Source organism: Salmo trutta, chromosome 6 (assembly GCF_901001165.1).
Source record: "Salmo trutta chromosome 6, fSalTru1.1, whole genome shotgun sequence".
NCBI lineage: Eukaryota > Metazoa > Chordata > Actinopteri > Salmoniformes > Salmonidae > Salmo > Salmo trutta.
In genome coordinates, this window is record NC_042962.1 from 47,202,327 (window position 1) to 47,274,415 (window position 72,089).

Sequence of the window (72,089 nt, forward strand, 5' to 3'; positions counted from 1 at the left end):
AACTAATAACAACATTACAGTTTCCTTTAATCTAGGGACCTTCCCAGTTTGTACATTTTTATAGGCACAAGGGGGTCTTTGGAGGGATGACAGACGTATTGTGATAGATGGCTGAAATGTCTGGCCCAGGAAAGTCACAAAAAACACTCTAGAGGTCAGTAAACCCCATGTTGTGGAAGAAAAATATCTACTTCTATATCTACAGAATCTACCCGAAAGTTTGCCCTTCACCATATTCTCCTTGAAAAAGAGACCAAATTCCAAATCCTACCTATACTCTTATGTTTATAGTAGACAAGACCCCAAGGATCAGAAATTAATTGTGTAAGGCATTTAACATTTAAACCATCTGCACGACTCTTGCACTAACACCTGACTGTCAAACAAAAAGAATACACCAGAGACACATCTCATGTGTTTTTCTACTTCGTCGCTTCAAAGAGATGGCATTGAACATGCTGCACCAATTAAACCAAATTGGTAAGAGTGCATTCATATTGCTGTCGTATGTTTTGGTACGTGTTTGAGTCCCCGGAGAGCCTAATACATCTCATAGGCTTTATTGTGATAGGCTTTTCTTCAAATAATCCTCCTTGTATGTCTTCTTTGTTTCTCCCATTTCATTTGATTTGGGGGTGTTTCTGTTTGTGGGATGCCAATGCAGATATTATACCGTGCAGTTCTGAATTTGTCAGTCCCTGCACTAAGCCACTCTTTCAGTGTTATGGTACTGACTGAATCACCATTGTTACGTAATGACGAAATCATTGTCACAATTGGGAGAAGGATGCAATCTAAAATGGTCAGGGTAACTTTGGTCCACAGTTCCAGATTACTGACCCCACAAGTCCTGCTCATAGTCCAAAAATCCACAGGAAAACATTCATGCTAATGTGTTAATTCCAGCCACTGAAATTGAGATTTAGTTCTACAGAGAACCCCTCTGAATAAATTCTATCTGATGTTTTTCTCTTTCTCTTTTCTTTTTCAGGCCTCCTGACACACTTTCTGCTCATTCATCAACAGCATAGTGAGTGAGAAGGAGGAGGGACGGTTCTGCATCAAAAGACTGTCTCGGTGACTGGGGGAATACATCCCTCTCTTCAGTGTGTGTTTGATGATGCCTTTCTGTTTTAAGAACTCAATGACAGACTTCAGCTGGGTATTAGCCTACTTACTCATCTCTCCTGTGTTGTCTTCTATTCAGACCTGGGTTCAAATACTATTTGATTTTTTTTTCAAATACTTGCAGTGCTCGTTTTAGTCTGCCTGGAGTGCCAGATGGGCGACGTCAGCACTTTTGCAACTATTCTATTGGTTCCATTACAGCAGGTAAACTCAATCAAGACCATATCAGAAATAATTTCCAAAAGTATTTGAACCCAGGTCTGGTTCTCTTTGACATACAGACAAGTTGGATTGTTCCTCTTACTGTATAATGTACATTATCTAGTATGTCAGAAGTTATGTCCTAGTTCATGTATTGTATCAGTTGCATACTTGAATATAACTGGAACAACTTTTAAGGTTGACTTTAAACTTCAAAAGATGCTACCTTAACGGCGCGCCTTCTTTTGCAAAATAACATCCTCTTATATAAGATCATCTTGACGAGGGACCGTAACGAAGCCTGAAGCCACCCAATGGAGTATAGCTTACTGATCTAACTTAAAAGGGTAGTCCCATGAGATACCAAAGCAACGGAAACCAGTGAACATTGTTAGTAGAAGTGATACACTATTTAAGTTTTAACCAACATTATAGGCTTGTCTTTGTCATAGGGGGAGGCTCTGTGGATTTGGAGAGGAGAGTGTTGCCCAATGTTTTCAAGTGATACCCACTCAATAAATGATTCTTGTGGCAGTGAGAGGAGAAGACAAGATTGTGGAGGTTGTGTGTTTGGATACTGGGTGACGTGGGAGGCTTGGCCACAACTGCCCCTGACTGATTAAAGGTAGAGGAACGTGTCCCTGGGTCTGAATGTACTGTATAATCAAAATAATGACTTACTCTTTAGCAATACAATGCTAGCTTATTCAAGAATCCATTCCACACTAAAAATTGCTCCACCATTTCCTGGTTGCAAAAATTCTAATAGTTCCCCTAATTTCCATTTGAGAAGTATATGTTTTTATTTTTTTTATTTTCCATAACCAAAAATATTGTATTTTCAGCTGTTTGAAGCTGGTGTACAAAACTGAAAGTAAAAGACACAAAAACTCAATTTAAGAACAGGGAGCATAGAAATAGCGCACATATAGCGCTTCTTAGACTTGCTTCAATGAGAATGACAGATCAAATCAAATCAAATGTATTTATATAGCCCTTCTTACGTCAGCTGATATCTCAAAGTGCTGTACAGAAACCCAGCCTAAAACCCCAAACAGCAAGCAATGCAGGTGTAGAAGCACAGTGGCTAGGAAAAACTCCCTAGAAAGGACAAAACCTAGGAAGAAACCTAGAGAGGAACCAGGCTATGAGGGGTGGCCAGTCGTCTTCTGGCTGTGCCGGGTGGAGATTATAACAGAACATGGCCAAGATGTTCAAATGTTCATAAATGACCAGCATGGTCAAATAATAATAATCACAGTAGTTGTCGAGGGTGCAACAAGTCAGCACCTCAAGAGTAAATGTCAGTTGGCTTTTCATAGCCGATCATTGAGAGTATCTCTACCGCTCCTGCGTCTCTAGAGAGATCAGATCTATGACAGATCTATGACAGATTCACATTTCTATGTGAATTTGGTCGGTTCGCCAAAAAGTTACACATTGCAACTTTAAATTACTGCGGTTTCTGCTTTACCTCCTGTTTCTGCATTTGTCTCAACCAAGCTTGCCATGTAACCGTCACTATCTTTGATATACTGCCTTCTCTCAACTCATGTAGATGCTGAATTCATTGTTCTGTCCAGTAAGTATATAGGATTAAAGACATGCTCCTGAACTTTGGCGACTACTAAGTATTTTTGAAATCTCCCGCTTTTGGCTGGATGTGTCAATGTGTCAATACATGCATAATCTATGAGCAGAATTATTGTCTTACCACCAAATCCCTAGTTTGAAAGCCACTGTATTTCTGAAAGCTGTGCTGCCCTACATTTCCCCCCACGTGGGTCAGCCCCCTAGTAATTAGTTCAACAATTGAGCTTAAGCCCCTCGCCATGTGAGTGACAGCTAGCACACACAGCAGAGAGAGAGAGAGAGAGAGAGAGAGAGAGAGAGAGAGAGAGAGAGAGAGAGAGAGAGAGAGAGAGAGAGAGAGAGAGAGAGAGAGAGAGAGAGAAAGAGAGCAATAATGTGGTGCACATGTCTGCAAATAAGTGATGTAGTACGCAATTTTCTGGGACCACTTTTGTCTCATGAGTGCTACTTTCAGAACTACTGGCTAAAAATGCAACTAAAGTACCAGAAAAATATCTTTAAATCCTTTTTCACTCAGTGTAAGGCGTTACTTGCAAGAGTTAATTTTTAGGATAGGGCCTACTATATGATACTTGTAAAGGTGGCTTTTTTAATGGATACATGCTAAAAGAGACATCTGGCTTGTTTCCCGGACAGAATTCAAAGGAGAGGTTTGTAATTTAGTTGCTGCCAATCAAGAGTGAACGGAGGAGCTTGACACAATGGAAAACTGATCATTCTTTAAAGTTGTAGACAAGAAAACAATGATCCATGCCAGTTTACCCTGTAATTTCTTAGGCAAGTGATACATGCCTTTTCAGTATCCAGTACAGTTTGTAGTACAGATTTCTCAGAGATTCCGCTCAACATTAACCTTGACTCACCAGGCCTTTCTCCAATGAAAGCATACATATTTCTCCACCAGCTCCATCCAAAATCGTTCATTCTGTACATTCATCCCGTTTCTCCATTCTCCTGTGAGTCTTTAAACAGCATTACGGCAGATTGATTGGTGACTTCGCCTGGATCAGCATGTTTGAACCGAGCAGCACTCAGAGTGAACACTGTAGCGGGCTTCCATTTGTTTTCCCCGTGACAGAAGCAATATCTATCCTGTAGACTCATTAGAAGACAGGGAACAGAGTGAGTAGCAGCTGGGCTCAGGGGAGAAGAGGGGTGGAGGAGAGGGATTGGGGGGGAGACATTTCTTGCAGCACATGCCTTGAGATGATTTAATGTTAGCTCTTTGCTGATAGCACCTTGGCCTCATCTATCAGCCATTGTGGGTTTATTTATGGGTGTCTCTGAGGCTGTAGTCGCTGTGACAGACAGTGTGGGGGAGTGAGAATAGCTCTATCTTGGTATCACCGGGTCTTTGAGTTGATCTCTGTACCCACTAGGAGAGAGCTTTGTTTCAGCTCAAGTGAATAGGCCCAATGAGACTCTGACACTGTCCTAATATGGACACCACGTGTATTGACTACCAAATGTATGTAATGGTAATCAAGACACACAGCCAAAAGCTGGAACACAATGTACTGACAGTCAACTAAACCAATTCATGTTGAAAGGTATTCTAGCTTTCCAAGGCTGGACAAATAAAGAGGAGTTATTTTGATGCTCTTGCAAGACATACTGTATATCCAACCTGGTCTCATAGCGTTTCGTATTATTCTGTACATAAATCCGCGACCCTACATTTAGTATGATATGATACGTTTCATATGGTATGTATTAATTTGTGGATGTCCATGACCAATTTAGTATGATATGTTACGTATTACAATTTGTATTATATGTTTTGAATTTTCAAAATGTACAGTGTGTTACATATTTTGCAAAACGTATGACATGTTATGAATTCTAGCTAGGTGGCTAATATTAGCTAGCTGGCTAACATTAGCTAGGCTAGGGGTTAGGAGTTAGGGTTAAGGTTAGGGTTATGTTTAGAAATTAGGTTAAAGGGTTAGGGTTAGGGGAAGGGTTAGCTAACATGCTAAGTAGTTGCAAAGTAGCTAAAAAGTACTAAGTGGCTGAAAAGTTGCCAATTAGCTAAAGCTGTCCGTGATGAGATTTGAACTCGCAACCTTTGGTTTGCTATAAGTCCAAGTTATACGCCCAGCCATCCACCCTGCTTTCTTTTCTACCTTATGTAACCATCTCTCTTATGTAACCATATGAAATGTAACATATCATACTATTTTGAGAGTCCCGGATTTACTTTTACTATGTTACGTCTGGCCCATGAGACCAGGCTGGTACATCCTGTCCACTGTTTATGCAATTCTCTGAAACAGTAAACAAACGGGAGTCTCACTCCCTCTGCTGTACACTCAAGGTAAATATGTACTGTGTGCCTGCCTGCCTACCACCTTTCTAACTGTCCACAATATTCAAACCATCAGGGTCTTAATTAAAAGAGAACCATACCCAGTAATTATGAAACGTTCTCTAACTATATCTAGCTAATTACAGTATTACAAATGATCTTCTAATGAATACCAACTCATTGAATTAATTAGGCAACATTATGTGTATGTTTGGACATTTCAGTAGATTCAGCTATGTGATAATTACATATTTAATTCATAGCAATAACAGATGGATGAAACCTGCAGTTGAAATACATGACATGATGACCTAGGAAGCTTTTAAAAGAGTTTCATTGGTTTGTACACTGCCTCTAGACAACTGCTGACATGTTTGTGTGTACAGTAATGCAGCCAGAGTTCCCAGCATTCATTTTCTAAGCAATCCCCTCTCACTGTAATTATATTTATTTGGAGGCTGCTATTATTCAGAGTAAAACGCTTTTAACCTTGCAAGAATCAAGAGAGGGTGTCTTTGTCATGGAGTACATCTCAATTGCCACTTTATTCCCTGTCTAGTGCACTACTTTTGACCAGGGCCGATAGGTGCGCGATGTAGGGCAATAGGGTCCCAATTGGGATGCAGTGAAGGTACAAGCCGCTGGACAGAAAAAATAAATCAACTCATCTTTTGTTGGGTTTTCTAAAGTCTAGTTACCTTGTCATGTTGCCAGGTAACTGCAGCCATGTGTGAGGGGTTTGTGTCACATACACGGTTAATGGCATTACTGGGCACTGAAACAGAGTTCTTAACAGACGCCCTGTGAAATGACTTGAAGCCATCCTCTCTTGATACCTGCACAGGGTGCAACACACACACACGTGTACACACACACCATACACACACACGCGACTGCACGCATGCACTCGGCGCACAAACACACACACAGAAAAAATACTAGAGCCCAACAAAACCCAGAAACATATCACTACACCTTCATCCCTAATACCCCTAATGTCTTCTCCTCTTCAAAGGGCAAAGCTCATCCCCCTCCCTTTAAACCTGCTGATGGTGGATAATAGGAACTGAAGGAAGGCTCTTAGCAAAGATGTCTGAGCTACTTAGCTAATACAAGTTCCAGGATGTAATCCTTTATTATAAAGCAATGGGATTAATGTAAGGCTTATTTCAATATCCCCTATGTAGTCATGATTCACTGTATTTGATGTTTGCCAAAAAAAGAAATCAATTGTGAGTAAAAGGAAGACTTGACATAAGTCAATAACAAAGCTAATCCCCTTTATCCTCTCTGCAACAGTACACCAGATACAGTTATAACATGCTTAGGGCAATAACATGCAATCTCCAAATCAACTTTTGTCAGAATTCTCACTTCTGTACTGAACTATCAATATGTTTTGTGTCTTTAAGGGAATCCAGGAATGTGCTTTAATGCGATCTGACAGTCATTGGATTATACACACTTTACAGAAAAGGATAGATTTCCTGGGTGGACATTCAGGCTTTCATTTGGTTCACTAAGAGGTAGGTCCAGTTTTGAACAGCTGTGAGTAGAGATATCCATCCCAGCTCTGTGAACCTTCAACAGGGCATGAGTCTGCCTGACAGCTACCTGGGAGAGTCCAGAACCTAAAATCTCCATATTTAAGTTAACTTGATTCTGTCCACTCCTTTCCCTGTTGAGGTTGGTGATATTCCAATCACAGACACCCACCTGCCAAAATCCAATGTTTCTTGACCCTTCACAGGACACCAATGGGGTCTCTTTACTCAAATTTCCAACAGTGTTAAAGCTGAAATCCTTAATTGAAACAATTATAAAGTGGCCACCCGGCCTGTGTTTTTGGTAGAAAGCAGGGACGGAGCACAAGAAATCGAACCAGTCTCAATTTCAAAGAGAGAGCTATGGATGCAAGGACTGACCATCCATGATATCACAATGATAGTTTCAACCATGTTTTGAAGCTATATGGTGTTTGGTTACAATTACAGTGGAGTACATTTTGTGTTCTGTTGGGGTACGACAGTTAAACTTAGCTCATGAGGATTCTAGCTTTAAAAAAAACACCTAGTTGAAAAAGATACAGCTAGTTGTTAGTATTCAGTGCAACATGTAAAGTGCCATACAGACACATTTCATTTCACTGCTTTCTCTTTATATACAGCCTCCCTCTTCACGCCCTTACAGGAGAGCTGCTTAGCGAGGGCTTGCCATCTCTTTTGCCTGAAGCATTACCGACCGAACTCGGATGGAAAACCATTTTGGGGTAGGCTTTGTAAGTACCTGAGAGCATTGGGTGCCTCTGGAGTACTCTGACGGTTTGGATCCGACTCTGCGTTTAGCTCTGTGGGTGTGATGCGGCTCTAGTTTGAAGCACAAATGTAGAACGCGGGCTCTCAATGTGAAGGGTATCTGAAGAAGTTATTGCCATGGGCTGTGTAACGTTCATCTTATGAAGAGAACTGCAGGTAAAGCATGAGTCAATACAGCCTAGTTTAGTGTATCTATCTGCATGGGTTATCATGATTCATTGGGGGGGTAGCATCACTGACTGTCCCACCTACTCAGCTAAAAAAAGAACCCCGATTGAAGAACCCAGTTTGTAATGGATACACATGAAAACAATAATAGCCTGGAGAAAACAAACAGTAATCAAATCACTGGCTCAGCTGAACACATTAAAACAAGTGAAAAATGTGAATGTCATGGAATACCCAGTAAAATGTTCACACCATAGGTACAATAGCATTTTGTATATTTGTGAAATAATTCTGTTCAAGTAGGACTCCCACTGAGATGAAGAAGAATACCCGGTATTCTAGTGTGTCTTGTCTATGTCTACAAGGATAAATGAAACAAATCTTCTTGAAAGTTGCATGCATCATTTCACATAGTATCATGACACTACACTTTTAGTTCCAGTACACCAAATACATGAAGCATATCAAGATTTTGCTCAGCAGTATGACGTCCTTGCAGTGTTCAAAGCAGACCTGGGTTCAAATACTATTTTGAATCTTTCAAATCCTTGTTTAGTCTGTCTGGATTGCTACATGGGCGGGGTTTGCTACTTTGTTTATATTCTATTGGTTCCATTACACGGAGGAAACTCAATCAAGCCCAGATAAAATATTTGAAATGATTTCAAATAGTATTTGAACCCTGGTCTGGTTTCAGTAAGCTCGCCTGAATTGTTTCAAGTGGGGAAAGCTGTTTAACAACACCATTTGTACTGATCAGCATGATATAAGCAGCTGAGTCAGCTTGTTAGTCAAGGCTAAATGGCTGCCATGAGCACTGAACTTGGTCAGACATCACTGGTCTCAGTTGTAAGGCAGTCAGCATTCAGTAGCCTCAGGGGTGAGAGTGGTATATCTATAAAACGGTAAAAGCAACGCATGTGGGTGGAACTTGGAGCCGTCTAGACAAGCGGACTCAGCTCTGCTGACGACCTGCCTGTGACCCACAGGTCATAGGGCCTCTGGGCAGAGCACTCTGTTGTAATGACGGGTTATGAAACGTCTCACTATGTTCATGTATCTGGATAATTGTGCACTCATCTCATCCATATTCTACTTCTTACATAAAAGGGCAGCTATGAATGCATCCTAGAGATGTTGATCAGTGAAGGTATTCAGCTGTTGCATGTTTGCATCTGTGCACCAGCATGTTTGCGTGAGTGCCCTCCTCAGATGGTCCCAAACTCCCAGCGGAGTGAGTTTGTCTCAGGTGCCTATAAAATCCCATGGGTTCTGACCCCCAATCCCCTCTCTCTCTAGATGATTTATATGCACACAGTTCTTTTATAATCAGGTGAGACAAAACTGTCCTGGAATAAAAACCTGCTCACACTATAGTTGTATGGGACAGGGTTGGTCACCTCTGTTGCACGTAGTCAATGTTTTACATACATTTTCAGACAAGGACACCTTTACTAATTGGTATGATTATGGTGACTCCCTGTGGTCATGCATGAATACTGCAAGTAAAAGTAAGACTCAATTCCTCTCAAACTTACACACTTGTTGCGGTCATGAAGCAATTGATTTACTTTTGATATGTGACAACTATCCAACAGTTTCAAATTTAACAGAAACTGAAAATGTTGTTCTTATATTTGTTGTGTTGTTTGTAAATGCTCTCTTCTCTATTTGGTCTGATTGAATAGCTATAATCTCCTGCTCAGTTTCTCCCATTGTGTTTGTGGTACCCATGAGCCTAGATAGACCATGTCTTGCACAGCCTGCATTGCATATAATTTACAACTGTCTTAGTCGAATTAACGACAGAAACAGCCATGCAATTGAAAGCTCTCCCTCCTTCTCTCTCTCCCTTTCTCATTTAATGGCCAAACACATATTTCACTAACAAGCACTTGCAGGGAAAGAAAATAGAAGGAAATTAGAAGTTGATTGGGTCCTCTGGCTTTGTTTTGGAACTCTCACTCCATGGTGGTAGGAGCCTAAGGGGCCTAATGTATTCTCTATGAAATCAGGGCCTCATACATTCCTAATCTCCCCCAATGTTCTTCCCAATGTTTTCTAACAAGGTCTCTCCTTACCAGTGCTTACAGCAGGGATCATCAACTAGATTCAGCCTCGGGTCGATTTTTTCTTAACTGGATGGTCGGGGGGGCCACGTGGGAATACCTTGGAACAATCAATTGAAGATGATTTCCTGGTGCTTTTAGTCTTTTATGTCTAGAAATGAAAATTGTAAATACAAAAATAATTTTAAAAGTGTGGTTCAGAAACTTGGGGTGCCAAATAAAACCAGCCGCAGTCCAAATTTGGTCTGCGGCCCGCAATTTGTGGAACCCTGGTTTACAGTTACAGCAGCCCATCCAATGAGTCCTGATAGACTATAAACCAAGAGTTCTGCCAAGTACGCCTACCTGTCCAAATGCAAAGTCCCACAACCCAAAATGGGGAATGAACTATCTTTCCGACATCTACGGTGGGATTATAGCGAACAGTGTGTGTGTACTGTAGGCTTCTGACCGTCCTTCTCTGCCTGTCTCTGAATAACTATTGAGTTTTTGCACCACCTAGCGGTCAAATATGTTATAGTCCCCGGTAGAGCAGAAATCACAATTCCAATTCGACCAGTAGCACCTGACCACCAGCACCTATTTCCTAGCCTATACACTGTCTTGTCTAACGTCAAATCTTATGAGATTTGATAGGTATTAAGAATAAGACGATATCTTATATTTCACTTTATTGTTTACATTCATCCAATATCTTTCAGATCGACAGGGATGAGGGAAGTGTAGTGGATAGGAGTAGATTTGGAATTCGGAGGCATTGCGTCACAAGTCAAAGAGCCCTCTGTGTTTCCACTCACTCGACGTTTCCTATCAAAGGGAGTTTTGCTTCAGTTGAAGCGTAAATTTACGTTTTTTTGTACGTGTATATTTAATGTACTTCACCTGTATGCGGTCCATTAAAAAGTAAAATTAAGTGACGAAATAGCTAAATACAACATTGTCGACTTTTCGCTTGCTGGCCAGCTCCGCCAGCGGAGTCTAACGTCAAGATGGACCAGGCAGCGAGCCGATACCAAGTGGTGAGCCAAAACAATCGACATTGTCATCTGTTTGGGAACTCCAACTAATATAAACAATACAAACTATTTACAACATTACTTGGTGTCAAACTAGACTATAAATGTTTAAGTTGGCGGCTTATGATCAAACTGATTTTTCCTCGTGCCTGTCACTTCCGCATTATTCAGCAGCAGATCAACAGTACAATAGCTAGCTAACTTAAACGTTAGCTAAACTAGTAAATTCCAATCTGAGTTCAGTGTTAGCCATCAAAATGACAGCACTTTAGCTCTTAGTTAACTCCGCTTGTATTGGTTTTCTGAACGGATAACTAACTTGGCTCGCTAAGTTATTTCTTTAGCTGTATGCCAGCCAGAGCCAGGTAAGCTAACACAGGCTAGAGTTCAATTATATACAGCAATTTGTGGTAACTACCAAATAATCTACCTTGCTCAAGTATGTTTAGCCCCTCAAAAAGCCACACCGTAGGCCTGTAACACGTGCCTAATACATTATCCCCTCACACAGAGTATGTGGCACACAAACAAAATGTTCCATGACATCTCTGTAGTGCTCAAGTAATTGGTTTGGGGCCGAACATTTTAGAGGCCCTCTTCTTGCGCTGTTTTAAATATAATTTCTAGCAATTCTACACAATTTACCATGGGGTGGATAGAATATTTTATAGTTTTAAAGCTAATTTCCTGCATTTCTAGACATTTTACCATGGGGCTGATAGTGCAGTTTAAAAGGTCATTTTCTACACATTTTGCAATGGCTTATGCTGTGTTCATGTGCTGTCTGCGTGACTCAAACATTATAACATGCCATGACGTTTGTTTTATTTTTATTTCCCCGTCTAGTTTTTATTTAGGTGATTGTTAGTTCTCAAAGATTATCATATTAAAAAATATATAGCTCCATTATGTTATCTACATACATTATTTCTGGTCTTAGTCATTTAAGTTGACACTGAAAACATTTTAACACCCCCCATTTAATTATAAATTTTTTTACTCAAAATAAATATAAAGGATATAGAAATTACAAAAAAGTGTGTATATATATATATATATATATGTGTGTAAAGTGTTGGTCCCATGTTTCATGAGCTGAAATAAAAGATCCCAGAAATGTTCCATATGCACAAATTTGTTTACATCCCTGTTAGTGAGCATTTCTCCTTTGCCAAGATTATCCATCCACCTGACAGGTGTGGGATATCAAGAAGCTGATTAAACAGCATGGACATTGCACATGTGCAACCTTGTGCTGGGGACAATAAAAGGCCACTCTAAAATATGCAGTTTTGTGTCACAACACAATGCCACAATGTCTGAAGTTCTGTTCAATTGGCATGCTGACTGCAGGAATGTCCACCAGAGAATTTAATGTTCATTTCTCTACCAAAAGCCGCCACCAATGTTTTAGAGAATTTGTTAGTGCGCCCAACCGGCCTCACAACCGCAGATCACGTGTATGGTGTTGTGTGGGTGAGCGGTCTGCTAATGTCAACTTTGTGAACAGAGAGCCCCATGGTAGCGGTGGGGTCATGGTATGGGCAGGCAGAAGCCACAGACAATGAATACAATTACATTTTATCGGTGGCAATTTTAAAAGCACAAAAATACCAGGACCGGATCCGGAGGCACATTGTGAGGTCAATTTTTATTAAAGGTATCTGTGACAGGATAGCATATCTGTATTCCCAGTCATGTGAAATCCATAGATTAGGGCCTATTGAATTTATTTCAATTGACTGATTTCCTCATAGGAACTGTAACTCAGTAAAATCTGTGAAATTGTTGCATGTTGCGTTTCATCTTTTTGTTCAGTGTATATATTATAAATAAATAAACATTGGAGTGGAGGTTGTCATTTAGAAGTGGCGGCACACCGCTTCTAAATTAATATAGAGGAAACGCTGGTGTTCTAGCGTTGGATGGGTAATGGATAGGGTAACATTGTTCAACCTACCATTTTATTTGGCGATACTTCCTTAATTCTCAATTTGGTAGGCACCTGTGTCTTATAAACGCCTTTTTCCGGTTTCAGATGGAACTCCGATAACAAGGAAATATTCAGAAATCCACTTTTTGTGCCGAGTGAAAAATGACTTACATGTGTGTAAATACTTGTTTGGGTCGCGCTCTGTGATGCCCTGTCATGTTCTACACTTGGCCTCTAGCACCAGCTTTAGCTATGCTGCTGGAGGTTGGCTATTGCTTGGCTGTCTAGTTGTCAATGTGAATGCTGTGTATCCAAGGCTAGGGTCACTTCTGGTTTAGTCATGTATCGGCCCCTCTCTCTAAAGCAGAAAACTTTAACTTTCATAGTCGTTATCATGTCATGTGTATTTAGTTTAGCAATAATTACTTCCATAGACTGACTGATTTGATATGGGATAAGCTAATTAGGCAGTTGTTGTAAGCCTTTGAATAATGTCGCCTACTGGCCTTAAACGTCCAAATGCCCACTGCTGCACTATGCTGGAATGCTTGCTGACATCAGACATACCATGGTATGCCTTTCCTTTTTTGCTTCTTGATGTGCAGAACTTTTTCAGCCTCAGCCATGCTATTTTGATCCTGCCTCTGCACTTTCCTCAGTCGCTAGGCAACTGTGGTTTTGCCTCAATGTGTCATCTCTCTGTCAGGTTTTCAGTTTTGAGGGCAACCTGTATTTAGATGCATCATACAGGCTGTTTTTATAATGTAAACTCCCCAACCATCCTTGCTATTTGTGTACACTCATTCTGAACTGGTCTTTATTAAACATTTATGCCCAACCTATCTATTGGGACTTGTTTTTTGTTGTTGGGAGTATTATACTGAGATGAGTTCTTGTTTACGCCTTGGTGTGCTGATGGTGAAATAACTAAATCACCCCTGGTCAATTATGCAGTTGTTTAGCTCTTACATAACTGGTGTCCTTGACACCGGATAGCATCGCACTCACTTATTTTCTTGGCTTTGCACATTGACCCGCAGTGCATAGAGTGCTGCTTGACATGATGCCAAACTTTATCTACAGCTAAGCCACAAGTTAAACCCTGGTCTGTTGACCTACGCAAAAGCCACAGCCTCAAGTGAGCTGTAAGACTAAAGCGACATTTGGCACTGCTGCCATGCTGATCAAGCATCCGCTTAGGCTACATCATTTGTCATTGGCCAGATATAAGGCTTGTAGGCCTTATAGAATTTGTCACTCTTCTGTTTCCCATGACCATGTAGTCTTCTTCCAACTGGATGCTATGCTGGAAATTAGCCTAGATCACATGTTGTTTTGGATGTCTTCAGCACTCTTAGCACTGGAATCAAATGTTGCCTACTTAGTTTATTTCAAAACACCAGATGATCTTTCAGTGTTGGGCCATGACCATATCTCTCCAAGCTTCTCAGTTTACAGGGCTTCCCTCTCCTCCCTCACCTTTGACAGTCTGTGTTGTGAACTTGTGACGTGGGTTTTATTGAAGTGACATTAACTCCTTCTCTACCCCCCCCCCCCCCCAAGTTTGAGAATGATGACGACGACTCCTGTGAGCCCTCCACCAGCGCCCAGCAGCCGTGCACCTCGGCCCAGGCCAGCTCGTCCTCTCTGGCCTACCCAGTCCAAGTAGCCCTGGAGGGGGACGCAGAGGCCCCACCTCCCCCGTATGCCAGCATCGCCCTGGGAGACACCGCTGCCATGCCTGGTACAGAACCAAAGACTCCATATACTGTCTGTTCGGATTTTTTTTAATCCCCGTTCTACTCTTCAGTTTAGCTTATGTCTTTGCTTCTGCCTTTTTCTGTGTCTCACTCTCTGTCTTTCTGCCCCTTTCTCCATCTCATTCTCTCGCAGTGTCTGTAGCTCTTTCAAACATGCTGGAACCAGCCAGTTGCCCTACGTATAGGCCGATAGTTCGCACGCCTCCTGGAATTAAGCCGATGTGATTTCCTTATTTGATTGAATTGATTTCCGAACTTCGTCTTCACCTTGTGAACTGTGTTAATTTGCCCTGTTGTAGTTTTAATTGGCCATGTCTCTTCCCTGTGGTCCCCCAGTAGAGAGCAGTTGTTACCCAAGTGATTTCCCCGTGCCGCCCCCCTACAGCGTGGCCACCTCTCTTCCCACCTACGATGAGGCAGAGAAAGCCAAAGCTGCAGGCATGGTACTCTCTGCTGTGGAGGTGATACCAGGGGTAGGACACACACACAGACACACACATGTACGTGTTTAAGTATGGGATGTTTACCCATGAAAACAGGATTATTCTGCTGGAATGCTGTAAGGAACTTCAATGCTGCTATTGTTAACTACACAGCGTAACAACATATTTCAGGACCAAAACAACTTTGATAGCTATATTGTCCAAGTCATAGCTACAACAGTATTTACAGTATGTTAGCTCTATTTTATGTAGGTTTAGTACAAATACCCATTGAACTGTGTTTCTGCTTTCTCAACCGCCAAAAGAGAAGGAAATGTTGACACGCAACAGTACTATACTTCCCATCTCCTTATTAATTGGGATGACTGAGCTATTGTGGTGTTTCTGCAGAAGAGATGGATGAGTTGTTTTCCTGTCCTCTTTCGCTTAAACAGGAGGATGACTTACCTCCAAGGGATGACTTCAGCGACGTCGACCAGCTGAGGGTGGGGAACGACGGCATTTTCATGCTGGCCTTTTTCAGTGAGTGGATCTGTTGTTTGTGCACTCCCCCCCCCCCCCCCCCCCCCCCCCTCCCCGAATAGCCTCTTTCACTGAGTGAACAGGCCCATTTCAGTCTGAGTAGAGGAACATAACAAAAGTTTGCTTGGATGAAAATGTCAGTAAGCAGTTGAAGGTGTTTTCTATGGATTCACCACAAAGTGGCAACAGTCAGACTCATTGAAGACAACATGATCTCTTCCTCCAATGGGAATGGAGGTGGGAAAGGTCAAAGTAAGTCAGCTTAGCTATTCTCTGGCTACATTCATATGGCCTCAGAATGTGTCTTTTAAGTATGTGTAGAAGGACATCCAATTTGTAATATACTGAACAGTGACTCCCTCAACAAATGTCAGTCAACCTTGAGAGTGGTGTCTGTCTGTCGGTCTGTGCTTGTAACTGCGTGCTTTCTTTTGTCTCCGAACAGTGGCCTTCCTGTTCAATTGGATTGGGTTCTGCCTGTCATTCTGCCTGACCAACACCATCGCCGGCCGATACGGGGCCATCTGCGGCTTTGGCCTCTCACTCATCAAGTGGATTCTCATCGTCAGGGTAAGTGCAGTATTGGCTTAACGGGGCCTAATCAATGCATCTAAAATAACGTACAAAGTTGATTTTCAATAAGGGACAGGACATGCAGTCCATAACTTTAAAAGCAGCCCATACAAAGAGTGTCTACTTCAAACATCAATGTTACAAATGCTTTACTGTAAGTTAACTGGCTAGCATTATCCTGCTTAATAGGTAGCCTAGCAGTTAAGAGCATTGTGCCAGTAACCGAAAGGTTGCTGGTTTGAATCTCTGAGCCGACTAGGAGAAAAATCTGCCAATGTGCCCTTGAGCAAGGCACGTAAACCTAATTGCTCTTGTAAGTCGCTCTGGATAAGAGCATCTGCTATATTACTAAAATGTTTATATATAAAAAAAAATACAAAAAACAAATGCTTCACTTGGCTAGCATGTTAAAATGAGTTGAATGTTACAAAATGAATTTCAGTTATGTCCAGTACATCACTGCATATCCCAGGCATGGCTTGTGCAGCAGGAAGCAGATGCTTGCTAAGGCTTGTTAGCCCTAGAAGTGAGGAGGACACCTTTAAGAGCAGGAGCCCAGTGTGCTCTCTGTGCTCTGGGCATCAATCAAAGCCCTGTAGAATTTCCACATGAAGAAGCAACACACTGGTGGATGTAGTTATTAACCCCGGGCTTTCATCATTGATCTGGTGCACACAGTTCCTCCCACTGGATGTTGTGCAATACTAGGCTATACAGTAGTTTAGGCCTTTATCTGAGCAGTACCAAATCAAAGGCCTGGTGTCCGGGAATAGGGTTAATTTTCTTTGTCCTGGAAACCGGCCCATGGTCTAAATTAGGACACCCAACATTTGAGGAATTGAGGCTTGAGGAAGCCTAATCCTAGCTCAAGGAAATATTTCTCCCATCGGGATTCTGATCATCTGCATGTGTTTACAGTAACTGTCATTCAAAAGTATTGTCCTGTGGTAGGAAATGTTGTTGAATGTCCGTTTCCTGTACATTCCACTTTCCCACAGTTCTCTGACTATTTTACTGGATACTTCAATGGGCAGTACTGGCTCTGGTGGATTTTCCTGGTCCTCGGTAAGTTTACAGATCCCTATAGCAAATGCTGCATTCTTCAACTAGCCAATTGCTGAGGAATTAAGCTGTACTAATGTATCCACTTAGAATATTATACACCAATGCCATCTGGTGGCTGATATAATGTACTACTAATCTGCCCACAATTTTCAATAAAGTTCATTCCTTGACCTTGGATGAATTGTGGTGAAGTTTTTAAAATGTTTTATTACTAATGATTTCGAATCCCTTCCTCAGGTCTCCTGCTTTTCTTCAGAGGGTTCGTGAACTACCTGAAAGTGCGCAACATGTCTGAAAGCATGGCTGCCTCACACAGAACACGCTTCTTCTTCCTGTACTGAGGTAAATGAAGACCTTAGTACACAGTCACCGCATACTAACATGTATAGTAGATAGTATCCTAGAGACCTTGACATTCATGTAAAGGCATGCATAGAAATTAAGTTATTGTTTATGGAATAATCCTATATATTGTTGTTACCAATGTTGTCTTCATCTAAATGGCGATGTTGTAACATCGGCTACCCGTAGTCTGCGAATTCTACAACGGTAACTTTTTCATATTTTTCCCCCCCCACTTCCTATGCTCCAGGTTGTTGCACCAAACGTTCCTCCTTAATGTGAAATTCCCTGAGGATTTGCGACCCTCTTCTCGAACGACCAGGACAACAAAAAAACACGTGAAACGACGCGAGGAAGAAGAGAACCAGTGCGTCATTTCCGCTGCGAAAGTCTGCCGTCTTTCATTAAAAGCAAAAACGGCTGACTCATCTCTCTTTCAGAAAGTCCGTACAGTACAGATTAACCCAGCTAAATATACCCGGTGTGTTTTTGATATTTCCACCGGCTTTGTTTGGCTCTCTAGATTTCAATTGCCTTCCTGATCTAACCCCTGTTATGGTCCCACCCTGCTTAATATCCCAAGTCTTGTACATTGAATACACCTTAACATGGGGTAGAATAGTGCAGTGTAGTAGCTGGGTCTACATGTTGTGGACGTTTATTGAAAAGTACACACATGAACAAACTGTATACAGCCAAGAGGTCTTATGCAATTGTGTCCTTTCCTGAACAGGATGTCTGTTCCTAATGATGATGATGATGAAACGGTTAGTCTTATTTGATTTTTTTTTTTACTTTTAGAGCTCCATTGGGGTGTCAATTTATATTTTACCCCATGATATTAATCACCATATTTATTTGTCTTTGGTATAAAAATGTTATTTGATGAAACTCATGACTTTTATCGTGAAAGGATTGAACTGTATCACAGCTTATGCCAATTTATTATATTTGCACTTTTCAAGAACCTCTTCGGTTGTGAATTGCTTACTTGTCGTAGTGCGTAGACTGATCTCTTTGTCAATCCGTTTTGAACTGGAATTTGTATTTATCCCAAAAAAGGATATCTGCCATTTTGCACTTTTTTTTATTTTAAAGAATTACATTTTCATTGAGTTGATTATTGCAATTAGCCTGGATTGTGACATTTTAAACTATTGTCACGTTTCTTTTAATGCTTGAATGATGCCTTTCTCATTTTGTCTCTGTTACACAGAAGCCTCATCAGCAATATCAAAAAACTTAACTTAAATGCATGATTCGTCTGGCCGAGTTGGTTATAGTAGTATTCAGCTAAAGCAACGTTATTAATATTCTATTTGTATGTTTGTAAAACAGCCAAACTAGTTTTGTCAGAAATGATTCTTGGAACATCTCTGGTAGTCGGAGATGATGATGATGCGTGCTTGTTAACCCTTTAACCTGAAGTCTTGCAAAATGCCAATAAAGTTCCAAATGCACCCTTTGACTGCCTCATGTTAGAATTCACTTGATGTTGAATATTCCTATCATGTGCTATTGTGAGCACTGGAGGATGTTGAATAGCCTCTCTTATTTAGGGCTGTGTCTGAAAACGCTACTAGCTGTTAAATCCTTGCTTCCTCCGTTCCGGTTTCCTCAATTGCTCTCAAAGCGCATTGGAGGACAGGATACAAGGTCTCTTCCTCCAGTGGTCTTTGAGAGGAATTGAGACACAGCCCATGACACTGATTCTCTCTAAACCCTCAGAGTTTATAGTTTGGTTGTTGGTTTCGTTAGATGGCGCACATTTACCTCATTCTTTTGGCATGTGTGCAACCAAATATGTTTTATTGAAATGACAAAGTATAAACTTCTTCCTGAAAAGCTCATTGTTTGCCGTACAGAGGCCTGCTACTGAATGCATGTGGGTTTTATTTGTTCTTTCTTTGGCTGTCCCCAATCCAGCCTCTTTATAAACTGTTAATGAGTGACCCATTTACAGAACTCCCTTCCGGTTGGCAAATGTTCTTTTTTTTAATGGGGCACTTTTTTCTCTCCCTTTTATCAGGCCGGGATAGCTTAGGCCCTACTTCTCACAACCTCAATACTCGCCCACCTCCTCCATCCACCCTTTAACTAGAGTGATTTGGAATAGAGGCCAGGGCACAAAGTAAACTCAGTCACACGCACCGGCCCAGAGGGAACAGTGCTGACAATCGCTGTCGACAGCATATCTGAGGTCTCGTTAGCCTCTAGCTACTTACGGCCAAACTAAGCATGTGCCTGCCCTGCTTCCCTGCTTCCCGGCCCGTTGTGGACGCTACCGGGACTTTTAAGTCAACAGACTCTCCTCACTCTCTGAAGGGGTGATCAAGCTGAGCTCTTAGAATCAGTTGACTCAAAGATGTCACCTCCCTCCAGGGCACAGGAGAGATCGAGAGGGGACGGAGTTGAAACTAAATAGTAGACGGTAATAGGGTTGCTGTGTGTGCTTCCTGATGACTTTGGAAGTCGGTGTGTGTCTAGGTGTAAATTATCGGTGTGCGTGGATGCATAATGTGTACTAGTGAGTTAGAATGTATGCGATGTTGCTGATTTCTATGGTTGTGCCTGCATACATGAGGGTGTGTGTGTGTGTGTGTCTCTGTGATAGCATACACAACGAGCATGTTAACAAGAAAAGGCGGGATATGTAATCTCAGAAGCACAAGGCTGCTACAGCTTTCAAGTGGGCATGGAACATGCCAGTGTGGAGGGAAGAGTGGCTTGGCTCACCTGTTGGTTTGGCAGGTCCACTCTTGTCTTTTTACATCAGAGTAAAGTAACCACAAATAGAAGAGCTTTTTCCGCTGCGTGTGGAGGGTTTGGAAGGATTTCCTAAATGCATGCATGCAATTCTCATGCATACTGATTACTTAAAATTGGGTTGTTGCATTTCACTGTGTACACCTTTAGCTAATTAGCACGAGATCAGGAAATATTCCTTCTCACTGAATTAACTGACGTCAAGTGATGCTCATAAAGAAATTGCACTTTTTGTGGCCATTATCAAGCACATTTCCAACTGCAATCAAATCCAAAGGACTTACTTACGTCTGTGTACGTGTGTGCACTGTATGTATAGCAATCCAGCCAGGTCTAAACCTACATAGGAACTCTTGAGGTCATTTCACACATCTGTGGGCTTTGGAAAAACCCACCACAGCCTGACCATCTGGTCATCTCTATACCTAAAGAGGAATTCTACACCTGGCTGCAGAAACCAGTTCAAAGCTAGCCTTTCTGACACTGCATGCCAAACTATCAATAGCCCTATGGTGTCATGGTACAATTTTAGGTGTAGGGTTAGACAGGACGGGACTAAATATTCAACAACTTCTATTTAGATGAGAATTTCAGGTGAGAGGAGAAGTAGGATGCTGAATTAAAGGATAAGCACATTATGGCTGAGGTTCGGATAAGAGTAAGAGCTGATTCAAAACGCTATGCCCATAACAGCTAATCTAGGGTTGTTTTATTTGCTAACCTCATGATGTTTACGGGTTTCACTGAGGTATTGGAGGGCTGATCCTAGACCAGTCAATGGCAGATTATAACCATAGCCAATATAAAGACTCATAGAGGAGAAGCCAGGCCTCAGATCTGTTGTGGGGAGTGGTGGTGTGGTGTGGTGTGGTGTGGTGTTGGAGCTGGCAGGGAGTTGCTCGCGCTCACTTCCCAAGCACTCTCCACTTTGACAAGGTTAATCTGCTCTGACGATAAGCAGTTGTGCTTGGCTCGGCTCCTCCTAGATTCCTTCCCATAACCGTAACATGAACTCCTCCAACGCGATAGGGAACCTGGAGTAGAAAGTAGTTGTGTGTTTTACGTTACTTCCTTGTGATATGATCAAGGGATGCATCCTGTTTTGGTGGTGTGTGTAGGTTTGCATCAAGGTAAAGGAATATGGAACAAATAAATACATTCTATGTGAGGTCAGACATGGACTTAGTCCCAACAGATTTTTCTTGAAAAGGGAATCATTTTATTCTGCATCAAATAATTTTTTTCTAAAGATTTGTCAATGGAGTCAAATCAATCACTTTTAGAGGAACATAGCCTAAAGTATGATCTGCAAATATCCACCTATTCCTGTATTATGAACTGAAACCTCTAATAATAAAAAGTACAATAGGTTTCTTGCATAATAAAACATGTTAAACAGATACAAATACACAGATATATGTCACTTCTAGCACCACATAGAAGAGTTGTTCTGGCAGAGCTCCATCAGGAACAGGTTCGACATGAAGTGAATCAAACCAGCTGTTGCTGAGCTGTCGCCGTGGCAACTGCCACACAATATTTGTATTAAGATGTGCGAGAGACATACGATACAGACAGTTCTGCTCGTGCCGGCCCTAGTGTACACAGCGTTACGCACAAGAAAAACAGTGCCAGTTTTCTGTGCTTTCGATGACGAGCTTGTTTCAGTCAGTCGCATTGGGTCATCTTGAGGACGGGTTCACGAAACAACCAAAGAGATGTTTCCAATTCCGGAACCCCAATATAACTGTTCCTTTTCTCTTGTTTGTCTTCCACATCATTTACCTCCTGTCTGTTGAGCCATCCATCCAGCAGCAGAGCGAGATATCAGCTCAACATCTGCAAATATTGACGTTCTTTGGAGGGTGCCACCTGGCCAACCTGTTGAGTAGTATTGCCCCACTTACAGACCAGACCCTTTTAGCCACACCCCAAATGGCAAGGCTTCCTACTGTAGAGTTTGATGTATTGTAGGCACACAGAGAGAATATCATTCCATTCAAACACATGTATACAAACAGATGTTGATTTAACGTGCATTCGATACCTCATTAAAGAGTGCCTTGATTGGATAAGTAAGCCCCTATAACATGTTCTATTTTAGATTGCTGAACCATCATGTCCTTTGTTTTCTCTAAGTCCTATAGACTACCCTTTCAAAGAGCACATTGCATAGTTATAGAGCTATGCAAGTTTTACCCATTTGAGAGCTCTAGCACATTGTCTGCGTTTGATAATATTTTCTATTTGGCAATATAGTGATGTTTCGTCTTCGACTGCCTATCTTGGCATATTTCGCTTGAAGCACACCATGCAAGACAATTTGTCCTCTGCATAATAAATGCTATTTTGCACTTAGCTAATACAGTGGAGGACTTCCACTATTTTATGGGCTCCCATATTTCACAGATACACAGGAAAGCCATTTATGGTACTGCTTGTGTTGACTCACACCTCAACACAACTTATGACTGAGTGCTAAACCTGCCTTTTAAAAGGAATCTTGTAAAAACAAGTCTAAATTGATGGTAGGTGGGTTACAGGCTGAGGGATATAATGTTCCTTTCACTGAGGTTGAAATGGAACACAGTTTTTGCAGTTAGTTGTTTTTGTTTTTGTAACTGAGAATCAGTTCTTCCTAACTCCTGCAATCTAATCTTAACCAACAACTCTTAATGAAAACAAAGTTGGCCTTGCACCAGGGCATTGCTATTGTAATCCTCCATTGGGATTAAACAGTACCGTGCTCAAATTCAACAAAATATAATGTACTGAAACTAAAGTGGTCAAGTCCAGCTGGTGTCAGGTGATGTTTGGAGTATGCTGCCTGTTGTAAATGGCACTGGCCAATCATCTACCATGGTGCGGCCACTTTGGCCTCAATGTTCCGTCTGGGCCACACAGTGGACTGCAGTGTTAGCCTGGCATGAAAGGCCTCAATCACCGCCTTTCACCCACAGCCTGGGGCCAGGGAGAGGGAGTGGGGAAGAGTGAGACGGAGGGAGGGAGGAGAGAAGCAGAGAGAGAGAAATTGGGAGAGGGGAGTGAGAGTGAAACCTGCTTTAACTCTTTCGTGTTTAGCGAGCAACCCCTCCATGTTTTCTCAGCAAACACATTCTCCCCCATGTTCTCTCCGTGTCCGAACAACAGCAGGCTTTGAGTTGCATCACTTAAGGGCCCTATTAATAATTTGACAAGTTCTCTCAGAGATTAATTGCAGTAATGATTGGGGCCAGCGATTATGTGCGGCCAAAGCTCCATAAACCAACTTAAGGTTCATTTCCACCCCTCATTTTCCACTTATCAAACTGTTGAAGCACGGCACGTCAGTATGATGCATAGGTGCCTTCTGTTTTTAGGCTAAATCCCAATACCTCCCCTTAGCCCTCCCCCTTGTTTTCGAGCGTCCCTGGGTGGGGGAGTGTCCCTCAAATGGATCAACTAGTGGTAGGGAGAGATGCATAACCCTAGAGAATGGGACATTACTACATCACTCGCGCACAGCAGAAGCCACCAAAGGATAGTTTACCACGCAATTCTGCCGCCAGCACAATGCCTGTACTGGCTCCAGAAAAAGCTTTCCTTATATTTCTCATGCAACAAATGAAAGGACAGCAAAACAACAATGTTCCGTAATGCACCCATCATCTGGCTGTGGTTCAATGTGGGATTGTATTGAAGCAGGACTTTCATTCCATAATAGCAGTTTGACAGGGAACAGTGTTTTTCTGCAATTTCCTAGGGATTAATGATTAACCAGTGGAAGCCATGAAAGGCACTGTGCTGAGCTAATATTTATACCAAATATTTTAGGGCCCGTACACAGATATGCTACATAGCTACAGTGCCTTGCAAAAGTATTCATCCCTCTTGGCGTTTTTCCTGTTTTGTTGCATTACAACCTGTAATTTAAATGGATTTTTATTTGGATTTCATGTAATGGACATACACATAATAGTCCAAATTTGTCAAGTGAAATGATTTTTTTTTTTTTTTTTTAACAAACGAAAAAGTGGTGCGTGCATATGTATTCACCCAATTTGCTATGAAGCCCCTAAATAAGATCTGGTGCGACCAATTACCTTCAGAAGTCACATAATTAGTTAAATAAAGTCCACCTGCGTGCAGTCTAAGTGTCACATGAGCTGTCACGTGATCTCAGTATATATCCACCTGTTCTGAAAGGCCCCAGAGTCTGCAACACCACTAAGCAAGCAGCACCATGAAGACCAAGGAGCTCTCCAAACAGGTCAGGGACAAAGTTGTGGAGAAGTACAGATCAGGATTGGGTTCTAAAAAAATATCCAAAACTTTAAACATCTCACGGAGCACCATTCAATCCATTATTAAAAAATGGAGAGAATATGGCACCACAACAAACCTGCCAAGAGAAGGCCGCCCACCAAAACTCATGGACCAGGCAATGAGGGCATTAATCAGAGAGGCAACAAAGAGACCAAAGATAACCCTGAAGGAGCTGCAAAGCTTCACAGCGGAGATTGAAGTATCTGTCCATAGGACCACTTTAAGCTGTACACTCCACAGAGCTGGGCTTTACGGAAGAGTGGCCTGAAAAAATACATTGCTTAAAGAAAAAAATAAGCAAACACATTTGGTGTTCGCCAAAAGGCATGTGGGAGACTCCCCAAACATATGGAAGAAGGTACTCTGGTCAGATGAGACTAAAATTGAGTTTTTTGGACATCAAGGAAAACGGTATGTTTGGCGCAAACCCAACACCTCTCATCACCCCAAGAATACCATCCCCACATGGTGGTGGCAGCATCATGCTGTGGGGATGTTTTTCATTGCCAGGGACTGGGAAACTGGTCAGAATTGAAGGAATGATGGATGGCGCTAAATACAGAGAAATTCTTGAGGGAAACCTGTTTCAATCTTCCAGAGATTTGAGACTGGGACGGAGGTTCACCTTCCAGCAGGACAATGACTCTAAGCATACTCCTAATGCAACACTCAAGTGGTTTAAGGGGAAGTATTTACATGTCTTGGAATGGCCTAGTCAAAGCCCAGACCTTAATCCAATTGAGAATCTGTGGTATGACTTAAACATTGATGTACACCAGCGGAACCCATCCGACTTGAAGGAGCCGGAGCAGATTTGCCTTGAAGAATGGGCAAAAATCCCAGTGGCTAGATGTGCCAAGCTTATAGAGACATACCCCAAGATACTTGCAGCTGTAATTGCTGCAAAAGGTGCCTCTACAAAGTATTGACTTTGGAGGGTGAATAGTTATGCACACTCAAGTTTTCTGTTTGTTTGTCTTATTTCTTGTTTGTTTCACAAGAAAAAATATTTAGCATCTTCAAAGTGGTAGGCATGTTGTGTAAATCAAATGATACAACCCCCCCAAAAAATCTATTTTAATTCCAGGTTGTTAGGCAACAAAATAGGAAAAATGCCAAGGGAGGTGAATACTTTTGCAAGCCACTGTATAGGCATACAGCTCTTTTTATCCTCCACTGCACGATAAGCAAGAAAAGAGTTAGCTAAGTTGCTTCTGCTGCATTGCATGACAAATATCTTCAATCTCTAACGTTAACGCTACTACAAAAAAGAACAATGACAAGTGATTGACTTAGATTTTTTTTAATGAACAGCACGGCAAGCTTAATACATTTTTATTAAATTTGCAGTAAATGCTCTAGCTAGATTCTTTACATCCACTGTGTTTCACAAGATGACAGCCTGGTTTCCTCAGGAGTCCCTCAAATATTAAACAACACAGATTAAAATTCATACAAATGTCAAACGCCCATATAGCAGGCAAAATATATAGTTAGCTGGCTAATGTTAGCTAGTCAGATAGCTTGTTAAATAGCGATTTTATTGTCTCTACATAAACAAAAATATTCTTCTTCAATGATTTTTTGGGGGAATGACTAATTATGAAGTTATAATTACTTAGATTTGCTTCCATCCTAGTATTTTTGTCAGCCTTCGGTTCTGAAGCAAAGCTCCAGCCTTGAGTCGCGGAGCTTCATGGGAGTTTTGGGAACCACTCGATAGGAAGTCTACATTTCGATTATCTTCGTTTGAAGGGCCAACTTAGAGGTCTGTAAAGGCACTACGCCTCACTCAAAGTTAAATTGGTGGAGGGGAGGGGTAGGCCTAAGTGGTAGGGCTAAGGGAGAGTATTGGGACTGAGCCTTAGATAAACCGAACGGCAGTCATCTGAAATCGTAATGTAACCATTCAGGAATGTCAGGATGTTTGCAGTAACCCTATATATTGATGACCTGAACTCCTGAACTCCTGGCTATGAGGCCCCAGCCTCATAGCAGACAGACATCATGCATTACTATGCCATATACACCCCCGTGGATGAGTATGTCTCCTGTCCTCCCAGCAGATGTTGGTTAATTGGCAAGCCAGCAGGAGCACAATGCAGTGAGTGTCCCCACGGTACAGGGTCTTGGAGATAAGAACCACCTGCTTATCTCGCTCCAGTCTCTCCACTAAGGTTCAGCCGCACTAGGATGGTGTCCAGCCCACAGGCAGCTTTAGGAAAGACACGTTTTTTGTTTGTTTCAAAGTATTTCAATCGCATCAAATGTTAAGTAACAGGATTTCGAAGCCATAGCTTTTTAATCACAGACACATTTTACAGTAAAAACGGTACATAAAACTTGCCCTTTCACCCAACCCCCTAGGATGAAAATGATATGCAGAAAGATTAATTCAACTCCATCTTTCATTGAATCAGATGGCTCATTTGTCACAAAACCTTTTGATGTTGCCAATTACTTTTATGACTATTTCATTGGCAAAGTAGGAAAACTTAGGCATGAAATGCCAACAACAAACTGTAAGCCATCATATTCCTGCATAAAATACCTAATAATGAAGAGAAAACATTGTAATTTAGAATTTTGTTAAGTGGGTGAGGTGGAAAAAATATTGTTGTCCATCAGTAATGAGAAATCACCTGGTATTAACAGATGGAAAGCTACTGAGGATGGTAGCGGACTGTATTCCCACTCCTATTTGTCATATCTTTGTAAAAAATTGCCCTCAGACAATGGGAGAGAAACCAAAGTCCTTCCACTACCCAAGCACCTTTTACTGGTTCTAACAGCCGACCAATCCGCATGCTGCAGACTGTAAGTAAACTTTTGTAAAATATGTGTTTGACCAGATACAGTGCTATTTCTCTGTAAACAAATTAACAACAGACTTTCAGGATGCTTATAGAGAGGGTCACTCAACATGTTATATTACAACACAGAGGGTTTTCTTTAAATGAAGCTTCTCTAATGTTAAGTGTGGTGTACCACAGGGCAGCTCTCTTGGCCTTCTCTTTTCTATTTTTGCCAATGACCTGCCACTGGCATTAAACAAAGCCTGTGTGTTTATGTACGCTGATGATTCAATCTTATATGCGTCAGCAACCACAGCTAGTGAAATCACTACAACACTAAACAGAGAGTTGCAGTCAGTTTTAGAATGGGTTGCTAGTAATAAACCAGTCCTAAACATCTCTAAATCTAAGAGCATTGTATTTGGTACAAATCATTCCCGAAGTTTAGACCTCAGCTGAATCTAATAATGAATAATGTGGCTGTTGAGCAAGTTTAAGGAGACTCAATTACTTGATGTTATCTTGAATTGTAAACTGTAATGGTCAAAATATATTGATTCAGTGGTTGTGAAGATGGGGAGAGGTCTGTTGACTGTGATAAAAAGATGCTCTGCTTTCTCGACATCACACTCTATAAAGTCCTGTGGGGTTCTAGTTTTATCTTATCTTGATTATTGTCCAGTCATATGGTCAGGCGCTGCAAAGAAGGACCAATAAAAACTGAAGCTGGCCCAGAACAGAACGGCACGTCTTTGTCACAGTATCTAACGAAGGTGGCGCCCCTCCTCGGTCGGGCGGCGCTCGCCGGTCGTCGTCGCCGGCCTATTAGCTGCCACCGATCGTTGTTTCTGTGTCTTTTGGTTTTGTCTGTCTATCCCGCACCTGTTTTGTGTTTGTCATTAGTGGGGGGTTATTTAGTGTGTATTTTCAGTTGGGGTTCTCGTGCGGGATTGTTCATTTGTTCACTCAGGACAGTTGTAATTATATCCGATTAAGTAGACATTATATTGCCGGGCTGCGCCCCGCGCGCTGTTTGTTTTCCAGTGCGCTTATTCGTTTTGAGAAAAGTGTTCTCTCCTGGCGGACTTCGCCACGCGCCCTGTGCCCAACGGCTATTGCGTCTTGTATTTATTATTAAAACTCAGTTGCTCCGGCCCTCTGTCTCCTGCTCCTGATTTCACATATCTACTGGTCCTAGACATTCGTGACAGTCTTGCTCTTCACTGTAATCAGAGGGCTAATATACTATGCAAGGTAATCTTTCTTGGCTTAAAGTAGAGGAGAGACTGACTGCATCACTTTTTGTTTTTATAAGAAACAATGTGTTGAAAATTTCAAAATATTTGCAAAGTCAACTTACACACAGCACTGACACACACACTTATTCCACCAGGGGTCTTTTCACAGTCACCAAAATTCAAGAAAACATACAGTGTTATATAGACCCAAGATTGCATGGAACTCCCATCAAAGATTTCTCAAGTGAACAGCAAACTTGGTTTAAATAAACAGATAAAGCAACACCTCACCGCACATCACCTCTCCCGTATTTGACCTAGATATTGTGTATGCACTGATATACAGTACCAGTCAAAAGTTTTGACACACCTACTCATTCCAGGGTTTTTCTTTATTTTTACTAATTTCTACATTGTAGAATAATAGTGAAGATATCAAAACTATGAATAACACATATGGATGGCTACTTCGAATAATCTCAAATATAAAATATATTTTGATTTGTTTAACACTTTTTTGGTTACTACATGATTCCTTATGGGCTCCGGAGTGGCACACAGCGGTCTAAGGCACAGCATCTCAGTGCAAGAGGCGTCACTACAGTCCATGGTTCAAAGCTGTATCACACCCGGCCGTGATTGTGAGTTCCATAGGGTGGCGGGGTAGGCCGTCATAGTAAATAAGAATTAGTTTTTAACTGACTTGCCTACTTAACTAAAGGTTACATGTAAAATAATATGTGTTATTTCATAGTTTTGATGTCTTCACTATTATTTTACAATCTAGAAAATAGTAAAAATAAAGAGAAACCCTTGAATGAGTAGGTGTGTCCAAACATTTGACTGATACTGTATATAAATGTATGTAATTTTGTCCTTGAGCTGTTCTTGTCTGTTAATGTTCTGTATTAGTTCATGTTTTATTTGGAACCCTGCTATGGAAACAGCTACTGGGGACCCTAATTAAGTACCAAATACCCCCAAAGTTATACACTTGACAGAAATCAGCTGAATCAGTATCAGTTCAATCCGTCATGAATTCTGAAAAGTATTCTCACCAGGCTCCAAAAGGCCTTCTCGCTTCCTGCACCACTGGCACTCCATTATTCAATACTGACCCCTCTTTACCCCATCCTCCCTTATCCTCCATGGGTCCATCCCTGCCCAATCCCTCCATTTCTCCTCATCTACTGTGTCTCATTATGAGGGCCTGTGAACAGCAGGGTAGCTGTCAGAGCTTTGCTGACACTTAAACAGCCCAGTCGGAGATCTGGCTGCATCTGGAAGAAGGGCTGCAGGGTTGCATCAGGAAATCACACTCGCACACACATATGTACACATGGATGCAAGCGCATGCAAGCGCTCATCAAGACACAAACACACATGCATGCATGTACGCACATACGCACACACCCACACACACACACACACACACACACACACACACACACACACACACACACACACACACACACACACACACACACACACACACACACACACACACACACACCAAGAGATACAGTGACTTCAGAAAATATTCACACCCCTTGACTTTTTGCACATTTTGTTATGTTACAGCCTGAATTTGAAATGGATTAAATTCAGATATACCACTGGCCTGTAATTTGTTTTTCAAATTGTTTATAAATTATTAAAAAGGAAAAGCTGAAATGTCTTCAGTCAATAAATATTCAACCCCTTTGTTATGGCAAGCCTAAATAAGTTGCTTAATAAGTGTGTTAAAAATGTGCTTAACAAGTCACATAATACAGTAAGTTGCATGGACTCACTTTGTGTGCAATAATAGTGTTTAGCATGATTGTTGAATGACTATCTCATCTCTGTATCCCACACATACAATTATCTGTAAGGTCCCTCAGTTGAGCAGTGAATTTCAAACACAGATTCAACCACAAAGACCAGGGAGGTTTTCCAATACCTCGTAAAGAAGTGCACCTATTGGTAGATGGGTAAAAAAACAAACAGACATTGAAAATTCCTTTGATCATGGTGAAGTTATTAATTACACTTCGGATGGTGTATCGACACACTCAGTCACTACAAAGATACAGGTGTCCTTCCCAACTCATTTGCCGGCAGAGAGGAAGAAAATTGCTCAGGGATTTCACCATGAGGCCAATGGTGACTTTAAAACAGTTAGAGTTTAATGGCTGTGGTAGGAAAAAACTGAGGATGGATCAACATTGTAGTTACCCCACAATACTAACCTAAATGACAGAGTGAAAAGAAGGAAGCCTGTACAGAATGAAAATATTCCAAACAAGCATCCTTTTTGCAACAAGGCACTAAAGTAATACAGACACTTTTTGACCTGAATACAAAATCTTATGTTTGGGGCAACTGCCAACTGATAGTTACTTCTAAGCCAATTATGACCAAGATAAAAATACAATAGACCTTTTTCTTAGGGCTAAGAGCATAATGTATGTACGTACCTAGCTTAGCTATTATGGTAAAGGCTACACCAGGGGTAGGCAACAAGATTCAGCCACGGGACGATATTTGTTAGAGAGGATGGTAACAATGCAAATTGACCACAACTAATCCCAAAAAGAGATTGTATTTAAAACATAACAATCATTTCATACCTTCATTACATTGAGACACGATCACGTCTCTTTTTTTTATTCGTGGGATACAACATATTCCAATACAACATATTACTGAGTACCACTCTCCATATTTTCAAGCATAGTGGTGGCTGCATCATGTTATGGGTATGCTTGTAATCGTTAAGGACTGGGGAGTTTTTCAGGATAACAAAAAAAATGGAATGGAGCTAAGCACAGGCAAAATCCTACAGGAAAAAGTGGTTCAGTCTACCTTCCTCCAGACACTGGGAGATGAATTCACCTTTCAGCAGGACATTAACCTAAAACACATCTACACTGCTGGAGTTGCTTACCAAGAAGACTGTAAATGTTCCCGAGTGGTCCACTTACAGTTTTGACTTAAATCTACTTGAAAATCTATGGCTAGACCTGAAAATGGTTGTCTAGCAATGATTAACAACCAATTTGACAGAGCTTGAATAACTTTGAAAAGAAATGTGCAAATATTGTACAATCCAGCTTTGGAAAGCTCCTAGAGATTTATCCAGAAAGAATCACAGCTGTAATCGCTGACAAAAGGTGATTCTAACTCATGGGTGTGAATATGTATGTACATTAGATATTTATGTATTTCATTTCCAATGCATTTGCAAAAATGTTTTGATTTTGTCATTATGGGGTATTGTGTGTATAAGGGTGAGAAAAAAGTAGATATTTTTATCCATTTGGAATTCTGGCTGTAACACAACAAAATGTGGAATAAGTCAAGGGAATGAATACTTTCTGAATGCAACATTTATCCAACCCAATGTGAAAGAGACCCATTTAATCTTTTACGTGTTTATGAAAATGAAAACAGAACAACAATGGTGTGGGGCCATGTTGTCAGGCTCACAATAGACCAAGGGGGCAAGGACATTAAACAGGAAGTGGAGACAGACAGGATCTCCTGGTTGGCCCTTCACTGAAACTTTGACCTCTTGTGACCTCTTGTGTACCTGGGTACATGATAAGAGCAGGTAAAAGAATAGCACAATCTATTTTACCATAACTACAGAAGCATTAATTTTATTATACTTTCCGAATACTATTAAGAAAGGTGTTCAACATCAGGTTCCTATCTGTCATTTCAACACCAAAACACATTACAACACACAACAATCTGAAGTTTGGCAACTATTTCTGATAATAAATCCATTTCATACAGCCCAAGGGATATGCAAACAAGGAGAAATACTCCTGAGGGAATTGAGTATGAATTATTGGCCTGTAATCTGGGTTTACAAGTCAAATCTACACTGAGAATCCCAGCCAAATGGCAAAAAGGCCGAACGTGCCAGGAAACAAAAGGGCAAATATTGAAAGGGGTTGACCCTTCAAAACATCTTCACGCAACATAGGGATGAAAAGTGGTGGAAAATAGAACTTGGCACCTCCGACAATAGTTATGCCAGTTATGATTACTTTTTGGCCAATAGTGTTGCCAACAAAACGAAGTGCCATGTTTGATAAGAAACAGAGGACGTAATGCACAAGTTTGTGTACTCTCTGAGAAAAAACAAGGGAGCCCTACGTTTCTCTCAAGATTGCCTCAACAAGGAAACTTAGCCTACATTTTCCTCCAAATAATAACATTTCACACTTGTTTCAGTCCAGTTGTTGCTGTTATTTTGATAGCACTCTCTCCAAACCAAACCGCATCCCCCATGTGTATTGGCAGATCGACCAGAGAGTATCTGGTTTGATTTACACTATCAGAAATACAGTTTCACAATGTTGACACATGGAGTGAGTTTAGCTAGATCAGGGGCGTATTGTTCTCCGAGCCATGGCAGGGAATAGGCTCCATTCCAGAGCTGAGCTCAAATACTATTTGAAATAACTTCATATACTTTATCTGAGCTTGATTGAGCTTGCCTGGCTTAATGGACCAATAAAATAGTCTCATAGCTGGATACCTAAGCCCATCTTTCCCTCCAGGCAGGCAAGAGCAAACTATCAAAAGATTTGAAATAGTATTTGAACCCAGGTCTGCTCCATTGTAATTAGTACCACACTACTGAAACCGAACGAGTCAGCCCAGAGCAGAGCAGGAGATAAACTTGTTGCGTGCTAGTCTCCTCAGAATCACAGGGGTGATGTCACTGTGCCTGGAGAAGGGTCAGAGGTTACTCTCATAACTTTGTAACATGTTTGTGGTTGGACTTGGACAGGCATGCTACAGCCATACATTTCAGAATGTCATACCATTGATCAGAAGTGAGCTACGTTGGCTACCTGGACTCATTAACACAATGGCTAGTTCAGGGTTATAATAACTGACTATACATTTGCCTTAGGCATTGACAGACATTATTTCAGATGAAATCTGCTATGACAAGGGAATCATTGGGGACAGAGTGAAAATCACTGGAAAATTGAATTTGCATTATGCAAACACCAGGCATACAAAGATGTTATTGGGTTAGTGGTGATGATGACATTCATGCAAAACGTTAGAACAAGGTAAGTATTGAGACATTAGCTGTTATTATTTATGATGCTACTTTCCTTTTAGACCTAAAAACCCAAATCGAATATGCAAACACGCATGCCTGCTCGCACATACACACTCATACACACACACACACACAGATAGAGAGAGAGAGAGAGAGGGAGAGAGATGCCAGCATGGGACACAAAGCCTGGATTGTTCTGACTGTCTGTCAGTGTTAACAATGTGCCATTCTGTACCTCAGCAGAACTTAATGTATTCCAACTCCATGCCCTGACCTGCAATCCCCCTTCCCTTCCTCTCCTTCTTCGCCCCATCCTCTTCTCTGCCACATCCAACTCTTCTATATCTTTATCTCTCATCCTCCTCTAATATCCTTCCTTCATCCCCTTTTCCCCGTCCAACTCAACTCTTTCCACTTTTCCCCTTCTTTTTTCTGCCTTCCATCCTCTCCTCCCTCCCTGTGCCTCTTCCGACTCATCCATGCTTAATTCCCCCCCGTCCTCCATATCCCAAACAGTGCCCCTGGCCCCGGGCCCCAGTTAGGATCCCCTCTGCTCGGACAGAGCTTGGCTGGGTTCCCTCTTCCTGCTCCTTGCATCCGAAAGAGAGAGCGAGAGAGGAGAAGGAGAGGGTGGGTAGAGAGTGTGAGTGAGAGAGAGAGAGAGAGGAGAAGGAGAGGGTGGGTAGAGAGTGTGAGTGAGAGAGAGAGAGAGGGAAAGAGTAAAAAGAGAGCAAGAAAGGTGGGGGGACCATGAAATGGGAAAGGGGTCATGGTTGGGGGTTTGGGGGGAGAGAAGGGATGGGGGTTGCAAAAGAAGAACAGAGGCTGCTTTGTCGATAGCAACGGCAAACTTTCTGGAAGCACTTTCAATCATTTGCTCTCTCCTCCATACCCCAAACCCTAGTGCATTAATGCGATCAGCATCAAGCCTATTCGCCAGTAGTTTTTATCTTGCCCATACCCACCCCTTAAGTGAATAGAAAACTAACTAATATTCCAGGCATGTACGAGTATCGCCCCTCTACTTTGCAACCTTTCCAAGAAACACGGCTAGGACTTTTTGAATCGGAGAAGTGGCACCAAAAAGCTTAGCTTGGCACCAGTGAAGTTGATTCTTAATAAGTGACTTCCTATTCTGGGAGCAGAGGCTTCGAGTAGCCAAAGTAAAGGTAAATCTGATAGTCCTGTATTTCACAGTGTAACATTATCTGATTAACTGTAGAATAAGCTTTGCTAACATCCTCCGTAAATGGTTACAGAGGTTGCTTGAGGGTATTGCATGTAGCTTCAGGTACTGTAGTTTGTTGAGAGCGTAGACCAGGGTTCGTCAACAGGCCGCAGTACAAAATCGGCTCGGCAAGTGTTTTTTTTGTTTTGTAAAGAATACAATAAAACAATAATTGTGTAAAATCACAAGAAATACAGCAAAAAAATGTAACTTTCAGGAAATCTGTTCTCAAGTATTCTCACGAATAAAGAAAAGAGACGTGATCGTGTCTCAATGTAATGAAGGTATGAAATGATTGTTATTTTTTAAATACAATCTCTTTTTGGGATTAGTTGTGGTCAATTTGCATTGTTACCACCCTCTCTGACAAATATCGCCCCGTGGCTGAATCTAGTTGCCAACCCCTGGTGTAGCCTTTACCATAATAGCTAAGCTAGGTACGTACATACATTATGCTCTTAGCCCTAAGAAAAAGATCCATCGTATTTTTCTCTTGCTCATAATTGGCTTAGAAGTAATTATCAGTTGGCAGTTGTCATGGGCCAAAAGATGCCATGGAACATCTTCAATGCCCACTTGAGCCAACTTAAGTGAAGATCTAACTGGGATTGTATTGAGCACATGGCGGGCCAATGCACTGGCCTCTAATGTCACTCTCTGTATTGTAACTGTCACCCCAACCCCCACCGTGACTAGCGCCGCCCAACACCAGCCCATCGGACCAACACTTGGCAGGCATACAGCTTGGCAGCACCCAGGCTTCCCTCTCTCTCTCTCTCTCTCTCTCTCTCTCTCTCTCTCCATAGCACATTAACAATCCATGTCATTGTTAGTATAGTCTCACTGTCTAGATTGTTCTAGAATCTGGTGTGTCCCTATTTTGAGTCTGCCATTTTAGAACATGAGAGAATGCATGGTGGGACAGTAAGAAAAACACAAGGTCTTCGTTTTGGACCTACTGTACACTATGTTTTTGTTTCTCCGGCTTGGAACTATATGGCCAATGGTTACTAAACAGTCTGTTGGTTCTTGTCTAGGCTACACAGTGGGGTTCAGGACTTTACGTACCACATTCACTGCAATTCTATTGGGACTACAACTCCACCAGCTAATGTATTTGGATAAATATAGTTGTGCAACCAGCTAGTAGTCTATATCAACTTGTACATGGACGTGTGACATGGGAAATAAAACATGGCTTCCTGGGGCCCCTTTCTGTATTACAATGAGACGTTCACCTGAAGTTTCTTACAGAGCAGACACCTATAATGACTTTCTGTGAAAACATCACTGGCCTCAACAGGAAAGGGAAGTGTTAAAACCGCAGGGAGTGGGCCCTAGGTTTCCACACGAGTGTGAATGGTGTCGGTACATAATTGGTTACAGTTTTCATATGACTGCAAGGTTCCCTTTAAATGCCTGTACACTAAACAGCAGCCTAAAACTGGAACAGACGAGAATCGATGAGACCTGGTAGTAAGATGGTATTTGTGATTGAACATAAGTTGATTTCGCTAATGTGTATTTTTAGATTAATGTTTTGTTTCAAATGCCATCAAGGTAAGCTTAGGTGTTATTTGTGTTCTACCATGTCAATCTGCAATGGTAGACAGAAGTGTTCACTGGAAACTATTTCCCCAAAACATGAGACTACCCAATATGGCCTAAAACACACCTGAAATGCCATAATCACTTTCCCCTAGAACAGGTTCTCATTCTTTGTCTCTCCACCAAAGTAGCTGAAGAAATATTTATCCTATATGAAGTAATTAAGCACAAGAGTACCTGTGAGATTTTTTCTCCTCCCTCCTTCCTTCCCTCCCTCTCTTTCCTCCCTCCTCTCTCAGTAATTTTCTCTTAAGCCCCTATTCATCATGGCGCTGCCTGGATGTCACAGCCAAGGCCCGGGCTACTGATTCACTCAGAGGGCGCGAGACGTTATTTATGAGGCCCTTTTTCCCTTTTCCTCCCCGTCTACCGAATCACATGTCGGCGGGCGCGCTTGCGGGCGGACAGAGAGGATCAAGGCTTCTGGTGAGGGGTGGAGGGGAGGTGTCTAAGGAACCCTTTCTTCTGGGTCACAGAGCCCAGGTGACCACAGGAAGTTGTTGAGAGGTTTTCCAGCCTAGGCGCACGGGGCCGTCTCACCACAGGAACTTCCTCCTTGGGCTTATGGGGCCATTTCAACAGCAGCAGTAGCTCCAGGCCTCCTGTATGTTATGTATAACTTCTAGTGAGAGAATAATACCTGTCAGCATGGATTAGGTGGAGAGAAAATCAAGGTCAACAATACGTTCTGTAAGTGGATATGTAAGTCAGTGAAGCTATGAGAAGCTATTGAATTTCACGGATGACGTATGATTTCAATGCATGTTCTGAAGTATTAGATACGTCTATGATTAAATATTCTATTATCCTGAGGTTTTGAAATGTCCCTTTCACATACAAACCATTATTGTAACATTAGTCCAGCTTTATAAATGTTTTAAGTATACAGAATCTATACAAGATGTCTCCCCAGTATGTTAGTCCAACCGATAGCTGCACCACTCTATAGGAATCTATAGGCAATCTATGCTCAATCAAGGAGACAGGCCTGCCTGCATATTTTGAATGGTATCTTAATTTGGTTGTAAATGGGAATACTTACACATAATCAACCCTAGTGCTGGACTGTGTGTTCTGTATTAATCAAGCAGACATTCCAAGCTGAAGGAATTCTGTTTGGCTTGGTTCCACTCCAGTAGTTTCATTCCTTGGCCCTCTCATTGGAATTACATTTTAAGTGTGCGGCTTATTCGACAAAGTTCGGTACAGTGCACACCCCATTAATACAATGATGATGTTACATTTCAAGATGGGGGTTTCTCCGCACGGCTATCTCTTTTTGTGGAAAAATAAACAGCAAAAATCCACCTCTCCGATAGCCTTTCCTCACAATAAGCCCTTTGTTCAAGTGAAATATTGCACCTGCGTTTGTTCCACAGACGCTACCTTTGGCAGAAAGAGGGCTTCCTTTCTCCCTGCTCTCTTGTCACTGCTTATTTTGAGTTGGGAGGAATCCCAGGCACGCTGAAAATCTCTCCTTGCCATTGACAAATGTCTTTCTTCGGGGGCCGTGTGTGAGCAAACCTCACCTTGGCTGCTGTCAGCGGGTTGTCGGAGTGTTGCACCTGCGCCACAGAAACCTGACACCATGCCTTGCAGCACCTCATAGTTGGGTGACAGGCTCAAGAGATCAATTTCCGCCCGTCAGGAGAGACTCATGGGACGGGTGGCTGTTCTAACATGGCTGAAACTCAAGGGGCTATCAGGAAGGCATCAAGGAAACAGTGAAAGAGGACATTTATGGTTATTTACCACCATGATCATTTATGGATTCATGACTTAATGCTTCAGATACTCACATTGATTCACCATATGCAAGGAAATAAAAGTTAATTGGAGTTTTCTACCAATTCTTCAATAAAGTGTCAATATTAAATGTAACAACAGCCAATTCTTATAAACATCAATATTGCTTGATCAAATTGTATTTCCTTTTTTCCTTTGCAGCAGCACATTTCAGCCAGAACATCTTTGCTGACAAACATCATGAATAAGCCAGAGCCTGTTATCTAAGAGCAAGCTGTTTCTAATGAGATAGAATTGCACATGGTTTCATCACATCTGTTCACACATCAGGTTTCTCCCTTGGTTAGCTCCATGCGTCCATCTGAGGAGAATGTGCTGCACAGCTGTTTCAGTTTTATGTCTCACCAAGCACATCACACCAACAAGAAACACCATATTACTGAGAGGGGATGAGGGGAAAGAATACAATTTATTCAAGGAAATGAACCCCTGCAACAACAACAAACTATACATGAACTTCCCCAAGCCACATTCTGTGCTAACACTGAATATAGGTACTATTAAAACTCATCTGCCCATGGACTATAGTAGGCCGCATTGATGTCCTAAAATGGACGCTGTACACATGGCCAGTTTGTCAAGCTATCACAATCTGCCACAGAGAATAACACACATAGCAACATAAGCGGAACTTCTTTTCTGTCCTGGCTAACCAGCAGCACTAAAAATAAATCAAAAGATGAATGTTTTCATGTGCTCCAGAGATATTGGGACCAGCTTGAATTCAACCCCATTACGGGCCAGCTTGAGGGCAGACCTCCATAGTGACTGGGGGAATCACAAAAGTCAGCCACAAATCCTTTCGGGAAATTGCTGGTTTGATAAAATAAACATAACAGGAAACCACTCGAGATGTAACCGTCTTTTGGTGTGCTCGTGTGGGTTCTTGTCCATTTGCATCATGGGCCTGGCTGGTAAACGGACACAGCATGGGACTGTATCTTGGACATCGTGTGGTTTTGGTTGTACATTTTATAGCATAACGTACTGGAGGTAGTTCAGTGAAGAGTTGCATTAGCTACCTGAGCCAAGATCTACAGGGTCAGACACACATAGGATGTGCTCCTCTGGCATGTAGAAGACCCAAGTTTGAATCCCGTCAGTCGCAAGTACATTATGGATTTTCAGAAGACTTTGCAGAAGGGGTTAGTCAGTGTTTCGAACGGCAGTGCGAGAATCAATGAGACATCTGTATGAATGATCAGCAGCTGCACCTTTCTGTTTCCTCCTGTGTAACTTCACCTCTTTCTTAGGCTTACTGATTTTTAAAATTTATTTAACCATTATTTAACCAGGAAGGGCTCATTGAGATTTGAAATCTCTTTTTTTGAGAGTGTCCTGGCCAAGATAGGCAGCACCAAGTCATTACAAAATTACAGACAAACAACATGAAAAACTACAAGTAATCTACTAAAAACCACAGAATTCACAAGAGTTTAACAAAATCATAAAACAGCAAATTACAAACATTGACAGGTCAGGAAATCAGTCTCAAGATCATTCATCAGTGATTTAAAAATACCAATCGGGACAAGTTCTACCATTTTAAAAGTATTTTGTAAGGCGTTCCAAGACGATGGCGCAGAGTACATAAAAGCCCTTTTACTAAATTCAGTTCGGACATTTGGAACAGTTAGCAGGATAAAGTCCAGCGAACGAAGAGAGTACCCACCACATTTCTGAACAATAAAAATGCCCAAGTAAAAAGGTAGTAACCCCAAAATGGCTTTGTAAATAAAGGTATACCAGTGACCCATCTTATTAGTTAAGACTCAAATACTATTTCATTCAGAGCTATAGAAAAAAGCTATAGAAAAAGTCATGTCTCTCCACTATCTCCACTAAATATCTGTTGCCACTTTTCTGGGTGGTTGCTGCTTAGGCTACATCATGGAAAGGGATTGTGCCAGTTACATCACTGGGTGTTTGGCTTGCAAATTCCCTCACGTATCTCACTGCTGGATTTGGAATATGTAAGCCGGGTCTGAACGGATCCATTGAAGCGTGAAGTTTATGACACCATTGAGGTGAATGATCCCCCTTTTCTTTCGACGAGAAAACACAAGCCCAAATCATTAGCATGACACCCAAAATTAGTTTTCAGAACTGTAACACTATTTGCATAGATTTTAATTAGCTGTCGTACCTCTGTCTATTTGTTCCCCTTGGAAACAAGAACAAAAACACATTGATTAAAAAAAGTTCCGTAACACATTTTGCGGCCAGGTCCCACAACTTTAGTTCCTGGGACAAGATACGCTGATAGAGAGCTAATACAATGATAGTACTGCACCTTTCTGAATTCCAATTGCTTTCATGTTTTGACCCCATGCAAATGTCACTGTGCACAAAAATCTGCATCAAGACCATTAGCAAATGTCACATTTATACAGTGCATTTGGAAAGTATTCAGACCCCTTAACTTTTTCAGCATTTTGTTACGTTACAGCCTTAGTCTAAAATTTAATAAATAAATGTTTTCCTCATCATTCTACACACAATACCCCATAATGACAAAGTAAAAACAGGTTTGTCAAGATTTTGGCACATTATTACAAATAAAAAACAGAAATAACTAATTTACATAAGTATTCAGACAAGTATTTAGACCCTTTGCTATGATACTCAAAATTGAGCTCAGAGGTGTGTCCTGTTTCCATTGATCATCCTTGAGATATTTCTACAACTTGATTGGAGTCCACCTGTGGTACATTCAATTGATTGGACATAATTTGGAAAGGCACACACCTGTCTATATAAAGGTCCCACAGTTGACAGTGCATGTCAGAGCAAAAACCAAGCCATTAGGTCGAATGAACTGTCCGTAGAGCCCCGAGAAAGTATTGTGTCGAGGCACAGATCTGGGGAAGGGTATCAAAAAATGTCTGCAGTTTTGAAGGTCCCCAAGAACACAGTGGCCTCCATCATTCTTGAATGGAAGAAGATTGGAACCACCACGATGGGAGAACCTTCCAGAAGTACAACCATCTCTGCAGCACCACCAATCAGGCCTTTATGGTAGAGTGGCCAGATGGAAGCCACTCCTCAGTAAAAGGCCCAAAAGGCACTTAAAGGACTCTCAGACCATGAAAAACAAGATTCTCTGTTCTGATGAAACCAAGATTGAACTCTTTGGCCTGAATGCCAAGCGTCATGTCTGGAGGAAACCTGGGACCATCCCTACGGTGAAGCATGGTAGTGGTAGCATCATGCTGTGGGGATGTTTTTCAGCGGCACGGACCAGGAGACTAGTCAGGATCGAGGGATGAACTGCTCAGATGAACTGAGCAAAGTACAGAGAGATCCTTGATGAAAACCTGCTTCAGAGCGCTCAGGACCTCAGACTGGGGCGAAGGTTCACTTTCCAACAGGACAACGACCCTAAGCATACAGCCAAGACAACACAGGAGTGGCTTCGGGACAAGTCTTTGAGTGGCCCAGCCAGAGCCCGGACTTAAACCCGATCGAACATCTCTGGAGAGACCTGAAAATAGCTATGCAGCGACGCTCCCCATGCAACCTGACAGAGCTTGAGAGGATCTGCAGAGAAGAATTGGAGAAACTCCCTAAATACAGGTTTGCTAAGCTTGTAGCGTCATACCCAAGAAGACTCAAGGCTGTAATCACTGCCGAAGGTGCTTCTACAAAGTAAAGGATCTGAATACTTATGTGAATGTGATATTTAAGTTTTTTATTTGTAATAAATCAGCAAAAACATCTGAACCTGTTTTTGCTTTGTCATAATGGGGTATTGTGTGTAGATTTAATTTAATCAATTTTAGGATAAGGCTGTAACGTAAGAAAATGTGGAAAATGTCAAGGGGTCTGAATACTTTCTGAATGCACTGTACTTCTTCGATGGAACTTCCAGGTCCAACCATTGTTTGTGAGCACAAGTATTGTAGTAGGGAAGATCTATGCTTTGTAATTAGAGTGGGCTTTTATGTGTGTTTTAAAGGGAAGTAGCAGCAGGGTTCAATGCAATATCCCTCCCTTGAGATGAAGTGGTTTGGTTAACTTTTGAGGACAAACTTGGCGCCTAGCCTCCTAGGCTGAAGGCAGTAAAATTCACCAAGTGTTTGATACGCAGCTGTTCATTTTTTTTTAACGGCCTCAAATCAAAATAGTTTGATTGGGCACGGCATTTCACACTTACTAAAAGGCCTTGTCATTGACATCATTTTAATTCATGTTCGTAGAATGTTCCAGCTAGACACGGACAGTGTTTCTTGTCTGGGTACAGAGATCTTATTTAATGAGTAGGGGTAGAAGTAGAGACTTCATTACTTCAAAACAACGTTCACCTTATCCTCATTTCACCACATGTACACAACACACACCAAACCAACCCACACCAATCCCAGTCTGGCATTTAAGCCCCTACCGCAGTCGGTCCTTTATGTATTGATTTAGAATTCATATTCTCCCCTAACAAGGCCGAGAGGATCATTGTTGCTTTCACGATAACAATTGCCTCTAAAGCTGTAAAGCACATCCAGCGCCTCGATGTCGCCATCAAATGTGCACTGGCTAATGATTTGCCGGCACAGCGCCTCGCTTCCTGCCGCGTATTTATGTTAAATGACTGTTATTAGTCTTGCCTCTCCAGCCGCCCATTGTCTGTGAACTGGGACAGAGAGGGGTTGAAAGGCTACAGTCAGCCTTTTATTACACAACGTGTCAATCAGGACGGCGGGCCAGCAAGCCCCACACTGCTTTATGTAATCTCTCCCCCTGAGCCTGTGCTTTTGAACACACACACAAACACACACACACACACAAACTCGTGCACGCACACACAAGCACACAACTGTAAATGATTGACTCACCCCTCCCCGTTTTCACCTAGTGCTCTCACAGATTTCGCTGAACATAGACTCAGCCACACGGAACATGAACGAAATACACCACACATTAGCTGTGTTCTTTTTGATTGCGACGCTAAAGTGATTGTGTTGTGGCGGTTGACTGATCGTCCATCTGTTTCATCAGAGTGCGTGCTTCATGTGCTGTGTGTATTTGGAGAGTTGGAAGGATGAAGAAGGAAGGATGAAGGATGAAGTATGAAGGATGAAGGATGAAGGGGATGACTTGTGACTTCTGACGTGCTGTTTGTCTTAGTTTGTCACTGTCCTTGGAGGTATATTTAGAGTTTCCCAAAAAATAATTAGTGCACATTTGACAACATTATGACAATCCATTATAGGGGGTATACTGTATGCTGAACAAAAATACAAATGCATCATGAGCTGAAATAAAAGATCCCAGAAATGTTCCATGCGCACAAAAAGCTTATTCTCTCAAATTTTGTGCATAAATTTGTTTACATCCCTGTTAGTGAGCATTTCTCCTTTACCAAGATAATCCATCCACCTGGCAGGTGTGGCATATCAAGAAGTTAATTAAACAGTCAGAGGAAGGCCCAAAAAATTGTCAAAGACTCCAGTCACCCAAGTCATAGACTGTTCTCTCCGCTATCGCACGGCAAGCGGTACTGGAGCGCCAAGTCTTGGTCCAAAAGGCTCCTTAACAGCTTCTACCCCCAAGCCATACTGTAAGACTGCTGAACAATTAATCAAATGGCCACCTGGATTATTTACATTGTTTCTACACTGCTGCTACTCGCTGTTTATTATCTATGCATAGTCACTTTACCACTACCTACTTGTACAAATTACCGCGACTAACCTGTACCCCCGCAAATTGACTTCCCGGTACTCCCTGTATATAACCTCGTTATTGATATGTAATTTTATTGTGTTACTTTTTATTTAATTTTTTTACTTTAGTTTATTTAGTAAATATTTTCTTAACTCTATTTCTTGAAATGCATTGTTGGTTAAGGGAATTGGTGGGCTCCCGAGTGGTGCAGCAGTCTAAGGCACTGCATCTCAGTGCTAGAGGCGTCACTACAAACCCTGGTTTGATCCCGGGCTGTATCACAACCAGCCGTGATTGGGAGTCCCATAGTGCGGCGTACAATTGGCCCAGTGTCGTCCAGGTTAGGGTTTGGCCGGGTTAGGCCATTTAACTGACTTGCCTAGTTAAATAAAGGTTAAATAAAATAATAAAACAATTAGATAAGGGCTTGTAAGTAAGCCTTTCACGGTAACTACACCTGTTGTATTCGGCGCATGTGACAAATAACATTTGATTTGATTTGATCAGTACACAGATGCACTTTTATCACACAACACAATGCCACGTCTCAAGTTTTGAGGGAGTGAGCATTTGGCATGCTGACTGCAGGAATGTCCACCGGAGCTGTTGCCAGTGAATTTAATGTTTATCTCTCTACCACAAGCCACTTCCAACGTTGTTTTAAAGAATTTGGCAGTACGTCCAACCGGGCTCACAACCGCAGACCACATGTAACCACACCAGTCCAGAACCTCCACATCTGGCTTCTTCACCTGCGGAATCATCTGAGACCAGCCACACAGACAGCTGATGAAACTGTGGGTTTTCACAATCAAAGAATTTCAGGGAAGCTCATCTGCAAGCTCGTCGTCCTCACCAGGGTCTTGACCTTACTGCAGTTCGGCGTCGTAACCAACTTCAGTGGGCAAATGCTCAACTTCAAATGCTCACCGGGCAGATAGCGTGTATGGCGTCGTGTGGGCGAGCGGTTTGCTGATGTCAACTGAGTGCCCCATGGTGGCGGTGGGGTTATGGTATGGGCAGGCATAAACTACGGACAATGAACACAATTGCAATTCATCGATGGCAATTTGAATGCACAGACCTTCCGTGACGAGAACCTGAAGCCCATTGCGTGCCATTCATCTGCTGTCATCACCTCATGTTTCAGCATGATAATGCACAGCCCCATGTCGCAAGCTGAAAATGTCCAAGTTCTTCCATGGCCTGCATACTCACCAGACATGTCACCCATTGAGCACGTTTGGGATGCTCTGGATCAACGTTTAAGAAAGCATGTTCGGCTTCCCACCAATATCCAGCAACTTCGCACAGCCATTGAAGAGGAGTGAGACAACATTTCACAGGCGACAATCAATAGCCTGATCAACTCTATGTAAAGGAGATATGTCGCGCTGCATGAGACAAAATGTGGTCATACCAAATACTGACTTTTTGCAAACCATAGTCTGGCTTTTTTTATGGCGGTTTTGGAGCAGTGGCTTCTTCCTTTTTGAGCGGCCTTTCAGGATATGTCAATATAGGACTCGTTTTACTGTGGATATAGATACTTTTGTACCTGTTTCCTCCAGCATCTTCACAAGGTTCTTTGCTGTTGTTCTGTGATTGATTTGCACTTTTTGCACCAAAGTACGTTCATCTCTAGGAGACAGAATGCGTCTCCTTCCTGAGCGGTATGACGGCTGAGTGGTCCCATGGTGTTTATCCTTGCGTACTATTGTTTGTACAGATGAATGTGGTACCTTCAGGCGTTTGGAAATTGCTCCCAAGGATGAACCAGACTTGTGGAGGTCTACAATTTATTTTCTACAATTTTTTTCTGAGGTCTTGGCTGATTTCTTTTCATTTTCCCATGATGTCATGCAAAAAGGCACTGAGTTTGAAGGTAGGCCTTGAAATACATTCACAGGTACACCTCCAATTGACTCAAATGATGTCAATTAACCTATCAGAAGCTTCTAAAGCCATGACATCATTTTCTGGAATTTTCCAAGCTGTTTAAAGGCACAGTCAACTTAGTGTATGTAAACTGCTGACCCACTGGAATTGTGATACAGTGAATTATAAGTGAAATAATCTGTTTGTAAACAATTGTTGGAAAAATGACTTGTGTCATGCACAAAGTAGATGTCCTAAACGACTTGCCAAAACTATAGTTTGTTAACAAGAAATTTGTGGAGTTGTTGAAAAACGAGTTTTAATGACTCCAACCTAAGTGAATGTAAACTTCCGACCTCAACTGTACATCCCCCCCACACACACAAACACAAACACGCACATCACAGATTCACACAGTCTCCGTCTGTCTGTCTGCTCCTGTTCCATACTCATTAGTACTCGCTCCGGCTAACGAGCACTTCCCTTCAGCTCTCTGCTAATCTATTAACCCAGGCAGGCAGGGCTCTGCTCTGCCCCCCCCCCCCAACCTTTTCTCCCTCTGCCCTCCTTTCTACCAGTATCATTCGCCTCAAGGCAGATTGTTCATTTGGAGGTGTAACCAAGACATAATGCGTGGTGACGCCAGTTACGTAAGTTTAAAGAGCCCCCTTCTTTGATTTCACAGCGCGGCTGCCCCTAAATTCCCCTTCAGCTGGTCGCAGTTAATTCTAATGGGGCTAGCTGATATCCTATAGCTATATAACTGTGCTATAATTGTATTGGTTGCGCTCCATGATAACAATTAACAACAGTAGTGTGTAAAATTTGGTTTTTGAAGGGAAATACTTTACATTTCAGACTGATAGTGAATTATATAAATGTGAAAACTTATACAGTGTATATCTTTATTATAAGGCCTGCAGCCTGCAGTGATTAGACATTTAAATACAAACATTGAAAGTTCATTTTAGATGTCCCACAAGCAGACACACATAATAGAAATGGAAACAGAAGTCAGGTAGGTACTAGAAACCGAAACACTGAGCCTCTGTCACCCACAAACATTTGCCTGCACTTCTGGAAAAAAGAACTCGGCTTCTGTGAAATCCACAAGTCGTGGTGTTGGCGTTCTGATACTCAGGTTTATACACCAGTTTGAGGTCTGAGGGCTGTATCCTGTCTAGGTCTCGGAGAGGTTGTGAGCGCTCATTGTCACATACTGACATGCTTTCATCTATTCCAGGAAGGTTATGCGAACCACCGCAAGTCAGAGACACAGAGTAAAAGCACTTTTTGATTCTGATGTTTGGATGATTTGAATAGTAGTTGGCCTGCACTGCTGAACATACTGTAAATGCATTTCCTGCACTCCAACATCTTCTAAAGTAAATCATTTCAAAATCCGGTTATTACCTTGGACTGTAGTTCTTGGAGGAAAATGTATTCATATCAGTTACATTAGTGTAATACTACAATCTGTGCCAATTTGCCAACATTATAGAGAGCTTTTGACATGTTCTACTTGCTTGTGTGAGCGGAAGAGAGAGAGTCTGCAATTATGGGATTTTATCCCATTCTCACTCTGAAACCTTGTCGGTAGGGCCTTTGGGTAGAGCTGTAAGATCGTTCAGACAGGAATGGTGCATGGTAATAGCTTGAGATACGATTGAAAAGAGCTTGCTGGTGCCACGGTAAAGGCTTACAGATGGGGCTAGTGAAGTGTTTCGCTAAATTTGCCGCATTCAACCACAGCTCCTCCGTGACCACTCTGAAAATGTCTCATTCCCTCTCTCCCACTTAACATGGTTCATATTTAAATTCTGGAATATAATCCTTTTCGCCCAGCTTCAAAATACAGGATGTTTATGTGAAGCGGATAGTTGAAGTGAGGACTGGTAGAAAGTCTATATGAATACAGACAGGGCTCAGATACCTACCCCTTCCCTAACTCCCACAGTAGCCTGCCTATTTGGTGAATTCTCTCTCTGTGTGTGTGCGTGAGTGTGTCTCCCTACTCTCTCTGTCTCTCTCCTTACCCTCTCTCTCGCTCTGTGCTCTTTCCCCCCATAGCTGTTTGATTGCTTAAGCCCAGTGGTCAGACAATGGGGGTATAAAGAATGTCTGCTTCCTTCCTTCCTTCCTGTTGAGTGTTCTGCCTTGGTGAGCAGATTCAATAGCACTCCGCTTCACAGCAACGCCGGAGCGCGGGGGCCTGGCTACAACCAACAAAGAGCCATTCTGGGGCCCACTCCAATCGCTGCCTCTGCCAAGTCCCTGGCTGCAATGAGGGACACACACACGAACCCTCTCTCTCTATATATCTCTCTCTCTCTCTTTCTTTTTTTGGATGAGTGAGCAACCGATCTGTGTTTTTCGGTGCATATTTAAGAGGAAGTGGTGGGAGTGGAGCGGTAGTGTGGTAAATGTAGGTTTCCTGGGAAAAAAATGTAGTTTGTCAGGGTTTTATCAATAGAACGTGACATCATGGCTATTCGGTTCAGAGCACTGGTGATGACACACCACAAACGGTATATGAAAGTGCCTGAGAGTCTAGGGGGACCCTGAGAAATTGGAGGATATCAGTTCCCATCTTCTAATCATTGTCCATCGCTGACAAAACGTAGTCTGCTATATTTAATAGAGTCATGTAACAGTGAAAAGGAAACATCCAGGATGTAGGCTCCTGTATTCAGGTTAACCCCACTCTTATTCATCTGACCCACTTCTCATCATCTCCAATATGCAAGTTCCATATTCCCCGCCATCATGAACTCCTCATGCACCCATAATGGCGCCTTTTCAAAAGGGTGTCAGTTTTCAGCTTCCCTCCCGTTCCTGCTTTTGTTGCTGGTGAACCCATAACATGTTGACGACTGGTGTCCCTTGCCTGCAACCAGGAACGCTTGTGCGCGTTCAGACACACACACACACACACACACACACACACACATACTGAGTGAAACCCCCCAAAATGTTGCTCCGAGAATACCAAGTAGGGGCAGGTAGTTGAGAGGGGCTTAGAGAGCCAAAATAGTAGAGGCCATAGAAAATAGGATGAATACATGAGGCTGAATGCGGGGTAAACTGTTAGCCCTTTGTCATTTAAAGTGATGTCTTTAACCCTTTGCGGGCCTTCCTCCCAACCACCCCCAACCGCCTTTTCCCTCTATTCACCATTAAGACAATAGCGGCAAGGGGAAGCCTTGCAAAACTGTGACATTAAAAACCCCATGTACTCCAATGGGAGTTTTTCTCCCCGCTGTTGATTAAATGGGGGAAAGGGGATAATTATATGAAAGCGGGAGGTGAGACGAACTGTCATTCAAGCTCCGAGACGAATAACAAACAAGTGCGTGCAGGTCAGACTGGGCTTGTCAATCAACGTTCGTCATGCATACCGTGTTCCAAACATGTCTGCGTTGTCTTCAACCGCTGACAGGCCTTATGTTTTAAACAGCTAGCCTAGAGGAACACTCCGAAACAGAGGAACACTCCATACCAGGGGAATTCCTGGCAAAACCATTGATAATAAAACAGACCAAATATTATCTTGGTTCCTTTTTTTCTGTATGGGTAAGGCCATCTGCTGCTTGTTCACAAGGTACACGTCAATCACATATTAGTGGTACATTTAAGGTACTCACATTGTAAGACTTATCGTATGCATGAATGAACCCCTTGTTTTCTTATGATGTCATAATTATCCCGACTAAAAAACAGCCACTGTTAGACACAACATAGCATAAGCCTTATAAGACAAAGGCTTGTACCTGGTTATAACAAATAATGAAGCGTTATACCTGTCAGCTTTAGACTGAGGGAGCGATTCTGATACAATGTTACCATTAAGTGTGTGAAGGAGAGGACAACCAAATAATGTGTTCCCACAGCTACAATCGTTGATCCTCCCAATGCAGAGCAAGAGTTCACAGCCCCAGCTAAATGATTCAACGAAAGCCAGATGTTTCCCTTGGAGGTGAACTCGTACAGTATGGCTCTTTCCTAATTTCATAGCTCTAATCAGTTTGGGGAAATGGTCCAGTCTAGTCTGGCTGTTCAAAATAGGAAATTGGAATCATGAGCATTGTAGCAGTTTGTAGTTTGACTAAGAAGTGAAAATGTCTGTGTTTTGTTAGTTATGTTAAGTTAAATCTCTCTTGGTTAAAGCTAATGCAGTTACTAAAGTTACAGTGCATTTGGAAAGTATTGACTTTTTCCACATTTTGTTTGTCCCTCATCAATCTACACACAATACCCTACAATGACAAAGCAAAAACAGTTTTTTTTTTTAATGTTTGCAAATAAATTTAAAAAACGGAAATATAACATTTACATAAGTATTCTTTATTGAGACAAATGATGGAAACTGTGTTTTTAGAATACATGATAATTTTGAAGGTATGCGGGGCACGTGATGTCATCACGTAACTATAAAGCTCCACCCCACATTTAATTCTAAATGGTTACTGCTCGCTAAATAAATGTTTTCAACTATAAAAAAAATCATGTTTCTTTGCAGGACAAGGATTGTTCTGACTTTCAAGAATGCATTCATTGCTTTGCCTTGCTTTTCTGGTTGGCTGGATGCAAGTTTCACCATCCAATTATATGGCAAATATTAGTCAACTATTGCATTCCATCAAGGCTTTTGCAGGCTACCTGAGATATGAAACCGAAAGGTGGAAGGGCATAGGATGCAGACTGTTGCCAATTTATTAGGCCTAATGCGCAATTTACCTAAATGGAAAATGGAAACAGTTCAACCACTATTTATTTGACACTGTAGGTTTTTGGCGACAGTGTTTTTTAGGTGATATGTCATTAAGCCCAGCTAGTTCAAGATAGTTCAATGGAAACGCACCACAGCATGCAATTGTCACATGTATTTTCTTTGCAAACTTTAAATGTCGACAACAACAACAACAAAAAAATCACTGGACAAGTTAACGGAAACATAGCTAGGGACGCAACTTGGTAAAGAGGAAGACTAAGTGAGAAATCCTCATTCTTGGTCTCTGGCTTGAAGTTTTGAGTTTGAAGCTGTGGAACATGTGGGGCTAGGGGGATAAGATCATGTGGCTGTATGTTCCTCCCTACCATCTGGCACACAGGAAACACGGATGGGTTAGTGAGTTACTGCTCTGCTCTACCCCCCCCCAGCTATATACCTCAGAAGAGGCATGTGCTATCAGACTTCTCTCAAACATTCTACTGAACTAAACAAGGGCTGCAGTGAGTAGAGGGATGGGAGATCTTGAGTTTAGTCAACATTCTCCTCTCCTACATGAAGATACCTAAAATAAGTTCTGATTCAAATCCATATTGCCTTATTATCCTGCTTTTTAATCCATCTAGATCGGAGAAGTTGAAATGTAAAGTGTCAAGTTTCTCTGACTCTGACAGTGTAGCATTTTGGGTTATTACGTAGATTCCAAGGGATTGGTTCTGGGCAGTGAAGCCATAATGTCAAGCTGGCAAAGTGTGCATTGGAATATCAGTCCCTGCCGAGACAATAAAAGATAGCGTCCCAATCTGATGTCATAAAACATTACCCCGAGGAGAACGTGAAGATTTTGGGCATGCACACACAAAAACTGACAGAAACAGCAGGGTTTAATTTCAAACGTTAATATATTTTTCTATTTCATAGCGAACATATGTATCCAATTTGACACCCTAGTCACCCTAACTTGCAACAACATCAGAGTACTTGAACAGGCTGATGTTTTTTTTAAGATGCTTCTCAAAATAAATATTTTCTTTATAAAATAATAAAACTTCAAATAAATATTCTTTCCACTAAAACAAATGTTGAAATTAGAAAATAAAGATTTTCTTATAGGGTCACTGTACAATTTACAAGTAGAGTTGAAGGGATAAGATGTGTAAATGTCCTTCTCTTGTAAGGCAAACATAAAAATATGATTGATATACATTCCCATGAATGTACAACATTAAACATTGTATTATATAATATATATGGATCTATCATCAAAGTGCCTCTGGTTTGGCAGAATGCTTTTCACAGTTGAAATATTATATATACAAAAATAAAACATCTCTGAGGAGGTCATTTGCTAATTTACATACTTTTGCGATTACTATTCACAAACAAGTTAGTAAGGAGAGTCTGTCCATAGCATATCAGTTGTATTAAATGTCAAAAGGGCTAACATTCTGGACTTCGATTAAAACAATACAAAATCAGGACACTTGGTGATCAAGCAGCCTGTATTAACAACCATAGCTGAAAACAAACGACACAAACCAAGTCAAACAGCTCAGCTTAGCCAATCCCCCAATCAACTTCCGACTACTGTGCCAAAACGTGATGAGGTGATCGTGTCAGTCGCCCAAAGTTGTCAACCCCCATCGATTATCCACTACACCCAAGGTACTTTCCCTTTACGTTGGCTTACAGTCGACGCTCTTACAGTGGACAACGTTAGTGTTCTTACACCGGCACCCCGGTCGCTTGACGCGGTCGTAGCAGCTCTGGCACGCGGCGAGACACCCTTTAGCTGGGAGGTAGCACAGGAGACAGGGTAGGAACAGGGAAAGGAGGCCCATGGCCGACCAGCGCACGCAGCAGTGCGACTGGCTGCAGGAGAAGGGTTTGTCAGCGCATGTATCCTCGTCGTCACTGGAGCAGTGATAGAACAGGCCCTTGACGCAGCACACGCAAGTCCCGTAGTCCACCGCGTTCTGCACCGAGCATACGCACCGCCGGCCGCACATCCAGCAGGAGGGCAGGGCGCGCGGGCACATGCACTCCTGGCACTTGCACCGGCCACAGTCCTCACAGCGGTAGACGTGTTTACCCTCCCTAGCGGCAGGGGCACCGGGCACCGTGACCACCACCGCCTCTCCGACCGTACTCGCCAGGGGCTTCAATTCCTCCTGTTTAAGCTCCACCCGTTTGGGCTGGGTCCTGATTATCCGTTCGCTAACTGCCGGGCTACCCAGGAGCCTCTGCACGGAAGACGTGCTGCCTGTACTGGTCCTCGGGCTGTTTCTGGAGCCCTCTGTGCTAGAAGAAAGAGATTGGGCATCCCTAGGGGGGACTGTGGAGTGTGTGGGCTGGGGAAGTTGTTGAAGTTGGGGAAGTAAGTTCCTCTGGTTGGGCCTGGGGTCCTGGGGCTCCAGTTGCTCATTGGTCCCCAGGCCCAGTGGCACCACCAGGTCATTCTTCTGCTGGGTGGGCAAGGAGCCAGGGGGCCTAGGGACCACAATGGGTCCCACCGTTGGTCCCTCTGTGTACTCATTACTGCTCCTGGTGATCCTGATCTGATCCAACGAGAGCACAGGGGCCTGCTGACCGGGGTTTACCCCAGGATCGGGCTGCCCTTCCTGTGCATGGTGAGGCCGGTGTAGCCTCCCGCTGTCACGCAGAGCACGCAGCAAGCCGGCCGACCCTCCACCACCACTGCCATTTTGAGTACTGGTCTCCATCTTGGCTCTGAAGAAGGACCCCTCCGGCTGGCATTGAACACATCTGAAGTCCTGGAGAGAAAGACAGGCAAATATATATATATATATGAGACAACCAGGTGACATTTGAGTAGAAACGACCCTATGTAAATCATAACTGGGGTTTGGCAACATGGGTTGGCTAGCTACCAACTGGAGTTGTTACGCAATTCCAATCTCATCCCCTTACCTTAGGCACTTTCTGTTTGGTGTTAAAAGGCTGTGATAAATAACAACAACATAATATATACCTAACAGTACCTCTAAGGCAGCATTTCACCATTTGTTTACCATTTCATATGATAGGAGAACAAAAACAAGGATTTGACATAATGAAACATTGGATTGACAGTTGGCATGCTGGGCCCTTCTGATTGGAGGACTTAGGTACATACCAACTATTTCCTATTACATGAGATATATACAGGGAATATAAAGAGCATGCAATGAAGAGAACACGAGGCAATGCTGAGACAGGGCTCGTCTACAACTTCAACAAAAGTTGAGGCACTCAAACATGTCTGTCTTCATGCGCATACTGTGTATCAAAACATGCATCCTTATATGTCCCATAACTAGAAGGTAGAGACTTTAGACTCGTTGCCACCATTTCCAAATGAGTGAAAAACAACTGATTGCTAGTTTCGAGGGACTCATAATTGAACATTTCTAAAGATTTGTTATTTCACTCTGGAGGAAATTATTAGCCTAATACATCATGGTGTGCATGACGCTCGTGTTTGAGTGTGCGTGTGTATGGCAGCGGATGAGCCCAAATACCATGACATTTGAGATGGGCTTTACATAGAGAAATGGACAAGCGAGACGGAAAAGTATAAACCCCAATTTCCTATTATGAAATAGCCACAAACGCCAATAGCCCCACCAAACATTCAAATATTAAATTTGTTCATTCCACCTTTCTTCTATAATGTAAGACAGCCCTCTATTTTTGTTCTGAATATAAAACAACAAAAACACGTTTCAACTGCGCTAAATGTGTGTTTATGTGTAGGCTACCGTTCACAGATTTGTATTTACTCAATTCATCTAGTCAAAATGCATGATCTACAGACAGGCAATCAATTGTTTAATAAGAGGGTGATGTCTAGACCGTTATTCAGAAGGGGAAAAACTAAAACCCTAATTTTTAGAGCAAGAAACTGTAGGCCTATTCAGATGAGAAAATGCTGGGATTGCACGGGGAAGGTTGGAGAAAGGATGGGGAAAGTCAATGCAGGTCGGCAGTTGGAACTCCCGAGTCCGAGAGCATGCATAAAACTGAATTGGTAAGGCTACTCTTATGTTACAACTTTTAAACATTGTAACGGCCATATTTAGGCTACATTGTTGTTGACATAGTACAAACTTATTTTTACGAACTCACCGTGTTCGCACCACTTCAGCCCCGTTTGTTGTATTAAATTCCAAATTCGGAAAGTTTATTCCTGCTTAAATTCATCTGGAATCCCATGCACACGATCCAATGCAATGATAAAGTACCTACAAACAATATTTCCAGATTCAAATTTTAAGAGATCAAAAACATAGCCATACATTCCACTGCGAGAGAACCCGAGGCGAAATAGTGCCAAAAACGAATCAATCACTAGGGGCTTGCTGGCTCTCCACTTTTTTTGGGAATTAGAAAAGTGAACAAAATGCGCACGCGATACTTTTGAATCCGTTGAGTGTACGCAAATAGCCAACGGCCTTCGAGTTTGTTGCACTCCGACGTAGGCTGGACAGTTCTAAAAAATACTCGCTGTAATTGTTTAATGTTTGGCTGCCTTGCACACTGAGGTCCTTTCAAGTTTTTCTCGTCTTGTTTTTTCCTCTTTCCGGAGAAGAGGTCGGGTTTATGCTGTAAATGGCGTCATATGGAAGTGAGGGGGGACAAAGCAGTTGCTGTTTCAGAGGATATCTCGTATCCGGTCCCAGCTCATTGGCTGTAGCTACAGGGCTTGCATTCACACCCGGTGCTATCAAACTGTTCCCAACTGCAGGGGACGGGACACAATCCCAGTGACAAAACTTCAGGCGTTGCAAAACGTTGTAACATAGCCTAGGCTACGTTAATTGAAGGCATGTCAGGTCTGCAGCTTGATAGGCGGCATTTGTTCAGAACGTGTGTAGCAGCACTGAATCGAGTTCTAAAAGTAGACTTTCTTGCAAAACAATATCCTATATTTTTCTGTTTCCAATGGTTATTGCAATTGAAACTATTGATAATTTACATTTACATTTAAGTCATTTAGCAGACGCTCTTATCCAGAGCGACTTACAAATTGGTGCATTCACCTATAATATCCAGTAGAACAACCACTTTACAATAATGCATCTAAATCTTTTAAAGGGGGGGGGGGGGGGGGGGTTAGAAGGATTACTTTATCCTATCCCAGGTATTCCTTAAAGAGGTGGGGTTTCAGGTGTCTCCGGAAGGTGGTGGTTGACTCCGCTGTCCTGGCATCGTGAGGGAGCTTGTTCCACCATTGGGGTGCCAGAGCAGCGAACAGTTTTGATTGGGCTGAGCGGGAACTGTGCTTCCTCAGAGGTAGGGAGGCGAGCAGGCCAGAGGTGGATGAACGCAGTGCCCTTAGAGAAGGTGTAGGGTTGGCTATTATCAATCTATTTTAATATGCTTATTACTGTGCTATTGTCAGAGGAGAGGACCATATAGGTTGTAAGAAATACCCCGGTTTTCACTTGGGCCATTTGCAGAAGTTGTCATTGGACAGCAATTTCAGGGTGGGGTGGGGTGGGGGGTGATTATGCATGTAGGGTGGAATTCGATGGTGTGAGTAGGCCATTTCTGAATGAGGCAACATGGAGGGGCATCATGCATTTCAAAAGGCACTCTCTTGAACTCTCAAATGCCTTGTAAATGTTTCAGCTGTATCAAAGCATTGGAGATACAGGAGATACAGGAAGCAAATCCACATCAGAGATGGAAAAGCATGGGAAGTGGCAGTCAGAGTATCTCTGGGAATGGGATGATCATTCCTACTCATGATGCAGTACTTGATTCCCTACATTCTAGTTTGTTATGTTAATGCTTTACTGGAATTAAGAAAATGGTACTGTACACAAAGTTTGTGTTGATTGCATCTCTATGACTGTGTTTAGACCTTGTTTACCTACATTTTTGGGTGTATTAAATTTACAACGAACATTCACTTTAGGCTGCATTTTATATTATCCACCTCAATTTGTGATTATGTGAAAAGTAGTGCCCTCTTGTGGAATTACAGATGAACAGGACACTACTTGTTTCTGCAGGAACAACCTTCAGATGATAATTTTCTTGTTCAACTACATTGAACATATACAGAGATTGATGCATTGATATGGATCGTCTGTAAATACTACCCTTCCCTCCTTCAATACAGCCCACACACTATCATTCTGTCCTCACTCGTTTCCTTCCCTCCATACTTCATCCAATATTCAATGCCACTTCTCCCATCCCCCTCTCCCCAGCAGGGCCCATGTAAAGCTGGGATGTTCGTACAGGCCTCCGTGTAGAAATGTCCTTAAAACCATTTGATTGACATAAAGTGTACCCTTAGCCACTTACAGATAATACAAGTTCGGTCCACCACAACTTGGTTTGCTTCACTGTTTGTGGTAGGAGTTGAACTTTAAAGGAATGAAAGCCTAAACATGGCAACAATATAACTGCTTTTTATTGTCATCAAAGAAAGAGAGGGCGATAGACAGAAAGGGGGAACATGCATATACCTCTCTAGAATGCAGTGAAAGAGAAAGGAGAGTGGTGAGGGGTCAAGGTAGGGTTTCTATAGTGATGAATGCCTCTTGTTGTCTGGGAGAGTTCCCAAAAAGCCGGAGACACTGCGACCTCCAGCTGGGGGGGAGCCATTGTTCGGGGCCTCCCTTTCAGCGGCAGAGGGGAAAAGGTAAGTGACAGCCCTATTGTCTGTCTGGGACTCCCACTGCTCGATAGGCTCTAGATTCGCCTTGTCACATGTTGTCAATGCCAAGCCCCCCGGGAGAGAAGGGGGAGGGGGAGTGGACTGACGAGGAGAGAGGGACATTCAGGAAGTTAACTTTTAAAAAGGCTGTCAATAAACGACAATATCCTACCCCCCTGTCTCTTACACTGACCCACTCCCCCTACACCCCCCTTCCAGGGGAAGAACAAGGACTGTGCCCCCCCCAGCTCCCTTTGCTTCAGCTGTGTTTCCTGTCTTCAATGCTGTGTCCCATCCATCCCAAAATAACCCTAAAGCCATACTTCAAATCCTGCTTCCTGAACCATACAAGGAACAGCTGTCTCCCCCCCTCCCTCTCTCTCTCTCCCCCCCTCTCTCTCTAATTCTCTCCCTCTCTCTCTAATTCTCTCTCACTCTCAACCCCCCCTCTCTCAACCCCTTTCCCATCTCTGCACAAAAGATGAAAAGGGGATGCAACGGAAATGGTGCACGCAGAGTTTGGGGATTTCAGGCAAAAGATAAACTTGACATGACTGGAGTTTGGCTTTACAAAGTCACCCCCCGCCAACATCTGAGACAATCTCCTCTAAACTTACACTGTATGGGGTTGAAATGAATGGGAGTTCGCTAATGGAACAAAATAGCATGTTTATCAATTAATTCCACAGCTATCTTGTCTATCTTTATTTTCACTGTTACTTTACCTGTTCATTTACCTGGCTTACGACACAGTTTGTTTCATTTTTCTCATGATGTAAAAATAAGAGATAGCGAAACAAAGAGACATGACTTTTATTAATGAGAAAAGCCTATCGAGCCCTGAGTTGAAACAGGAAGTGGTATGTGGTGTGTGATCTGTAATAAAAGCGCATCACATATTGATAACACAAGTGGGTTAGCCTTCTCGCTCTAACCACAGCTGTTGACGCCAAAGACTGTTGGTCCAATTAAGATCGGGTTATGAACAGCCATTACACCAGGTTAGACTGAGAGTGCAGGAAGTGTTGCCTCTTATATTAAAACCTGACTGATTTTGAACCAGCTAGGGCATTCTCTCTCCCCACTGTTGTAGTAACAGAGCCAGAAATTGAGTCACTGAAGAATGCCAGGTCTGGATTAATGAGAAAGTCCTGGCACTCAATTGGACTGGCGAGGTCAGTTACAAACAATTAGGACACAGTGTAATGAACCCCATATCTCAGGTCATATTGGTTGTTGGACTTCTGACAGCTACATTTAGCTTTTAAGCTGGTTATTCCTTTTTTATAACTGGTTGTGTTGTAAAATATATGTACCATTTTTCATATTGTGCAGGAAAGTGTACTAGGCTAGGCTTTATCAGATTAAACTCAATGTCTATTTGTTAGAGCTAGTTATACAGTTGATGTTGGAAGTTTACATACATCTCAGCCAAATACATTTAAACTAAAGTTTTTCACAATTCCTGACATGTAATCCTAGTAAGAATTCCCTGTCTTAGGTCAGTTAGGATCACCACTTTATTTTAAGAATGTGAAATGTCAGAATAATAGTACAGAGAATGATTTATTTCAGCTTTAATTTCTTTCATCACATTCCCAGTGTGTCAGAAGTTTACATACACTCAATTAGTATTTGGTAGCATTGCCTTTAAATTGTTTAACTTGGGTCAAAAGTTTCGGGTAGCCTTTCACAAGCTTCCCACAATAAGTTGGGGGAATTTTGGCCCATTCCTCCTAACAGAGCTGGTGTAACTGAGTCAGGTTTGTAGGCCTCCTAGCTCGCACATGCTTTTTCAGTTCTGCCCACAAATTGTCTATGGGATTGAGGTCAGAGCTTTGTGATAGCCACTCCAATACCTTGACTTTGTTGTCCTTAAGCCAATTTGCCACAACTTTGGAAGTATGCTTGGGGTCATTGTCCATTTGTAAGACCCATTTGTGACCAAGCTTTAACTTCCTGACTGATGTCTTGAGATGTTGCTTCAATATATCCACATAATTTTCCTTCCTCGTGATGCCATCTATTTTGTGAAGTGCACCAGTACCTCCTGCAGCAAAGCACCCCCACAACATGATGCTGCCACCCCCGTGCTTCACGGTTGGGATGGTGCTCTTCGGCTTGCAAGCCTCCCCCTTTTTCCTCCAAACATAACAATGGTCATTATGGCCAAACAGTTCTATTTTTGTTTCATCAGACCAGAGGACATTTCTCCTAAAAGTATGATCTTTATTGTCACTTCCTGACCAGTATAAGGGGTTATTTGTTATTGTAGTTTGGTCAGGGCGTGGCAGGGGTGTGTTTGGTTTGTGTTGTTGGGATTTTGGGGTTAGTTGTATGGTCCTTATTTTTATATTTCTACGTTCCCTTCTAGGTGTTGTATTTCTTTGTTTTGACCTGGTATGGCGCTCAATCAGGGACAGCTGTACATCGTTGCCACTGATTGGGAGTCATACTTAGGTAGCCCTTTTTTCCACTGTGTTTGTGGGAAGTTGTTTTTGCACTGCTATGGTTAGCCTGCAAAACTGTTTAGCTGTCGGTCGTTTTTTCGTTTTGTGTAGTGTTCTAATAAAAGTAAATATGAGCATTCACATACCCGCTGCATTTTGGTCTACTCACTACGACGGCCGTGACATTTATCACCATGTGCAGTTGCAAACCGTAGTCTGGCTTTTCTATTGCGGTTTTGGAGCAGCGGCTTCTTCCTTGCTGAGCGACCTTTCAGGTTATGTCGATATAGGACTCGTTTTTACTGTGGATATACATACTTTTGTACCTGTTTCCTCCAGCATCTTCACAAGGTCCTTTGCTGTTGTTCTGGGATTGATTTGCACTTTTTGCACCAAAGTACGTTCATCTCTAGGAGACAGAACACGTCTCCTTCCTGAGCGGTATGAAGGCGGCGTGGTCCCATGGTGTTTATCCTTGCGTACTTTTGTTTGTACAGATGAATGTGGTACCTTCAGGCATTTGGAAATTGCTCCCAAGGATGAATCAGATTTGTGGAGGTCAAGATTTCTTTTTCTGAGGTTTTGGCTGATTTCTTTTGATTTTCCCATGATGTCAGCAAAGGGGCACTGAGTTTGAAGGTAGGCCTTGAAATACATCCACAGGTACACCTCCAATTGACTAAAATGATGTCAATTAGCCTATCAGAAGCTTCTAAAGCCATGACATCATTTTATGGAATTTTCCAAGCTGTTTAAAGGCACAGTCAACTTAGTGTATGTGAACTTCCAACCCACTGGAATTGTGATACAGTGAATTATAAGTGAAATAATCTGTCTGTAAACAATTGTTGGAAAAATTACTCATGCACAAAGTAGATGTCCTAACCGACTTGCCAAAACTATAGTTTGTTAGCAAGAAATTTGTGGAGTTGTTGAAAAACTAGTTTAATGACTCCAACCTAAGTGAATGTAAACTTCCGACTTCAACTGTAAATGTATTGTTCATCTATGCCCGACAGTTTATTTAACTTCCATCTAAATTAGCTCAAATTAAGGTTCAACCTTTTCCCATTTATCCCTCAAAATTCCATAACAAATTCTCAAAATCCCTTTTTTTCAGGGTCAGATGAGGTAGAGTACTTACAAGTCATCCACAGGTTAGAGTACTTACAATGAATGTCTTCACAGATGTCAGACCCCTATTATATACATTCTTGACCGATAAAACGGACCATTGGTGTACATGAGAGGAGTACATTTGCTGCTGCTTTTGCACATGACTGAATCTGTCTGGTGCATTGGTTGATACTTAGGTAGGAGGGGGAGACTGGACAACCCACTAACCACTAATTGGGAATCAATGAGGTGACATGAGTGGGGCCAACTAGAAGACACTCAGAGTGACACAAATTAGGTGCTTAGTGGCTTTTTAAGGAGTGAAATATCTGTTGTTGCATCATTGCTTACAATGGTAGTATAAACTATGTAGCCTCGAGCCTAAATGATAAGTATTGGACTTTTGGAGCATTTCAAATTCAGATTAGGGCCTTTACACTTTTTTATACTCACTTCTCTGGAAGAATTCTGGCATGGCGAAGTTGATACTTGGCAACCTTGTCCACACTCCAGAGTCTAGGAATCCAGACAAACATAAATAACTATTCTAATTTCCTCAGTCTATTTATCTTAATAGAAGTTTTGCACATAAGAACACAACCAGAGCAATGTGACAAAGTTTTAATGACAGTATAATGTACACTAAAGCAAGATAGGTATCACAAATTAATAGTCCAAACTATTACCCCGGAACATTGTGTAACAAATTAAGGTAAAATCCAGAAGGAAATATGTTTACAAGCAGATTATTCTCACCCTTCTCACCCTTGCACACACCTGGGCTATATGAACTTGACCGTGTGCTTTTACTCATTACCTCAAGTTGACAGAAACCACTCACACCATGCAAAAGCAATCATATCCATCATGTTAATAGATTTGGATGAAATTGTCCATGGATCCGTAATAGCAATGATTCCTGAGTGCGCCCATATCCATAAAAAAAAAATCAATAAATCAAGTGTGTTTATTCATTAAATAAACATGCCTAATCTTCTTTTAAGTACCTCATTTAATGGTGTAAGCATTACTTTGGAGGAAAAGTGGCAGGCCAGTCTTCTACAGACACAGTTTGGACTGTTTGGGTCTCTGGAATGCAAAAAGTCTCTCATAAAAATGGATTAAAAGGAAAGAACTTGTTCTGCTGCAGCAACCCTACACTATTAAGGGCCCCTGTGCCCATTCACTCTCTGTGCTCACTGTTAGACCACTGTGTGTGTGTCTATGTGTTGGCTGATTTATGGATACCTACCTAAAGACCGGAGCCAAAAAATGTCTCCCTGGGCACCCTCTGTTTATCCACTCTTTGTATCTGAAAGGAGAAAAGTGCAGCAGTACACAATTTCTTGGCAGTTGGGCATGGTTACAATGTGACTATGATCACATTGAAATAGTCAGAGCAAAATAGTGCTGAGGGAGAAGTGAAATGTTGACTCCGCTGTTAGAAATAATCCTTCCTCTTCAACTGTGAGGGTGTTTTTTGTTATTGTTGTTTCTTTTTGATGAGTTGCTAATAGCTAAACTTGGACAACATGTGTATGGTAACAATAGGACACCAGAATAGCAGTCAAAATCTCAATTTGTACATTGTGTTATAAAGTGTCCCCAATGACTAAATCTAACAATACATACCACACAGATCCTCTTTTCTGTTATATAGTATATCCAAATGACTAAATCTAACAATACATCCCCCCCACATATCCTCTTTTCAGGGCTAAAGTTGCGTGTATTAATGATTTAGTTTAGTATTTACCGGAAATAATCTCTTTAGTCCTCAGAGCCTCTTAGGACACCATACAATAATCAAAAACATAATTGGCCAATGTTTGTCTATTTGTAAAATACTACCATATACGTTTTCTGTTTTTACATCACACAAAGCCAATTAGTTTGCTATATTCATTTAGGACCACTCTTCTATTTGTTCCAATGGGTGGCATTTTTATGAAATATTTCTTCTCATAATTCAACAAGGGGCCCCAATCCTGCCCCAGGACTGCAGAGATCATACTCTATGCATTTTAATTAACCACATCTTTTTTTGTCAAGTTTCTGGCACACAAGGCTGTCTAGGAAAGTCTCAACAGCACGAAACGTTGTTCATAAATATGCCATCGATGACATGATTGGGGAAAATGGGGAAAGCACTCCCCACAGTGTTTCTGCAGGACCATCACTAATTAGATATATACACAAATCCATAGAAAAACAACATTGCTGGAAGACTGACAGGTTCTTACTTTGGATGAAATCCCCAAGCAGTAGCCTAGAGTCACTCAACTCCATTTTAGTTGAAGTGTATGAATGCGTAATATATTCTTTCTGCTTTAGTGGCTAGGCCTAAGTCTTTGCTCTTGCTTTGCTTTCCCACATATGCCTTCAGAAAGTATTCACACCCCTTGACTTTTTCCACATTTTGTTGTGTTATAAAGTAGGATTAAAATGTAATTGTAATTTTTTTGCCAACAATTTACACAAAGTACTCTGATGTCAAGGTGGAAGAAAAATTATAACATTTGAACAAAAATATATAGGAAAAATAAAACACTAATATCTTGATTAGATAAGTATTCAACCAGTCAATACATGTTAGTCACCTTTGGTAGCGATTACAGCTGTGAGCCTTTCTGGGTAAGTCTCTAAAAGCATTCCACACCTGGATTGTGCAACATTTGCCCATTTTTCTTTTCAAAATTCTTCAAGCTCTACCAAATTAGTTCTTGATCATTTCTAGACCACCATTTTCAGGTCTTGCCATTTATTTTCAAGCAGATTTAAGTCAAATGTAACTCGGCCACTCAGGAACATTCACTGTCTTTTTGTAAGCAACCCCAGGGTAGATTTGGCCTTGTATTTTAGGTTATGTCCTGCTGAAAGGTGAATTAATCTCCCAGTGTCTGGTGGAAAGCATCTATCAATAGGTGCCTTTCTTTGCAAGCCATTGGAAAACCTCCCTGGTCTTTGTGGTTGAATACGTGTTTGAAATTCACTGTTCGACTATCCATGCAACTTATTATGTGACCTTTAAAGCACATTTTTACTCCTGAACTTATTTAGGCTTGCCATAACAAAGGGGTTGAATAATACTGACTCAAGACATTTCAGCTTTTCATTTTTTATTAACTTGTAAACATTTCTAAAAACTGGGGTATTGTGTGTGTAGGCCAGTGACAAAACATCTCGATCTAATACATTTTAAATTCAGGCATTAACACAACAAAATGTGGAAAAAGTCAAGGGGTGTGAATACTTTCTGAAGGCAAATCTATCTCTAATAGTGCCAGGATTTGATGCAGGGCAAATTGCCACTCTTCTGCTGGTACCACCCTGTACGTGTCGAGAAGGTATAATCACATGATGTGTACATTTATAATTAGTGTGGATCTTTTGTTGTCCGTTGTTTCCTGAATGACCCACCAGTGATGGGTCATTCGCGAATGAGCGGCTCTTTTTGAGCAGATTTCTTGGTGAACATCGGTATCCCAATCGCATCAGTGAAAGAGACGTTAATTTGGCTCCCCGATTTGCATACTGCTACTACTGCTTGTTGAGCTTCAAACAACGATTATCTGTCGATCAGTTACACAATCATTCTCTGAAGATGGTGAATCCTCACTGCAGGAACAATAGTTAGGGAGGAGAGAGCCTCATTCTGGTCCTCGCACATTTTTTACATTGCCAATTTAAAAAAATAAAAATCTTCCTTTTTTTGTAAGCAATCTAATTTTGTCATGTAAAATCTATTTGAACTCAGATTTCAAGATCTGACAATGGCTTTACAGTAGAAATGTGATGTTTGTCATGGTTTTTCATCCATTTTAAAGCACTACTGAATTAAGTGACGTTTGGGAGCCAAATGAATGACTGATTTAGGTGAGCGGAGCCAAAAGATCCATCTCACTGAACAGACTCAGAATGCCGATGGGGTTTTTCTAATTTGGGAAAATGGCCTCTCCTCCATCCTTTCTCCTGTGTGACCCGGAAATTGATAAGTTGGTGGTTTCGTGGTCGAGGAGTGTGTCAATTTAGTTAGTAGGTAGTCCTCTCCTCGATAGCCTCCTTTTGGTGAGGAAGCACAAGTGTATCCTACCTTAGAAGAGTTTTGATATCTGCCACAACCCCTTTGAATCAGCTGTTGTATTGTCAGAGGAGAAAACAATGCACACATTTAAAAACAATATGCTACTTATCCTTTTATCTATAAAATGTCTTGCACAAGTAATCTAATTTGTTTTTATTACTTTCCACATTTATTTTGGGATCCACCCCTGTAAATGTAATTTGCCTGGTGACGCGTGATTGGAGAAGGAGCTTCTCATTTCATACAAACGCATTTTCATCCACATTCACTCTCCTCAATTACCATTGACCTTTAACTTGAGGCGAGAGAGGACGCAGGAGTTGATCAAATCTAATTGTGAAAAGGCTGATCACTAGTATGCACAGGAAGTGGGATGACAGTTCTGTCCTCCATATTTTAATTATTTAAATTGGGATTTGTCCAGATTTGTTGCTAGTTGACCTTATGAAATCTGTAGTGATTTAACGCTTTGGGAACCTTCTGAAAGTAATGGTAAGACGTGTAGGAGTTGAACAGTTCAGTGCTGTTTTCCTTGATTTAAATGTCACCTTATGTGTTTGTTGTAAAGACAGGGTTACAGACAGGGTCTTTTCATTAACCCTTCTCTTTTCAGAGGTACATGCACATGTATTTGTGAGGCAAAAGAAGGCAGTTGCCCAAAAGTAAGATGCAGATGTTGGATCTCTTAACGTGATCATTTTTTTGTTGCGGCTAATTTTCCTGATGCATTAGGAAATTCAAATGATCTGTGTGGCTATAAATGAGCAGTTCTCGTTCTCTCCATGCGGGGGCAGTCGAGTCATTGGGATCAGGGCTTGCTATGAAAATAATCTCTCGCTCAAAAGCTAGGCCTAGGTCCTATTACTGCAACATTGAAATGTGCAAAAATGTATCTGAAATGCAGCTATACACATCCACAGCCATTGTTTTATATAGCTAATAAAACAATTCCAGCCCACGCCCTTCTGGCACAAATAACTCTATCCCTTGATTGACTGATGTACTGTACTTACATTTCAAATATGGACAGTACAGGTTTATTTTACACCTGATCTTGACAGTAAATGACCATACCAGAAACCTTTGGGAAACTAATAAAATAGTCAGTAGGCTACACCAACATTAGTTTCCTTCCATACGAAGTGTCAGGTAAATTGCCATGGTAGATTTGCCATGGCAAATGAGGAAATACTTTATATTGTGTGGAATGCTTGTCAAATGTATGAACGCCCTTAGTTTGTTAAAAGGATGTTGCGATGACAATACCAGAGGGGGAACATATCTTTAAAGACTTTGGTTGCAAGCAGGACACATCTTTTAGGGAGTGGTAATGAGTTGACCAATAAGGGTTGCTATTGAGATCAGCTGTGTGGGTGAATTTAGCGCATATTGATGGTTTAACGAGACATCAGCTGACGCTAATAAGGACGCTGCCTTTTGAGGCAGAATTTCTAGGTAGGCCACATTATTTTCACATTCTGTCAAAACTGGCATGTCCCAATCTCATGTTACCATTTGTTACGAATCCCTTTGGCCCTGCAGTCTAGGGGGGGGATGACAACGAGACCCATAACAACTCATGCAAATTATAACAGTAAAAACAAATAACCACAGACAACTTAAATTACCGTCAAACACTATTAGTTTATTTTAAAACACACGGTAAAGGGGTGTGGGAAAAGGGGCTGAGCTGGACCCAAGGAAAGAAACAATAATTCCAAAAACACCTAAGCTAGTCTACCTGCTTCAATAACAGCTAGCTAACTAACCAAAACAACAGTGGTTGGTCCGCCCAGTTCTAACTAGGGTACTTAGACAAAGTATTCCTACGGGTAATGTATGCCCATGAGCGACTTGTCTTGGTACCCCCTTTTCCCACCAACAAACAGTCAACACTTTAACCAAAAACAATACTCACAGGCTGACGGACAAAGTGACATGTAGTTGCAAAAGAAAAGCAATCTCTATTCAAAGAGATACAGCGAGCGCTTAAGCTACAGAGAGTGAGATTGAACTCAGAGAGATAACTACTGACTGGGTTTTTAAACCAAGGGAAAGGGGCTGTGATAGGGTAAGTGAAAAGGAGCAGGTATCTTCTGATTAGCGACTGACTGATGACTGTCACCTGTGAGGGGAGAAGGAGAGAAAAGAAATACACACGATACACACTACCTGTATCCGTAACACTCCCACCCTTAAAAGAGCAACCTTAGGGGGGATTGCGAACAAAGTATCTACAATGAATACTCACTATATCAATAAACAAAGGCAACCTTACAAAAATCATTATTTTTAAAACACATCCTGCTGCAGTAGAACAGCACCAGCACCTCTGGCACTAGCATCTACTTCAAGTTTAAACGGTTGTTCAAATTCCGGAGCAGCAAGTACAGGGGTATTACATAAGAGTGCTTTAGCAGTATCAAAAGCTACCTTACAATCCGGGGACCACTCGAACGATATTGCTGAACTGAGCCAATCCGACAAGGGAGCAACTACTGCAGAGAAGTTTACAGAAACTACAGTAGTAGAGAACCATCCCTAAAAAACAGCTTAGCTCTCATCTGGTGGTAGGTGCAGGTAATGCAGTGATAGCTAAGACCTTAGCATCAACAGGGCGCACCTGTTCATGGCCGCCCTCTTTGCCGAGATAGGTAACAGTAGCCTTCCAAACTCGCACTTTGCCAAGTTCAGGGTTAAAGAAGCAGCTGCCAAACGTTCACATACTACCCTTAGAGTTAACATGATCTGTCCACTCAGACGAATAAATCACTAGATCATCAAGGTATGCACTACAATTGGGAACGCCAGCTAATACAGCGTTAACCAGTCGTTGGAAAGTGGCTGGTGCATTTCCCATCCCAAAAGCCATGACAGTATTGTAGGAAGTTGTCTGGGGTCACAAAAGCAGAAATCTCAGAAGCACGTGAGGTTAACTTCTTTGGGATAGGGGGCAGTATTTTCACGGCCGGATAAAAAAACATACCCGATTTAATCTGGTTACTACTCCTGCCCAGAAACTAGAATATGCATATAATTAGATTTGGATAGAAAACTGTAAAGTTTCTAAAACTGTTTGAATGGTGTCTGAGTATAACAGAACTCATATGGCAGGCCAAAACCTGAGAAGATTCCATGCAGGAAGTGCCCTGTCTGACAATTTGTTGTTCTGTTACATCTCTATCACAATTACAGCATCTGTGCTGTAACGTGACACATTCTAAGGCTTCCATTGGCTCTCTAAAGCCGCCAGAAAGTGGATTGGGGTGTCTGCTGTCTCTGGGCAAAGTATAGGAGCAGAGTTTGTAAGTGGTCAGCCTGGGGACAGTGAGACTGGAGATGCACGGTCACGAGAACTTGCCATGTTTTTCTTTCTCTCTTTGAATGAATACAACGTTGCCCGGTTGGAATATTATCGCTATTTTACGAGAAAAATTGCATAAAAATAGATTTTAAACAGCATTTGACATTCTTCTAAGTACGGTAATGGAATATTTAGCATTTTTTTGTCATGAAATGCGCTCGCGCGTTACCCTTCGGATAGTGACGCAAGCGTTCCCACCTTGCCCAGGGAGGTTAACAGAAACTGGTTACCCGATTTTGTCTTCGGTAACAGTCCAACACAATCAACCAACACATGTTCGAATGGTTAACCTATGACAGGTATTGGACAAAGAGGAGCGGGAGGAATAACCTGATTTGGTTTTCCTGTTATCTGACATGTGTGGCATGTTCGACAGAACTGAGCCACATCTTATTTGAAACCTGGCCAAAAGAAATGTCGAAGGATCCGATCATAAGTCTTGGTGATTCCTAAATGACCGGACCACTGGTGATTATGCGCAAGGGATAACACATTTTGTCGAAAGGCTGTAGGAATCACTATTTGGTAAACAGCACTCCAATCTCCGCCCGCGTCAACATGGGATGTCCATTTATGCATGAGGAGATTACCATCAAGGAAGTAAGCCACGTTCTTCTTCTTTACCTCTTCCAATGAGACAACACTAGAAAAACATTTAGCAAGCTTGTTGTCAACCTTTTGGTTAGCAATCAGCTGCTCACTAGTGACTGGTAACTGTATTACATCAGCAATAAGTTCAACATACTTCAATTCGTCTCTGGGCTGTTTGTCAGAGGTGATCTGCTTCTCAGAGGTAGCACACAAGCCATCCTCTTGATCAACCTCTGAACAGAACAGTGTTCGACAAATCCATCACGTCACCCACTTGTTGTGCCTGAGCACGAGTGACAGCTCAAGCAGGGAACACATGTGGATAACTCTGTGCCAGCTCATTGGAGAGAGTGGTCACTGTTATCCAATACAGGTACTACCTTTCCTCCGGCAATGTCTTGGTACCCCCTTTTCCCACCAGCAAACAGACAGTCAACACTTTAACCAAAAACAATACTCACAGGCTGACGGACAAAGTGACATGTAGTTGCAAAAGAAAAGCGATCTTTATTCAAAGAGCGCGATATAGACAGCGAGCGCTTGAGCTACAGAGAGTGAGATTGAACTCAGAGATAACTACTGACTGGGTTTTTAAACCAAGGGAAAGGGGCTGTGATAGGGTAAGTGAAAAGGAGCAGGTGTCTTCTGATTAGCGACTGATTGATGACTGATGATTGTCACTTGTGAGGCGAGAAGGAGAGAAAAGAAATACACACACAGGATACACACTACCTGTATCCGTAACACTATTCACCAGAGAGGCTATCCCATAACACCTTGTGGTGCGGCCCAAAAAATACAACTGAATTAATGGTGGACAGAAGTCCCTGCTTGGGATAACATATTCCGGAAGACTAAGGAATAACGTTCATAATATGTCAGATATCATAGCTAACTAGCAGACGATCTCATCCTGCTTATAGGCTGTTTTGAGATGAACAACTTAACTACCTAATTATAGATTCAGCAATGCGGCAATTGTGAAGACCTGGACAGTTTTTAAATAAATGAATTGGTGAACTTGCTAGCCAACCTTTCTCCATTTGTTTTCAGGGACTAAAGTGGGTACCTGATCGCATTTCACTCCATTGCATTGGCTTGGCAGGGGAAAACAGTCCTGCCTGACACATTTGGAGGTAAGAAATTTTTACATTATCTGATGAAATATGTTGGAAAGGCAGCCAGCTGTGTTCTGTTAAATCTAGGCTTGCTAGCCAGCCACATTATTTGCGCATTCTGTTGGAGAGTCTGTTTTGCTAGCTAGCTGCATGCAGCTTCTGTTTACCTAGCTAACATTAGCTACATTTCTCTTGCCCCATTCCCTTTCCCTATTGTGTTGCTAAGTTATTCTACTCATTCTGTAAACAACTTGAACATGCCTAACAATATGCAAAACCTTTAACAAAACGATTGCACTTAAAGGTAGTTGTGGCTTCAGCACCTTGAACGTCACTGAAATGTAAGCAGTGAGGTTAATTTCTCCCCCCTTGTCTCTGCTTGTTCCAGGTAAATGACACCCCACCCTGACACCCTGCAGATGTAAAGAACTTGTTTTGAACCTCCCAACCACCAGGATAATCACCATCCCATGACTGTGTTTTTGTATTTTAATGTGTGTATATAGACAACAGGAATATGGACACCCCTTCAAATTTGTGGATTCGGCTATTTCAGCCACACTGTTGCCGACAGGTGTATAAAATCGAGCACACAGCCATAGAATCTCCATAGAGAAACATTGGCAGTAGAATAGCCTTACTGAAGAGGTCTGTGACATTCAACAAGGCACCGTCAAAGGATGCCACCTTCCAACAAGTCAGTTTGTCAAATTTCTGTTATTGTGAAGTGGAAACGTCTAGGAGCAACAATGGCTCAGCCTTGAAGTGGTAGGCCACACATGCTCACAGAATGGGACCGCCGAGTAGCCCATACAAATCAACTGTCCTCGGTTGCAACACTCACTACCGAGTTCCAAACTGCCTCTGGAAGCAACGTCAGCACAATAACTGTCGGGTGCTTCATGAAATGGGTTTCCATGGCCGAGCAGCCCCACACAAGCCTAAGATCACCATGCACAATGCCAAGCGTCAGCTGGTATGGTGTAAAGCTTGCCGCATTTGGACTCTGGAGCAGTGGAAATGCGTTCTCTGGAGTGATGAATCACGCTTCACGATCTGGCAGTCCGACGGACAAATCTGGGTTTGGCGGATGCCAGGAGAGTGCTATCTGCCCCAATGCATAGTGCCAACTGTAAAGTTTGGTGGAGGAGGAATAAGGGTCTGGGGTTGTTTTTCATGGTTCGAGCTAGGCCCCTTAGTTCCAGTGAAGGGAAATCTTAACGCTACAGCATACTGTACAATGACATTCTAGATGATTCTGTGCTTCCAACTTTGTGGCAACGGTTTGGGGAAAGCCCTTTTCTGTTTGAGCATGACAAGGCCCCCGTGCACAATGTGAGGTCCATGGCTTGTCGAGATCAATGTGGAAGAACTTGACTGGCCCGCATAGAGCCCTCACCTCAACCCCATCGAACACCATTGGGATGAATTGGAATGCCAACCGGGAGCCAGGCCTAATCGCTCAACATCAGTGCCCGACCTCACTAAAGCTCGTGGCTGAATGAAAGCAAATCCCTGCAGCAATATTCCAACAGCTAGCGCAAAGCCTTCCCAGAAGAGTGGAGACTGTTATAGCGGCAAAGGAGGGACCAACTCCATATTAAGGCCCATGATTTTGCAATGAGATGTTCGATGAGCAGGTGTCCTTATACTTTTGGGCATGTAGTGTATATGTTAAAACAAAGGTTAAATAAAACAAATGTAATCCCAGGATATTATTCAGGAGTGTGCAACATCAATGTTAGATACAAATAGATTCAGCCATTTTATTGTCATGGATATTTGTCAGGACATTGTATTATAGAATGAGCTTTATAAGTTACAGACGTGATTTCTGACACTGGAGATTGCACTGTGTGTCCGTCTTCAATTTAGACCACAATTAGTTAAATTAGGTGTTAGTGAAGAGCTGGAACAAAAACCTGTAAACCTCTGTCCTGTCTATAACAAAAAATCTGTGGAAATCATGACAAAATATGCCCTCGTGGTGATCAAGCTCATGAATGTTGGGGTTAATCTCCTTGATGTACCTCACTTGGGAATTACTTATTTTGTACAATGGACTGTGTTTTAAGGACTCATGCACAGATACAGAAAAAACCAATACATGTTTTACATTTATTAAAAATTACAAGTGTTGATGTCTCGTAATGTTTCTGGTTTTGAGGC

The 72,089-nt window shown here is 42.0% G+C and overlaps 2 protein-coding genes across 3 annotated transcripts; one reads left to right on the forward strand and one right to left on the reverse strand.

The window, feature by feature from the left end:
* The first annotated feature begins 10,502 nt into the window (after positions 1-10,502).
* Positions 10,503-18,901, forward strand: LOC115196079 (NEDD4 family-interacting protein 2). 2 transcript variants are annotated; one of them, XM_029756605.1, is made up of 8 exons: positions 10,503-10,801; positions 14,295-14,475; positions 14,831-14,964; positions 15,369-15,456; positions 15,902-16,026; positions 17,028-17,094; positions 17,332-17,436; positions 17,687-18,901. In XM_029756605.1, exons 1-7 carry the CDS (start codon positions 10,772-10,774, stop codon positions 17,433-17,435), a joined length of 729 nt encoding a protein of 242 aa, XP_029612465.1. In that variant the 5' UTR covers positions 10,503-10,771; the 3' UTR covers position 17,436; positions 17,687-18,901. The 2 variants fall into 2 exon arrangements, with proteins under 2 accessions (XP_029612465.1, XP_029612464.1); XM_029756604.1 differs by having other exon boundaries at positions 10,504-10,801; positions 14,828-14,964.
* A 32,506-nt stretch (positions 18,902-51,407) lies between these two features.
* On the reverse strand, positions 51,408-55,174 carry spry2 (sprouty RTK signaling antagonist 2). Its single transcript, XM_029756606.1, has 2 exons — positions 54,653-55,174; positions 51,408-53,298 (listed from the first exon to the last, which is right to left on the reverse strand). The coding sequence occupies exon 2, from the start codon at positions 53,245-53,247 to the stop codon at positions 52,201-52,203; it is 1,047 nt and encodes a 348-aa protein (XP_029612466.1). The 5' UTR covers positions 53,248-53,298; positions 54,653-55,174; the 3' UTR covers positions 51,408-52,200.
* Positions 55,175-72,089: the final 16,915 nt, after the last annotated feature.

What these genes read in the sequence shown, in the direction of transcription:
- LOC115196079 (XM_029756604.1), top strand. Translation starts at nt 10,772, where the DNA reads ATGGACCAGGCAGCGAGCCGATACCAAGTG. An exon ending in TTTCATGCTGGCCTTTTTCA is followed by an intron (nt 15,457 to 15,901) that starts GTGAGTGGATCT and finishes GTCTCCGAACAG; the next exon opens with TGGCCTTCCTGTTCAATTGG. An exon ending in AGTGGATTCTCATCGTCAGG is followed by an intron (nt 16,027 to 17,027) that starts GTAAGTGCAGTA and finishes ACTTTCCCACAG; the next exon opens with TTCTCTGACTATTTTACTGG.
- spry2 (XM_029756606.1), bottom strand. Translation starts at nt 53,247, where the DNA reads ATGGAGACCAGTACTCAAAATGGCAGTGGTGGTGGAGGGTCGGCCGGC.